The sequence below is a fragment of the Trichechus manatus genome, unplaced genomic scaffold (genome assembly GCF_000243295.1).
Source record: "Trichechus manatus latirostris isolate Lorelei unplaced genomic scaffold, TriManLat1.0 scaffold00031, whole genome shotgun sequence".
NCBI lineage: Eukaryota > Metazoa > Chordata > Mammalia > Sirenia > Trichechidae > Trichechus > Trichechus manatus.
This window is the reverse complement of record NW_004443967.1, coordinates 1194332-1257115: the sequence shown is the minus strand read 5'-3', so window position 1 is coordinate 1257115 and position 62784 is coordinate 1194332. Positions and strand designations below refer to the sequence as shown.

General features: G+C 36.9%; 1 protein-coding gene across 2 annotated transcripts; it reads right to left on the bottom strand.

The window, feature by feature from the left end:
* Positions 1–3432: 3432 nt before the first annotated feature.
* Positions 3433–40961, bottom strand: SMC3 (structural maintenance of chromosomes 3). Of its 2 annotated transcripts, XM_004374841.3 has the most exons (29): positions 40825–40961; positions 39499–39574; positions 33326–33364; positions 32905–32972; positions 31016–31087; positions 30564–30643; positions 30209–30287; positions 27898–28015; positions 26766–26941; positions 25917–25997; positions 25515–25679; positions 25128–25249; positions 23896–24109; positions 19923–20026; positions 19641–19740; positions 19047–19207; positions 18539–18680; positions 15788–15938; positions 12599–12751; positions 10057–10208; positions 8879–9037; positions 8008–8115; positions 7413–7521; positions 6591–6838; positions 6269–6481; positions 5747–5938; positions 5412–5589; positions 4659–4765; positions 3433–3967 (listed from the first exon to the last, which is right to left on the bottom strand). In XM_004374841.3, the coding sequence occupies exons 1-29, from the start codon at positions 40837–40839 to the stop codon at positions 3896–3898; spliced, it is 3654 nt and encodes a 1217-aa protein (XP_004374898.1). In that variant the 5' UTR covers positions 40840–40961; the 3' UTR covers positions 3433–3895. The 2 variants fall into 2 exon arrangements, with proteins under 2 accessions (XP_004374898.1, XP_023585697.1); XM_023729929.1 differs by lacking the exon at positions 5747–5938.
* Positions 40962–62784: the final 21823 nt, after the last annotated feature.

The window sequence follows — 62784 nt, the reverse complement described above, 5'->3', positions numbered from 1 at the left end:
ATGGGGTTGTTAACCAATGTCATAAAACAATATGTGTACTGACTGTTTAATGAGAAACTATTTGTTCTGTAAACCTTCACCTAAAGTACAATAAAAAATTAAAAAATTTTAAAAAAATTATCTCTGGCTCTAAATATCCCTAACTGCAAGGTCCTGATATTTTTAGCTTAGAGAAGTGTTGACATAAAACCCACGTTTAAGATGAAATGCTCTGCAAAATCTGATTTCTTGCCAAATTAATGTTCCTTCTAGAGATGTAACTGAATCAATCCATTTTAGCAAGAAAATATTTGATGTGACTACTAGGAAAATAAATCAGTCTCAATCTATTTCTTTTTCCCTATGGTCCACTTTTGTTCTGACACCAGGTGCTCATGCAGCACTTTCTCCTTTTGACTCTTTTAACCACCCAGAGCTAGGTCAGAGCTCACAAGGGCAGTCCTCTGGACTGCCAAGTCTGCCCAAGACTTCAGACGACAGCTGCAAGCTCAAGGCTCCCTAGAGCCCCCCCACTTCTGACCTGCTGACTATAAATTCAAGGTTTTTCCATAACCCTCTCAGGGTAACAGTTCAGAGATACGCAGGATTCCCCCTCACTTCTGATCCGCTGGCTCCCACTACTCCCATGGCTTTGATAATTCACTAGAATGCCTCACAGAACTCAGGAAAGCAGTATACTTTGGATTCGTTTTATTATAGCAAAAAAGGTATAAACGAAGACTCACAGGGTGAGGTCTTGAAGGGTTCTCAATGCAGAGCTTCCATTTCCAAAAAAGGGTGCACTACCCAAACACGTGAACTGATGTCTTTCACTAACCAGGAAGCCCATAAAGCTTCTGTGTCCACAGCCTTTACTGGGAACTCATTATATAGGCATGATTGATGCAATCATGCCCCCACTCCTCTGAGGTTGGCTGTTATCAGGTGATCTTTCTGGCCTGGCCAGCCCCCACCTGAGTCACCTCAGTAGCATAAACCCTCAGTATGGTCTGGATGCCTCAAGGACAAAGACCAAATTCTTTGGGCAAAGCTAAACTCACGAGGCCACAACACAGGCCATAACACACTTTTAAGCAAAAGACAATTGAAATAGATTCTGTCATTATTACTCTTCCTAGAGGAAAAGGAAAAGCTAGCTGTTTCTCCTTAACAAAGTACGAAACTAAGGGAACAAAGCTATCACGACTGCTCAATCTTCACACAAAAGTAGAGGATAATTTCTACCTAATTACACATAATTTAAAAAGGAAAAAAAGAATAGGGAAAGACCCTCCTAATTTCTAGGCAGTAGACCTAACACCTTTGCTGTCACCAATTTTAACTATCATTTTGCATCTGGTTTCCATTTACTCTTCCCATGCTTAACATACCAGATTCGGCATAAGTATGCAAACCTGGATTATTAGTGTGTTCCCGGATAAAGAAATATGCCTGATGAAAGGTGAAGAAAGATCAAGAATGAATACTACTTCTACGCAGAACATACTCAAAAACCCCAAGCAACCTGATGCTGCTGTGTCAGGAGACCATTTGCTGGGCGATAGTTAAGATCTTAAAACCGTTCCCTGAACACCAGTATTTTCCCTTTACAGGAAGTTGAATGGAAGGGCTAGTTCCCTCCCTAGAGAGTTGTTAGCAGAAAAACTCTTTTGAAGAATTAACCAAATGCTTTTAAAAATACGTTTGCTATTGCTTATATTTTAAAAACAAAGAAAAAGAGAAATCCTCCAAAAGTCAGCTTTCACACCTTTTTCATACTTTTACTGCATAACTATTATACCACTACTTACAATAAAATAGTTTCTATAACTGAAGTTGCATCATTTTCTAAGAAAATTAGTATTTTCATTTGAGTAGAAAAACCTTTAACCTACTTATCATACTAATCAATCACATATTTTACATATTTTTTAAAAGGTCCCAAAATCACACGTTTATAAATGTTCATAGCCTGATTTCTGGGAATCTTGAGAAAATATTCCTGAATTTCCAAAGTTTTATATGTAAAAGAATTAATCAATTTTTGGGTTTGCTTTTGCTATTATGGCTAAAAGGAAGCAATCTAAGCATCCAACAGTGGATTTCTAATTAAATTGTGCCATTTCTATTTGATAGAATATTATGTGGCTATTAAAATTTTGTTTCTGAAGAGTTTTAAACAGAGGAATATTTTATATTGTATTCGTAAGTAAAAAATTCAGGATGCAAAATTGTGTATCTAGTATAAACATAAAAATAAACAACTTTGTGTGAAGATATGAAGGAAACCCCAAAATGTTAACAGTGGCACTCTGGCTGATAAAGTGATTTACAAATACATGTTATATTTTTCAAATCTACTATGGTGAACATAGTAAATTTGTAACCCTATTAACAAAATCTCTAAGTGGGAGAATCAGTACTACTCATACATCCATCAACTGACAAACAGATAAACAAAATGTGGTATATTCATATAATGGAATATTATTCAGCAATAAAAAGAAATGAAGTGCTGATACATGCTACAACATGGATGAACCCTAAAAACATGCTAAGTGGAAGAAGCCAGACACAAAAGACCACATTATATGATTCTATTTATATGAAATATCCAGAACTAGCTAATCTATTAAGACAGAAAGTAGATTTGTGGTTGCCAGGGATGAAGGGAGAGAGAGGGAAATGGGGAATGACTGCTAACAAGTACGAGGTTTCTTTTGGGGGTAATGAAAATGTTCTAAAATGAGATTGTGGAGGTGGCTGCACAACTTTGTGAATATACTAAAAACCACTGAACTGTATACTTTAAATGGGTGAACTTTATGATATATGAATTATATCTCAATAAAGCTGTTAAAAAACACAATAAAAAAGACAAGACGAAGACCTCTTCTGGGAAAAAAAACTGAGGTTTCAGTAACAATGTTTTCTAAAACTTTATACATCCAGAAAAACAAATTTCAGGGCTCAATTTTCTGGCTTTAATGTTCTCAGTTACACTTAGAACTCACTTTCAAATAGATGAACTCTATTCAACACATTGCCATCCAAAAAATAATAATTTTTAAAAGACTGTTATACCAAATTAAAGCAGGGGTTCTCAACCGTCAATTAAGCATCAGAATCACCTGGGAGAACTTTAGGTACACCAATGACTGAGTCTCCACTCTTAAAGATTTTGATTCAACGTGTCTAGGGAAAGATTCCAGCAATGTTACATTTTTAAAAGCTTCACCAGGGGACTCAAATGTACAGCCAGGATTGAAAACCACCTGATGTTAATACACAGAATATAAAACTAAAATTTACTTTTTAATCGTCCTATAAACCCACTGCCATTGAGTTGATTCTGACTCATAGCCACCCTATAGAACAGAGTAGAACTGCCCCATAGAGTTTCCAAGAAGTGGCTAGTGGATTTGAACTGCCAACCTTTTGGTCAGCAGCTGAGCTCTTAACCACTGTGACACCAGGGCAAATCCTTTCTTAGGCAAAACAGAAAGTAAATGATTAAGAAAAAACTGTTTCTAATTAGCACGACTATAAATGAAAAGTCACATAAAACACTAAATTAGTCATAAAACCAATTATTTAATTGAAGCTATAAAAAAGAGGCAGTATAACTGATAAAATAATTAGGAAAGAATATTTAGCATATTTCAAAAGATTTAAAACAGGAGCAGGACACTTTACAAAAAAAATCGTGCTGGAAATAAAATTCTTAAACTATAAGTAGAAATGTAACATTACAGATCATCTTATAAAATACAGAGACAGAAATATAAAAGGAATATTTATGTTCTAAGTCTGAAAACTATTAATGACCAAATACTTAGGTTTAAATTTACAGTTCCTGGATATGAGAATCATATTACTATACACATCTTCCAAAACAGCAGGTGATATTTTCCAATTAACCATGAGTGGTATCGTCTTCTACAAAGTCTTTGGCCATCTCTGCTGTGATCACATCAATATGACTAACCTGAAAGAACAATGGATGTTAAAACAAAATCTGTTAAACCTTACATTAAAGAAAGAAATGTAACAGTGTTTGTATTATATAGGGTAATGTTTAAAATACACAGCTTATCTTTTATAAAGTTTATACATCAAGCCAAATTACTCTGAAGCACTGACTCATAAACTTTATTTATAACGAATGGTGTTTGTTCAATGCTACAGTAGGAAAATGCATGGGTTTAAAGAATATTCTGCATTTTAATGCTCTGAAGACACTTTGATAAGTACTTACGTCTAAATATTTGAACCATCTCTTTTGTTCAGTTTCTATATTCCTCAAATCTGACCTAAATTACTTTGGTATTTTATCAAAGCACCTTATGGCTGGAAGGGAATAGAAGAGCTGTGTGGTCCTACCAAATATAAGTGAGTGTATACAATCATTAAAGACTGTACATTAAAGAAGCATTGAAGTAGACTGGAAAGGAAGATACTGTTTCTTTAAACAATGAAAATAAAATTAGTGAAATGAATGCTACTAAAAATTGCTAAACTTCATAGGCATTTGCAGAAGAAGATTTTATGTAGATGTCATCATCAGATAAGCAATGACTTTCTAAGTTTCCTTTCAAGACAAGTAACATAAAACTAGAATTCAAACAAAATAGATTAAACACTGTACAGAACTTAGACTTCATATAAAAAAATATTACTTTGTTTCTAAACTTTACACCATAGAATTTGTCAGCTGACTCAAGCAGTTCAGGCCTGAATGTAGTTGTAATAAATTGAGCATGTACAGCAAGTTCCATAATCATATCTGCAAAAAAAAAAAAGTAATAAATTCCTCTTGTCAGTAGATCTAAAAATTTAAAAAGTGTCTTTACTCTTAACTAAAATTCAAAAATTCAAAACTGCCAAACAGCTTGTGACTATTTTATTTTTCATACACACATCTGCAGAAATTACCAACTTGACTTCTGAATTAGGGATAAATCTTCAACCTCAGTATCTCAGTTATAAAATATTAAGTTTTTATTTAATATAAAGCAACTTCTAGCACAGCATAAGAAATGCCAGAGCAAAATAAATTTTCTCACACAAAATACAAAAACAACCTTCCCTCTACTCCCCACTCCCTTAAAGATCTTCTGAACTTACTGAAAAACAGAATTAGATTCTTTAAACACAGAATCAATACTGGTTATAACAAGAGTTGTTCAAACACTGAAAGTAACAAGTTTTAAAATGACAGACATTTGTATGAAAATTTAATTGGAGTAGAGTTTTCAATTGATTCAAAGAACTTTATCTATTTCTCACAAAACTAAACTTTGTAAATTTTTTTAAAAAACCTGTTAAAAAGAGTCCCTCCAAATATTTCAGGCAACAAGAAGCCACTATGAAGTAGGTAGACTATCATCTTGAAGCAGGTTTCCACTATTAAGTACAAAACAACACTGTACCTGACACAGCCTTTCTGTGCTGAGCATCCAGAGCTTGGTCAATCTCATCAAACAAGTAAAAAGGAGCTGGGTCACATTTCTGAATTGCAAATATCAGAGCAAGAGCTACCAAGGATTTCTGTCCACCTGAAAGCTGTTGCATTTCTCTCATTTCACCTTGTTTTCCTGTAAATGACACCTAAGAAAATATTTAATGAGTTAATAGTCTGAAAAAGTAGAATCACCAACAACTCTCTTAAAATTAAACTGCATATAATGCACCAGTTTGCAAAATATTCTACAAATTATTCTTCTATGGTAATGCTCTGGGGAAAACTGAATGTGAAGTATTTTACCCTAATTCCAACTCCAGTGAACTGGTCAACTGATGGGACACTGCTTTGTGACCCAGAACCCCTCTCACTTTCACCACTCCCTTCTCCTTCATCCTGAGACTGACTGCCCTCCACATCTCCTTTCTTCATCACCAAAGTAGCTTTGCCACCAGGTACCAACTTCTGGAATACTTCACTGAAGTTCTTAGATACCTTAAAAAAAAAAAAAAGGATGTCAACTCAAATATAAATTTTGCTTAGGTGTATATATACCTATTACTGCCTAAAACAAAGACAAAATATTTAAGAACAATCAGAAGTATTTTTTAATCGTAGGTAAAAAATAAGGATAATTACAGACTGGATCCTTTTAAAAGCTGTGTAAAACATCCAAGTTATTATATGTTAGCACCTATATACTGGATTTGTTCACATTTATTAGGGTCTACATGTAAGTGGGAAGAAAGTTTTAAAATCTTTACAAATTGAGTAACAGTGGAAACTTATTTGGTATATGTGTTTTAACTACAGAGAGAAATATACCTGTTTGAAAGTTAACTGAATAGCCTCATATTTTCGGAGTTCAAGTACATTCATCAATTCCATGATTGATTTGTACCCCCTATCCAACTCTTCTTGCCGTTTTATTAACTTTTCTTTCTGCTCGGAGAAATTTACAAACTGGTCTAAAGCTTTTTTGTTAACATGGCTGTACTTCTTCAATTCTGTGTTGCACTGTTCAAGTTTTCGAAACAACTATAAAGAGAAAAAATTTTATCAATAAATAAGCTCAATTCTAATAATGTTTTGAAACATACAAGGAAATTTGCAATAAGGCTTCATATCTAAAACTAACAAGATTTACCTGTTTGAGGCTCAGTGTCTGATATTTTTCAAATGCTTCCTGAGGAAGTGATCCAAGTTCTCGAATTTTCTTCATACATTCTTCTTTCTTCTTCAGTAGCATGCCTTGGCGATTTGTCATCTTTTCCAGTTCTTTAGTATCATGATTTATAGCATCCATGTGTTCTTTTTCCATATTTTTCCAGCGTTCCATACTCTTCTGAAGCTCCTTAATTCCAGCTTCTGTTTTATCAATGGAATTGTCCAGATCTAAAATAGAAGACAAAAAATTAGGCCACAATACCTATATTAAAGCGTTATTTGAGCAAAGATTTTACTTTATGGAAGAGATTTTATTTTAATGATAAAATCTATCAAAAGAAACAAATTTCAGGTTTTTTCAGTGTTTAAATTTTATTGTGAAAATTCAAAATAAAATTAGGAGTGTACATAAAAAAAAATCAAAGATATAGTTTCATTCTTTAATGTTCCTTATGTTTATAAAAAACTAAAAAATTATTTTCCTCTCAGTAACTAGGTAATAAGAAACTTGATTCAGCTATTTCATACTTCTGTCCAAATTCAGAGTATACGACATGAATAATTTACGGTCTCTAATAAAATCGTGACAAACATTTCAACAAAACAATGGTTACTATTTATAACCAACACACCAAACTCCGTTCACCACAAATTGTTCATGATGATGGAAAACACGCAAAATGATTAGTACGTGCTTTTGCCTATTTGGACAATTCATTTTGTACTAAACAATTTTATAAAATGAAGAACCAAAATATAATTAAATACAAAAAAAACCTTTTTACTGGGGTAAAAAAAATACCTTCCGATCGTGCCATAGTATCTTTTACTCTTTTATTGATGGCTTCAAGTTCTGATGTTGTGGCAGTGAGAACAGTACCCCCTTCTGTCTCTCTCAGTTCATTAAGTTCCTTCGACACAAAAACAACTTATGAGCATTAAACCATAAAATATAAAGTCTGTTAGTTTCCAACTGTTAAGACTGCCAACAGTTTCTACAGTTGTTGTTATGTTTGGATAAACGTTGAAGAAAATCAATATACTTCATGCAACTGCAAATATTTGTAGCATCCATTAAAAAAAAAAAAGTAATTACTAGAAAATTTCTCAGCATACGACTACTACTGAGAAAATATTAACATCTACTGAGCAACTACAATGTGCCAGGACAGTAATTATGCAAAACAGGTACCACTATTGTGCTTATTTTACACAGGAGGAAACCAAGGCTTAGAAATATTAAATGAATTGCCTAAGATCATACACTAGAGTTCAACCCCAGGGCAGGTGGTCAGACCGCTAGTCTTTCTGCCCTTTAAAACCCATGCTCTGGATCAGACTCTCCTAACCACTTTCAATAGATATGGTCATCAAGGAATCCTCAAAGAACAATATACCTGTTCTACTTGGTCTAAGCGTTTCCTCAGATTCTCATTGAGATATGTCTCTACTCGAGTAATAATACCTTCCAGTTTAATTCTTTCATTCAGCAACTGTCTATTTTCCTAGAATTAAGAAAAAAAAATGAGTTGTCCATATAAACATGCACAATTCTCACATACAAACGTCTCCTCCGTTACTGGTGCTCATATGTACTGAAATACGGTCTTAAACTCTTCCAAAAAGCCCTATACTTTCTTCATTTTCTCTTTCATCTATTCAAAATGCTAAGTTTTTGTGTCTACTTCTTTTTATGAGGCATGCTACCAAAAGTATTAATCTTTTCTTTTCTTGCTTTTATTTTTTTGGACTCAGTGTTGGTTGTTTGGAGCCCTGATGATGCAGTGGGGTTAAGAGGTCGGCTGCTAACCAAAAGGATGGCAGTTTAAATTTAGCAGCCGCTCCTTGGAAACCCTATGGGGCAGTTCTACTCTGACCTATAGGGTCGCTATGAGTTGGCAACGGGTTTGGTTTTGGTTGTTCACATCTTTGCATCCAAAAATCAAGTGTTACTGAAATGTTTAATCAAAACAATATTAAACATGTAAAGGTACTGAGATCAATAACTGTGGCAAAGCTAACAAGCTCAAGCTTACTAATGATAAGTGTACATTAAGATGGAAGAAAATAAAGATTTCTTGTATAATCTTAACATATTCACAACAGTTTAGAAAAACTTACTGAAACCTTATTTACTTTTAGATACCAGAAGTCCAAGTCTCATTTTTATGCTCTTAACATTCCACTCTTTCGCCTTCCTTTATTTATTAAGAACTTTTCACAATAGTCAGCACCAGTGGAAGTTGTTTTCCTATCAATCGTACTTGCCTGCTGAAGTTGACGAATTTCATCATTCAGTGCATCTACTCTCTTCTGATCTTCCAGACTAAGTTGAGAAAGCAAATCTGTTCCCAATTCTGCTTTTAATGATTCCCTGGTAGATTCCATCGCATGCAAACTTGCCTCCAAACTTTGCAAGCTACGTTGCTGTATGACAGATTATCCATTTATTAATAAAAGTATTAGTCACTGCACTAATAGTGAAAAATTGGGAACAATCTATATTTGATATTGAAGTGAGCTAAATAAATAGTAACTCAAATATTAGATATCCATTAAAATTGATAATTAGGACTATGCAGCAACAAGAATATTTATGACGCAATACTATGGGAGTACGTGGAACAGATCATATTCCATAATTAAACTATATAAATAAAAGTCTTCATGCATATTCGTAAGAACAAAAAGAAAGCGAAAAGGTTGTGAGATGTGTTAAGGTGGGAAAATTGTGGACAATTTTTTTTTACTTTGTTGTTTCAGTACTATTTATGCACTACATAGGGGCACAGTGGTTAAGGGATTGGCTGCTAATTGAAAGGTCGGTGATTTGAACCCCTCAGCCACTCGGTGGGAGAAAGATGTGGCAGTCTGCTTCTGTAAATGTTTACAGCCTTGGAAACCCTGTGGGGCAATTCTACTCTGTCCTATAGGGTTGCTATGAATTGGAATCTACTTGATGGCAATGGGTTTGTTTTTTTTTATTTTAAGCACTATATAAAAGTTTTTGGTCAAAACTTCTTCAAGTTTATTAGACCAATATGTATTATCACTTGTAATTTAACAGTAATTGAGTTTGCTTTCTACTCATTGTAATACAATCTGGACAAAATGTAATGAAGTATTCAAATAACTCCATAGTGTTTTACAGCAAAAATAGTTACTGACACAATTAAATACCGACTGTCTGACAGTACTATTATGCCACAGCTCAAAATGTTTATTTGTCCATTGAAGTTTGAATTTGGCCTGTAATAGGAGTGTCCGTGGGTATAAGTGTGTCCGTGGGTATAAGTGTGGTATAGATAGATGTAGACATATCCAAAAGTATGAGTCTAAACAAAAACGGAACATATGAAACTCAAGAATAACCCATATAATATATGATCCATTTTTAATTCTATACAATTAAAATGGCTTGACAACAAAAAGGCATACTTACGAACCTTAGGCATAAAGGTTTTCTCTGACTGCTGCCTCTTCTCCTTTAGCATCTTCATTTCTGATAATATACTATCTCGGGATGCTTTAAATTTCCTTTGCTGGGTCTCTATCTGTTGCATTTGGTTCATCAACTGATCAATTTCATTATTAATCCATATACAAGGCTAAGGAAAATTCTCTCCAGGTTGTAAGAATATAATATGCTCTGAAGTCTCTTTAGTTCTTAGTAACTACAACATTGTTTGTCCCCTCCTTTTCCTTACCCCTAAATGACGCTTATTTCCTCAAATCTGTGGACCATAGCCATGCTGAATATCAGACTAAATGAGTTCCATCATAAAAAGAATCTTAAAACATTTCGCCCCATCATTGCACCCCCAAAATAACACGGATACTCTTTTACTAACAGTTATACAAAAAATTCTTCGGAAACCTTAAAGGAAGCCAAATCAAATCTAACAATATTATATATATTTTTATATCTTTTCATCCAACAAGTATCAATTATATATTATGCTTAAGGCACTATGTTAGGGAGTTTTATATGAAGAGTAGGCCTTGCCCAATATGAAAAAATTAAATCTATCCGGATTGTCAAATATGGGAAAGTAGTTGCTATCAACATCCTCCTTTTTCTTAGTATTTCCCAATACTTTGTGTTTACATCCTGCCAAATTTAGGCAGTTCTCAAACTGCAGTATGCAGACTCCTACAAGGCCAAAACTCAGATGCTCAGCTGCCTTCTCTGTGCTGATGCTTGCACTGATGGTGTAGAAGCTGTAAGCTCACAGTAAAATAAAAAAAGGCCAGTTTCACTTAAGAATGTCTTGATGAAGTAGTAAACATTATTAACTTTACTTAATCTCAATGCTTCACTGCCTGTATTTTTAATATTGTGACAAAATAGGAAGTACATACAAAGCACTTCTGCCTTATACCACGTACCATGGTTGTTTTAAAAAAAAGCACTTGCAAAACTGTCTTAATTATGAGATAAGCTAGCCACTTTTTTCATGCAACACCATTTTTCATCTAAAAGAATGAATGAGAGACTAACTACATAGTTACTCAGACTTGGGTATCTGGCAGCCATTTCCTTGAAAATGAACAAAGTAAGCCTATCAATTCAAGGAAAACAAGTGACAGTATCTGTTGCCAATCATAAATTCATGCTTTCAAATGAAAATTAGAAATTTGGAAACTGTTATTCACCACCATAAACCTGACAGCTTCCCAATACTTAAAAGTCTTTTCTGATGAGACTGGTGATATTAATGAGCGTAACATTTTGGTATTGTATAATCAAACAAGTCAACATCTGGAAGATCCACGTAACTCCATCAGCCCATATTTTCCAAATGACCAATGCATGTTACAAAACCACGCATTGCTGTGTGAAAAATCCATTCAAAATACAAAACAGACATATGGATTTTAATGTAATAGGGTATGAAAAGTTCACTGATACGGTTTCAGACTACATTACAACTAACCTTTAGGAAACTATCACTTATTGAGTGTTGATGTGATATTAAAGAAGTATCTGCAATGATCTGAAAAGGCTGTATCTGTATGGGACCAGACTTTCTTCAGATACTTCAACCAAACGTGTCATATCAATGTCACTAAATGGAACGTGTAGAAACTGTTGAATTAGTATATGTTTTGGTGGGTATGCTCTCAACAACAAAATAAATAATACTAAAAAAAAAAAAAAAAGGTGTCATAAGAGACTGCAGAAATAGATAATTCAGAACTAGCTGTCTTTTAAGCCAGATATTTTGAATTTGCAAGAACGTAAAACAATGTCATTCTTATTAAATGTTTTGGAAAATACTTTTTCATTAAAAAATATGTATGTTAACAAGCAATGATGAACTGTTGTTACTTTTTATTTTATTATTGCACTTTAGATGAAGGTTTACAGAACGAACTGGCCTCTCATTAAACAACTGGTACACATATTGTTCTATGACATTGGTTACCAACCCTATGACAGGTCAACACTCTCCCTTCTCTACCCTGGGTTCCCTATTACCAGCTTTCCTGTCCCTTCCTGCCTTGTAGTTCTTGCCCCCAGGTTGGTGTGCCTCTTTAGTCTCATTTGGTTTTATGGCCCTGTATAATCTTTGGCTGAAGGGTGAGCCTCAGGAGTGACTTCATTACTTCTTGTTACTTTTTAATAAGTAAATATTCTTAAATTTCTCAGTTTTAATGCCCAATATGGTAAACATCGATAGACATAACCCACTTAAACAAAAGCTCTTTGCTCCTCAGGTTCTTTTCTCCAAAAAGTAGGCTCACTGGTAATAGCCATTTAACAGCTAGGCAAAGGCTCAATATTAAAAGTTGTCAGTTTTTTTTCCCATCTTAGCAGTTAAATACACAAGCAGTGCTTAAATAAAACAGCTAATATGAAACACATGAAAATTTTCTCTGCTGGACATGAGAAAATACACCCAACATGCAAAAGATTATATAATGCAACCAAAACACAGTTCTTTCTCCATAGTATCTACCACTAAGAACAAGACAAAAAGATATTTTCAATATTTCTGCGCAGGTTTTCATTGAGCTTTGCTTCAAGCTCACCTAGTTCTTCTTCTGCTTTTCTAACGTCTTTTTGTAATTCAAGCCTAGACTTCCTTGTGTCATAATAACCTCCAGTTAGAGCACCCCGATGACTGACTTGGTCACCTATTTTTAAAAAAAAAAAAAGAAAGAAAGGTAGTAACTCTGTAGAACAACTTTATTCAATAATAAATTGATAATCAAACACTTAACTAATTTAAGGCTGTAAGTATTTAATAGTAATTGCCTATTATTAATTACAAAGGATAAATACATCTTTACAACTGAGAGACCTGCTAGTGATCAAACTCAGCAACACTAATAGTGGGACAAACTGACATTATATGATGCAATAAGAAGTACACATCACTCATGTAGTATTCATGCCAAGAATATCAAACCTGAATCTAATCATGACAAAATAAGACAAATCCAGAAAATTAAACATTCTACAAGAAAGCCAGTATCATGGAAAGCCAGAGGGGTGAGAACAGGGGAGAAATGTCCCGTATTAAAAGAATCGGAAGAGAAGACACGACGCATGCATCCTTGATTGGATACTAGATAGCAAAACATTTTGGGACAACTGAGAATTTGAATTTGGATACTTCTTAGATATTACTGAGTTAATGTTAAATTTCTTAGGTGTTTCTCAGACATAATCAAGCACCTTGAGAGATTGGTTTTCTCAGTTTGAAGGCTTACGACTTTAGTCTCATGGGACAACTCAGTCAACTGGCATCACAAAGTTCATGTTTTGCATCCTAGTGAAGTGAGTAGTGTTGGGGTCTTAAAAGGTTACAAACAGCCATCTAAGATTAAACTATTGGTCTCTAAACAACAGAAGCAAAAGAGACAGAAGGAAACCAAAGTCTCAGAGAAGAAACTAATCTACAGGGCTAACAGCCTACATGAGTCACGGCCTCATCTACCCTGAGACCAGAAGAACTAGATGGTGCCCAGCTACCACTACTGACCGCTCTGGTAAGGGCCACAAGAGATAGATTCTGATAGAACAGGAATAAAAAGAAAACATAGAACAGAACTCAAATTCTTAAAAAGTCCAGACTTACTGGACTACTTGAGGCTGAAGGACTCCCTGAGGTACTCTTGGAACCTTGAACTGAAACTATCCCGAGGTCACCTTTCAGTGAAATAACAGACTGGCACATAAAATACAGGTTATTACCCACGAGTATGGTGCTTCACTGAGAAATCATCTATATGAGACCAAAGGGTCAACAATTACTCAAAAGCAAAGATGAGATGATAAGGGGGCAGGGAAACTACAGCACTAGAAATGGAACAACCAGAACACAATTAAAGAGAATGCTGACACAATGTGAAAAATGTAACAAATGTCACTGAACAATTTGTATATAAACTGCCAAATGGGAACCTAATCTGCTGTGTAAACTTTCACCAACACATACACACTCAAAACAGATCATAGCAAGAAGGCCCTATGAAGCAGTTCTACACTGTAATACATGCAATCACCATGAGTCAGAGTCAACTTGAGGGAAATGGGTTTGGTTTTTGTTTTTTAATGTCATGTATTAAGTGCTAGGAGCCCTGGTGGCACAGTGGTTAAGAGCTACGGCTGCTAACCAGAAGATCGGCAGTTCAAATCCACCAGCCACTCCCTGGAAACCCTACAGGGCGGTTCTACTCTGTCCTGTAGGGTCGCTATGAGTTGGGATTGACTTGACAGCAACAGGTTTGAGTTTTTTTTGGTTTATTAAGTGCTATCACCTGGTAGTGAATGAAGACAGACAAAAGACATCTAAAAAATGAGTACTAGGGCCCTGCTAACACTAAACATCGGTGAGAGGAGGAAGAACTAGCAACTGAAGCCATGAAAGAGTGACCCATGAGGCGGGAGGAGAACTAATGGAATGGGGTACAGGAAACCAGACAAAAAATGTACTTAAAAAAGAAGGGAGTGATCAACTTTGAGATATTAATAAGCCAATAAAATCAGGACCTAGATTGGGCCACTGGATTTAGCAACATGAAGCACTGAAATCAAAAGCTGATTCTGTGGAGTGTTGGAGACAGAAACATTACTAGAATTGGTTCAGGAGAAATGAAAGGATTGGAGATAATAATATACTTTCTTTAAATTAAAATCTATTTCCCCCCCCCAAAAAAAAAAAAAAAAAGGAAATACTTCTTAGATTCTGTGGTTATAAAGAAAGTCCTTATTCTTAGGAAATACATGCTTAGCTTTTAGAGGTGAAGTGCTGTTTTGCAACTTATTCTCAAATGGTTCAACAGCAACAAAAATGTACATACATACAGATAAAGCTGGGCAGGTGGTGGGCTAACCTTTCTTCAACAAACAAATCATGAAGAAAAAAAAAAACGAGGGCAGGGGAATCTACAGATTGGGGTTCTTAACCTGGGTTACACAGATAAAATTCAGGTGATATGTGACTTGGGTGAGAAAAAATTTTACATCTTTATTTTCATTTAACTTTAAATGAAATTTAGCATTTCCTTCCATAATCAATGTGACAAGAACCACAGTAGTACCTGTGACTTTGTTACCAAAAGAAATCACAGCTATTTTCTTATCAGATTATACTTATCACAGATACCAAAATATTGTTTACATACATCACTACTTCAAAATTATGGTAGTTCTATAACCCAAAGCTAAATCTTGTTTTTGAATACATTACAGATGAAACATATCAATATATAATATTTTCTAAAATACTGTGATGGCCATGTCAATATAACTGGTTTCCTTTGCTATCCAAGTTATTTTATTTTATGCATTTAACAACATGATTTTGAGAAAGGGCTCACAGATTTCAAACAGTCAAAGAAGCTAATGGTGCAAAAAAAGGTTGCAAATTCTTGCTACTGACCAAATGATAGACTTAAGGACATAATAACTAAATACAAAGTGTGGAGCCTGTTAGTACTGTGACTTGAACAAAGTAGCTATTTGAAAAATAATAAAATAACTGGAAAAATTTAATACTAACTTAAACTCTTCTCAGTTTCCCACCAAGGACGTGCGTTTTCAAATACTCTTAAAATTAACATGACTCTGAATTACTATGTAAGAGTCACTCGTCAGACATATTACATATGTTAAATGATTTATTAGAATTTATTTGTTCAAAGCTAAGAATTACTACTACAAACCTTCCAAAGTAATGCAGTCCATTGTGAAAGCACGGGCCAGCTGGGTTGAAACCTCCATGCTACGACAAATAAGTGTTTTTCCAAACACATGTTTGAAAGCTTTGTCAAATCTAGGATTGTACCTCAGTTTACTGATCATAGGAATAGCATCCTAAAAACGAATGTTTTGTCAGCAGAGAAAAAAAATTTCATGTCAGCAGAAATATAAATTACATCTTTATGAAATACAAATAAACATAAATGCCTTTATATTTCAAAATTATCAGTACTATACTGAAGAAGTTAGAAAAGTCATTTCACTAAAATATCCCGGTAATCATAAAGCTTTTCAATAGTATAGCATAGAGATAAAGAGTTTGGTGGCTCTGGAGTCAGGTTGCCCACCTGCAAATCCTGGTTCCACCACTCATCAGATGCATGCTCTGGACAAGTTGCTTACCTTTCCTAGGTATCAGTTACTTTGTCTACAAAAGTGGGATAATAACAGTACCTTCCTTGTAATGTTGTGAAAACTAAATGAGTTAATACATGTGAAACACTTAAGATAGTATCTGTCACATAGACTATCAGTATTTCCTCAAAACATTCTAATTTTAGAAATTCCATCAGTCTAAATTAAATACTCTTTTCCTTTTTCTCCTAAACTGTCAGGATTTATAGAACTTTAAAAAATTATGAACTATATCTTACACACGGAAAAATGCAATAAATATAAGGTAAGCTTAATTAATAATTATAAAGAGAACGCCAACATAACCACCATGGAGGACAAGAAACAGAACACCGCCAACATCCCAGAAGCCCTTTTCTGAACACATAGTGGTTACCTACAGTGCTTACCTGCTGGAAGTAACCGCTATTATTTAGCTTTTGTGATAATCATTTCCTCCCACTTCCTTCTATCATCTATATTTTAGTTTTATGAAGTTAGTTTAAATGGAACCACATTATATGCATTCTTTTGTGTCTTGCTTCACTTGTGTGTTTGTGAGATTCATTTTTTTTTCCACCCCAAAACTTCAAAGATCATTTGTAGGTTTGAAAGTAGAAAAAAGCTGAACCCTTCAGTAGCTTGTAAGATTCTCACCGTCCTATTTAAATCGTTGCACATTCTCGTAACGTTTGCTTTAAACTTAGAAAATGATATAATTGCTATTGCCATCAACATTCTGAAGCCAAACACCTCGAAGCAATACATTTTTTTCAAGAATAGTGTCTAAAGATATTTTTAATCCATTTAAAGAGTGCCAGCAGTTTTGCTTTATGGTGATGGAAAAATCACACTGATTAAGGGCAGTGTTGCACAGCCGATTAAGTGCAGTCAGTAGGTTGTACACCTGTAAAAAGTTGAACTGGCAAAAGCTGCGTGATAGATATATTTACACCAACAAAAAGAGTAGCTGCTGAGGCTGCTTATGGACAACCAAACACCACATGGGATTTAGTTCCTTGGTTTGGAAGTTTAGGGTCATGGTTTCATGGGACATTCCAGTTAACTGGCCTAATAACGTGTTTAGCGTGTTTCGCGCTTCTGTTCTACTTCCTAGTTTGTTGTATAGTGCCTGGGGTCTTAAAAGCTTGCAAGTGGCCATCTAAGGCACAACTACTGGTCTCTATTTGCCTGGAGCAACAGGGGAAGAAGGAGAGTCAGAAATAGGAAGAGGAAATGGATGTGTGGCTAACTGCCTCTATGAACAACTGTCTCCTCTGCCACGAGACAAGAAGAACTGGATGGTGCCTGGCTACTTTGACTGAATATTTTGATCAATGATTCAACAGAAGAATCCTGGTCAAAAAGGGGAAGATACAGAATTTAAAATTCTCATGGATTCCAAATTTTCTAGAGCCATGGAGGTTAGATGAACCCCTGAAATTACTGCTCTGAGATAATCTTTAAACATTAAACCAAAAATATTCCCTGAAGTCTTCTTAAAACCAAACAAGAGTTTAGCTTAACTAGAAAAGAATATCTGCCTTGAGCATTATGCTCTTTTAAGATCTATCTACACAGGATCAGGAGCCCTGGTGGCACAGTGGTTAAACGCTTGGCTGCTAACCAAAGGCTGGCAGTTCGAACCCACCAGCCGCTCCTTGTACACCCTATGGGGCAGTTCTGATTTGTCCTAGAGGATTGCTATGAGTTGGAATTCAATCAATGGCAACAGGTTTGGTTTTGGCAGGTATATGGGATCAAATTGACAACAGCAACTCCAAAGATTAGGTAGGAGCCTTAGAGGGTACTGAGTTTATGTTAATGAGGAACAACTCAGAAAAGGTGGGTGAGAATGGTTGCAAAACTTGAAGAATGCAGTCACTGAATTGTACATGTAGAAACTGTTGAATTGGTGTATGTTTTGCTGTGTATATTCTCAGCAACAACTATAAAATAAATAGTGTATCAACTAGTAACAAAAGCAACATTATACTTTCAGAGTCTATTATCTTGCTAGATATTTTTAATTTATAAACCACAAAAGTTTTTTTTTTTTTTTTCCAAGCATATCCATAATGGCCTTACTTTTGTCACCTGGGACACCCTCCAGTAATATCCTACACTTAAGCTTTTTAACTTTGCACATTTGCAATGATTTGTTTCATGTCTTGGCAGTGACCTCTTTCTCCCTCATCAAATATGCTCCATGACCACTGAATTCCAATGCGCAGTGCCTGGCACTAGCATTTGCTAAACAGACTAAAGGAGAAAAAGTAATTTATTAAAAGAGAGGTAGACATTAACACACACCGACTTACATTGGTTTCAGGATAGGCAGTATCCCTGACATCCAACTTGTTGAGGGGCAGGAAAGTTACTTCTCCAGGAAGATTCATTTTATTAAATTCCATTAAAATCTTCGTACTGACTTCATCTGAATCAACAATATGATAAAATAACCTACATGGAAACAGAATAAGATACATCTTTATTGCTAGACTTTTAAGTGATATAAACATTTAAGTATTAATTCATTTTTTTCCTATGCAAACCAATTCATATCACAAAAAACAAACAAAACTATTTAGAAAACTCCAATGTGAGGGATGGGGATAGAGGAAAGAAAGTCTCAAAAGGGAAAAGTTTCCCTTCTACAATTAGGAACAAATACTTAGCACCTACACCTTTAACTAGAAGGTTAAATAATCAAGGACACAAGAAGATAATGGAGAACATATTGTACTAAAACGACAAAAAGTTGTTTCTTAGGTTCTCCTTATGCCCCCTTGCCTCTAAAAATCCTAAATATCAAGCAAAAAAGGTTACCTGTTTCCAGCAGTGACTTCCACACATGTGTAGAAAGCCGGCTCGCATTCAAAGTTATTCATCACAATGCCGTGATAGCCATTTTGAACATGCTGGTTTATTCCTTTCCGACGAAAGTGGTCCAACACTTTGTTTATGCTATCTATTCCATTTAAAATGGCCTATTAAATGGTTAGAAGTTAAAAATATTAAAATAGTATTGCCAATGGCACTCCTGCTGGTAAGAAATGAGTCTATTCTGTACATTTAAAAGTATACCAGAGATTAAACTAAACATCCTCCCCAACACACAAATCATGCCTTGAAATATGCCAACTATACACAACACCTTATATTATAGGTTCTACTCTTTAAAACTAGCATTGAAAAGTGGCTCTTCGTCTAAAAATTCAAAGTGTGATCATTAATAGTACTGGTGGCAGTGAGGTTGCTTATAATCCCTATTGTTTCATATTTACAGGACAAGTGACATGCACTCTACTCTCCTATTTATTACCTGGAACCAATGACCCATTGAAAACTAATAAATTCTTCTGTAACAGTGACTGACTCAACGGTCACTGTAAATGGAGGTAATGAAAAGAACTTGCCTACCTTTCCTGTTGCTGCTCTAAGCAGTTGCTGCTTCTTTTCAAGATCTTCTCTTTTAGCAGCAAGAGCTTGCTGTTCTGCATTCTCCTCTCTCCACAAGTAACTAATCAATAAAAATTAGAGTACCTTTAATTTTAAAAGCCTAAGAAGATGCACTAACAGTATATAGTTTAGAATAAAATACTGAAACGAACTAGAACAGTTAATTTATAACATAAAAACTGTGTAACAGCCAGTGACTAGCATTATTCAAAAAACTTAAGGCATATTTTAGTCTATACTAACTTTCTTTCACTTTGTAACTCATCTTTCTTGTTTTTTACTTCATAGTATTTTCTGTCCAGTTCTTCTACTCGAGCTTTGACTTCATTAAGATCCTGATCCAATTTCTATGGAAATAAAAACAATCCAAATTTAAATTCCAATTTCATGTAAACTAATCCACAGAGACAGAAAGCAGATCAGTGGTTGCCTAGGAAGAGAGACAGGGAAGAGGGAGGGAGAGGAATTACCAGGGGTGTGTTCATTAGTTGTGGTGATGGTTTCGCAGGTGTCAAAGCTTATCAAATGATATACTTTAAATATGTGCAATTTATTGTATGTCAAATACCTCAATGAAGCTGTTTAAAAAATCTGATTTCAAAGTTCTTTTTAAAGAACACAGCACCAGAACAGAGTCCATAAAATACTCTAGAAAATACCACTAAAATGAAATTGATTTCTTCATTAATGATTTAAATCTTACCACTTATATTTAACACACACTCCAGAATTTTAGAAGAGAAATGCATTCGTTTAAGTTCTCAAAACACTGCAGTACAAAATTTTCAAATTGTCCCCTCTACGCACATGCAACAGAACACAAAATATATTTTAGATTATTATTTTACAACCAAGAACAATGAACTAGGATATATTCAAGATGCAAAACTTCTAAGAAAGTAAGGCACTATTAATTAGGGATAGTTAACGAACTCTATACATTAAATTGAAAAGCGTCCAGTATCCTCTTTGGCTAAAGTTTAAGGGAAGCTGACACGCATACATTTAGAAAATAGTTATTAGTTACTAAAAGCCTACCATGTGCCCGACACTGTTTTAAGAGCTGGGAAGTCACCAGGGAACAAAACAATATTCTTCAATATTCTTGCCTTCTAGGGGATAACCAAGATAAAACTTGAGATCAACCAGAGATCAACCACCCTTGGCAATGGGGGAGGGAGGGAGCTGCGAATTATGCTTAGTGAGATAATTAAATTCATTACATTCATGTGTTCATAACCAATTATTAGCAAATACCAAAGTAATTACAAATAATCCCACAGAGTACTAAGATGCATTAGTCCTTAATACTAAGGTGACGTAAGCACAGATACTACATAATGCTATATTTTTTTTTAATCTATCTCATTCTGTCAACTCATGGGGGCAATATGAGTGAAGTATCTCATGCTAAAGGAGCCCTGGTGGTGCAGTGGTTAAGCGCTTGGCTGCTAACCGAAAGGTCAACAGTTCAAACCCACCAACCATTCCACGGGAGAAAGATGTGGCAGTTTGCTTCTGTAAGGATTACAGCCTTGGAAACCCTACGGAGCAGTTCTACTCTATCCTACAGGGTTGCTATGAGTTGGCATCAACTTGCCAGCAACAGGTTTGGGTTTTTTTTTTTTTTTTGCTATTTTATGCTCACTGTATTCTGTTCAATTAGAATCTCTGCCAAAGGATGGGTGGTGGAGTGTGGGGCTAGGAGGATTCTATCAATTTCCCTACTTATGAAGATTTCTAATGTCAATAAAATTAAATGGAACTAGAGATTAAAATATGCTAAATGAGTTTGGAATACATATATATAAAATTAAATTTATCATAATTTTTACCTTTGCATCACTAATCAAAGAATAGAATAAAAGTATTTTTACTCAAAAATTTACTGACTCGTAAAATCTTGCATAGTAAGACTAACCCTTTCATTCTACACGTGAGGAATTTGAGACTCCGTGCTATTTGAAACCATAAAAGAGTAAACAGGAGCAATGACTGAATTCATCCCCTACACAGCTGAACATTAATTATTCTCTTTCTGAGACAATCATATGCTATTCAGTAAGAAAGCAAGTCACCTACACTAAATCTTGAAAATCTGTATGTTTTGTAGATTTTACCTTAGTGAACAATGTCGTTCAGTCTAAAAAAGATATGAAACGTTGTGACTTACACTGGAACTATCCAAGACTTTCCCGTTCTCCACAGTAGTTGCTAGGGTCAATATATTCCATTTATCAGTTAGAAAAGTCTGAACTTTACTTTTGACAAGTATGTAGGAGTTGTATTATGTGAATGAAATGAAGAACAGTATAGCAAAGGCACTAAACACACATTTCGTTTTTCATACTACAGAAGTTAAAAATAACACCTGTGGAAAAATTAATACATTTAGGATTACTGATGCATAATACCAAGAAACAAAAAGCTGTTCTGCATAATGCAATCAGCACTGTGAAGTTATCTCTATTCATTATTAAGGACAGGCTTCTTCTCCACAAGTGATCATTTTGATACCCTAATGTGTGGCTGAAATCTTAGAAAATAATGGACTTCAAGTTTGAGAAAGAATGAATAAAACTTCACACTAGAAAATCTTGGTTAATCATGAGGCTCTTTCAAAAAGGACATCTGCTGAAGTTGACGTTTCCATGAACTCAAGACAAAACTCATCTTATTTCAAGAAAAGACATGTAGCAATCACAGTTGAAACTATACCAATCAATTTCTACATAAACTGACTACCAGGTTTAACCTGTGTTGTCCATTCTCTCCATAAAGCAGCCTGACTAAAGCACACTGGACTCTCAAGGCCAGCAGGCTACTGTCTATCATCCTTGGTCAGTTGTTTGTTCCCCACTATATTTTTGTTTTGCTAGTTTTATCTGTTATTAAATATTAAATAAACTGAGACTACGAATACAAAGCAAAGAGTTGTTTCTTTAACAGCTTGACTGAGGTTTTGGATACAGTCAAAGGTCACTAAAATATTAATTAAATGGGCAAACCAACAATAAAAGACTAGGGAGAAATAAATATATGTAACAATATATTCTATACAAATGTATATATTTTAGTATGTAATATGTACTTTATAATACATAAAAAATAATAATTCAAAAACTCACAGTCAAGGTCACAAAAGTCAAGGAAAGACTGAAGAACTGGTCTAGATGACAGGAGATTACAGAAACATGACAACTAAATGCAACATATGATCCTAAATTAAATCCTGGATTCTTTCTCATCCAGCTTGAAGGAAAACTGTATTACATGTGTGGTTCATACAAGACAGTCCCCTGAGAACTCTAATCACTACTCATACTCAAAAGAAATATCTGGCATACTCAAAAGAAATATTTGGACTCTATATCAAAAGATTGGTACATGAATGTACATTTATCTGTTTTAAAATAAAAACCTTAAGATATCTATAAAAGCGCATATGTGTATTTTTAAAGAGTGTATGCTTTTAGTGACTTTTCTGATAAACCAACCAATAACCAGACGGTCCAGATCTCATCAGGTAAGAAGGTTCCTCTGCGTACGTGCATTGTACCCTCATCTTATACCTATCCTACACACTTTCGAGTAACTTCCATCACCTTCCACTCACGTATATAGAGCCACTCATACCTTTAAGACAGCGATTATTCCTCATTTCTCATTCTAAATATGAAACCTTTCTTAATCTGTAAGTTATGATTTTATCTTCCACTTCAATTCTTAAAGAAATGCTAACTTAACATGCATAGTAAATCATGTTTAATTCATTTAGAAAATATTACAAAATCACCATTGTTTTAACCAACAAAAAATCGTGCAATGTTATTAAAATGACAAAAAATTGTTAAAATAAAAAAATGTAATAACTTACTATAAAACTATGTTTTAGACTTGTACATGTTGAAATTAAAGGTAGCTCAGGTACATACTACCAATTCATAAAAACACATTTTCAAATACACTCACTCTATATGAACACTCACTGACATGGAAAAAACAGTCTTTAAAAAAAAAAGAACTACTATATGTACAACATTAAATTGTTCTAGCTTTTTCTAAATAAATACCTGTCTGATATATTCTGTAAGTAGCATGTAAACTTCTTTAAAAATAAAACTTAAAGAAATAGATAAAACTGTACATTAAATTTAAGAACTTAAGATGCTCATTATTTTGAAAGATTTTCATAAAGTAGCTATAAAATTCTTACATTATACTGTTCCAGATTTTTCTCTTTATTTGCCTCAGTGTCCTCCAAATCCTTATGTATAGCAGCAATCTGTCTTTTCTTGTCATTAATAGCCTGATCTAAAGATTTGAGTTCCTTTTTAATCCACTTATCCCTTTCTTCTTTTGATGTAAACTGGCTTCCTCGACCTTGTTTTGCATAAAGATCTGTTCTTTCCTGGGTAGCTTGGGCCAATCTATACAAGACAGGCAAGGAAGAGAATGGATAAAAAACAAAATAGTAAATAATCAAGTTTAACAGAAATCAATAATTTCAACTATACATAAGCCATTCTTTTTAAACTACAGAAACGAACCATTTCTTTTAAGCATAGAAAAAAGTGTAAAAAACCAACTGCTACATATATAATACAGCCCCTTTGAGTAGTTTTATATCATTAGTTAAACCACAGTTAAAAAGTCAGGTAGAAAAGCCCACATCCTGAGAATTTCAGGCAGACCCTATGCTTACATCAGGTCTGGGTAAGTCAGTAGATCTAGACTTTCAGTTCTAGTGCCCCATCTCAGGAACTTTCAAAAATGGCCCAACTATATTTGACAAAATAAAGATTTTCAACTCCTTACAATAAAAGACACTATAAAGGTTAGAAGGCAAAAAAAAGACAGAATATTTTACAATACAGAGAACAAAGATTAATGTTCCGATTACATAAAACATTCCTATTAAAAAAAAAAAAATCAGAGAAAAAAAACAGACACAAGATAAACAGGCAACTCACTAAAATAATGTAAGAGGGGTAAAAACATGATAATATGCTAAATTAACGTGAAACAGCAAACACTGGCCAAGTCCAATACATCAATAGATACGAAATGTCTAGCATTGAATGAAAAAAGTCGCAGAATGACACATACAGTAAAAAAAAAAAAAGCACAAACATTATGCATGTTTTAAAAAGCCCAACAACGTCTCGCTATTTATCTTATGCAAGTTACTTAACCTCTCAGAGCCTCAAGTCTGCTGAATTTAAAATGGGGATAATGTCAATCTCATAAGGCTTTGGAGTAGAAATAATGTAGGTAACATGCATACAATAATGCTGAGCCCACAGTAGTTGTTTAAAACTGGCCATTATTTTTTCAAATGAACATTTATCTTTTGCGCTTAATTACTATGTTAGTGCCTTCTTAATCCGTAACCATATAGATTCTACAGAGGAACTAAGTAGAAAATATTGGTGAAAAATCCCAGACCTAGCAATGCCTCGCTCTTCTTTTTCTTTTACACTGTTGAATTTAGGTTCTGTTTCTGCCAGTTCTTTCTGCTTTTCTTCTATTTTTTCAAGCAGCTTCTGCCTCTCTTTTAATAAGCGTTTCTGTAAATAAATCAAGATAAGTAAAAATCCAATCTACTTATAATTTTTTTCTTAATTCATAAACCTAACATGGTTCCTCTTAAAAAAAGTTGACAAGAAAATGGAACCTGCAACATGAAACTAAATTTTTTTTTAATGTAACTTCAGTGCAAGTTATTTTAACGTGGCAAATCTTCTACAAAAAAATTCAGGCATGCACTGGTCACAGAAAGCACTGTCTTCTGTAGTTCCTACTTAACCTTACAGTTTCAGCATTTTAACTTACCCTTTGCTCACTATTCCCTGCCAATTCATCTTGCAAATCCTTGGCTTTAAGCTCCAACTTAGTCCTCTGCTTAATTTGTTCCTGTCGTTCAGCACTGAGCTGTTCCTTTTCTTCTTTCATAGCTGAAATTTTTGTTTTCAGTTCTCGAACTTGGCGTTCAATATCCTATTCAAAAAGTATGGAACAGAAATGACTCATGCAATTAGAGGTACAACAGCAGAATTATGACAACCATTAATGCTATCTCTTCTTTTTCTTTCACTTAAACTTTTGGTACTACTCTGTCTTTCAAATACTCAATCTCTGTGACTCCCCATTGTGATTACCTTCCATAATTCTGGTACAAAAAGTGTACTGCGATAAAAAACTACAAGCTAGGCTCAGGCTAATTTATCATTTTACCTCCATTTTATCTCTGGCATCCTGCTGGGCATCTCTTAATTGCCTGGATTTTTCTCCACTAGTCTCTCGCTTAGCAGAAAGCTGGGGAAAAGAAAAAGCAAAAACAAACAAGCTACCATTTCTGACGCATTTTGTGTTTATTATTTCATAACACCTAATAAAAATGTTTTATCATATCTGTTAAAATAAACTAAAAGTAATCATTCATTTAAACGTTTTTACAAAGAAAACTGCTGCCATCAAGTCAAATTCCAACTCATAGTGACCCTACCGAACAGACCAGAACTGCCCCATAGGGTTTCCAAGGCTATAAATCTTTACGGAAGCAAACTGCCACATCTTTCTCCTGTGGAGTGACTGGGGGGTTCGAACCACGGACCTTTCAGATAGCAGGTGAGGGCATAACTACTGTACCACCAGGGCTCCATTTTTACAAAAAAAAAAGTTTAATGGTTTTCTCTAAATAGATAGCTCCTTTGGTTTTAAGCATTACCATTACCTAAAACGATTAACTTTTTTGTACAAAATGTCAGCAATACTAATTACAAAATACCTTTTAAAAAGTCAAGGAAAAAAACCCAAGGAGCTTTAAAGGTGGCTTTCCTCTTAGCCTGGTCTGCCTGACACTACCACCCTGTTATAGTTAAGATACAATTATAAAGACCACAAGTCTAGGCATTTTCCTTTGAGTAAACTGAAATAAAAACATTTGATGATGAATTCATTCAGATAATTTTTTATTTTTAAATTTCTATTTAAAATCATTGCAAAATATAAACATAGCATGGATTCAACATATTCATGAAAATAAAATTAATCTGATTTAAGTGGGAAATGTAAATAATCTACCTCATCAAGTTTAGCGCGGGTCTCGTTAAGTTCCTGATTGTAAATGGTATATTCCAGGGCTCGTCTCATTTTATCCCACTTCTGATACTGAGCTAGTTCTTCCTTTTCTTCCTCTAAGGTATGTAATCTCTCTTCAATGTATTTTAACAATTCATTGATTTTTTCCCTCTTGCCCTCTTTAAAAAAATGGGGAGGGAGAGAGAGGAGTTGAATAAAGTTTTTATGTAATAATATCACTTCCAAACTATGAATTAAATTTAATCTTAAGAACTTTAGCAGTATTTCCTTGATATTATGTGGTAACCAAACTTAAGATACTAAAATGGCAATTAAAATGCTGTATTATGCAAAGCATCAGAGAACACACACATGGTGACAATAATTTTGGTATTACATATGGTAAAGTCCTCGGTTTAAGCTTCCTTTCAAGCCAGTGTGTCTTCTCACAACATTTAAAAAAAAAAACCTACTGACATTGTCAGTATTACTGATTCTCATTCTATTAATAACAGCATTATTTACAGCTGCCAAATACTGAATACCTACTACACTCGTCAGAGTGCTACTCTGTTCCTCTGTTCAGCAACACAAACTACAAGATAGGATTGTACAAACACAGAAGTTCACCAGTGCCAGTTAGTCAGATTCTGAACGCAGGACTGACTCTAAGCCGAGATATGACAGAGCACTTAAAAAGTAAAGGAAGGTTTCCATGATAAACATATTAATGAAGATTCAAGTTCAAACTTTTACAATTACTTGCTCTGAGCAACTTAAAACAATGCCAGTTGATAATCCAGCAATTTTTTTTTTTTTGAAGAATGCATCCAAATTTGTAGTCCTCACTAACAATGATGAGGAAGCTAGAGGCACAAAACAGTTGACATGCAAAGGCCCTCTTATCTAGCAGTTGCACTTCTTTATTCAAAGAGATGAACTACTGGAAATCTCAAACCTTAAACTGCCTCAAACTAATTTTCTCTCCATTTAGTACACAGGCAAACTATCATACAATGTACCCCTGAGAATACACAAAAGACATAACTCTTTATAACTATGATAACACGATGACAAAGTAATTATGACAAAGTAATTTTCCAAAAAGAAAAAGGTGTCATCACATTTATTTTACCTGTTTCTTTCATTAAGGAGATGCTTTCTTCTTTTCGCTCATCATATACTCTAGTACCAGCAACTTCTCTTAATAGCTTTAGTCTCTGAGAATCTGGTGCTGTTGCCATCTGGTTGATCTAAAAAATTTTAGAGAAATGATCATTGCATAGCTATAGAAAGCTCTTTAGAAACAATATCTTACCTTAAAAGAGTTTTAACACATATATTCATGTGCTAGTTTGTTTTAGTAGATTGAGTTAAAATAATTTGTATAGTACATATATCTACATACTATATCTCTTCTAATTAAATGGAATTTACCAAATATAATCAAACTAGAATTAATACATTCATGAGTCTCCTTTATGAAAAACTCTAACTTACAAATGGAGGAATATCCCATACTACCACTTTATCTTAGTCAATATAAGGTATAAAAGAGCTCCATTTTAAAAGAACAAGGGGGAACTGTCAGTGACAGCAAATTTTTAAAAACTATAATAATACAATCAAAAGTATAACAAAAGTGGCATACTTTAAATACAGCTATATAAAAATAATTACGTTAGAGGGACAGTGAGCATTAAATGAAATAATATAAGAAAAAAACAAAACCGTTGCCATCGAGTTGATTCCAACTCATAGCAACACTACAGGACAGAGTAGAACTGCCCCACAGGGCTTCCAAGGAGTGGTTGGTGGATTCGAACTGCTGACTCTTAAGTTAGCAGCCTGAGCTCTTAACCATTGTACTATCTTTTAAAATTTCATTTTAAAATGCATGGCAGAAAGAGAGAGTGGCAACCTAAGTAAGATGCAACTTAATGCAGCAGAAATAACAAGCAAAAAGGTGAATAAATAAATAACAAAAGCTCAATGAACAATAAATAAATAACAAATAAAGGTCAAAAGTATCACAGTTGCATTAAAAAACTGAGGTCAAAGTTACTCTTAACACATGTAAAAGAATCATCTCTAAACAAGAAAATATGGTCTATCAAAGAATAATCATCCTTTAGAGCCTCATCACTGGGCACCCCAATTAAGTATGTTCATTCACTCAGAAAATATTTACTGAATGCCTACCACATGTTCCACCTTGCTGGGCATTGGGAATATAGCAATGGACAAAACAGAAAAGGTCCTGCCCTCATGGAGCTTACATTCTAGGAAACTAAGCATATTGTTATTGTGTAGTTAAGTGTTATGAAGAAAAATAAAACAGAATAAGATAATAAAGCACATAGGGTTCTGGGGGGAGGCAGTGCTCTTTTAGATGCTGTAGTCATGGATGGCTTATATAAAATGACAAGGAGGTAAGACTCAGATAATAGCTCTTTCAAATTAACTTCGTTTTCTAAAATTTATCTCACAAATAGTAAGTCTTCTCAAAAAACTGTTCTTCCAGTACATTTCCCAAAAGTAAAACACCATACTTTTCCTAAAGACTTCTGAACGATGACTTCCCAAGACATATCTAAAAAAGCCTCCAATATGAAGTTAAGAATTGGACATTCTTTGAGAATTCTCCTCTAGTTCCCATCTCACCCCCTCAAATAAAATATACTACAGAACTACTAGGGTATCTCAGGGTAAGCTTTGAAAAAAAGAAATTATCTTAGAGAGACTTTAAAATATACAAGAGAATAGTAAAACAATTAGCTTAAGTTTATAGTTTAGCTGCTGTAAAGAGTACAATCTCGGTAAGGAAAAATAATATGTAGCATTATTGTAGATTTCTGATAACATAAACTTTCAGTGTTTTGGAGCCCTGGTGGCATAGTGGTTTAAAAGCCTGGCTGCTAACCAAAAGGTCAGCCGTTCGAATCCACCTTGGAAACTACGGGGGCAGTTCTACTCTGTCCTATAGGGTAGCTATGAGTCAGAACTGACTTGATGGCAACTGGGTTTTTTTTTTTGGTTTTCAGTCTGTGATAAAGTAATATAATATTCATTCTAGAAAGTAATTTTTTCAAATCTGATTTTTATGTAATTTCTATAATATTCTTAAATATAATTATTGTGACTTTCACAAACCAGAAACGTTGTATAGAATATAGTGAATAATACAAGTCACAAAGAAAACAAGAACTACTTAAACAACTCTGCTGAAATACTTCTATCTTATTTTCCAATGGATCTTTATTTGGTACTTTACAGCCACAAAAAGATAATGCTTACTTCAACACAAAATAAATTAAAAAAACAGAAAATAAGGTCCATTTTTGCTTCAATATAACTGCTATAATCAATAAACCACACTCATCATTCAAGTGAAAAATATACTCAGAAAACAAATTCTATAAAAAAGGGCATAGAATTTTTTTTACCTTTCCTTGTTTAACAATATAGTAAGGATTGCTTCGAGAAAAACCAGCACTTTCAAGGAGGTTCATCACATCATTTTTCCTGTTGAGAAACATTGGAATTTTTTGTTAGATAAATAATTTAAAGCAGCCAGCAATAAGCAAAATATTAAGTCTAGTTCCTGTTCATTGGAAAGTACAAGAGAGTCATTAAACCATCTGCCATATCAGCCTTAGAGAATCTTACGATTCTTATGTTTATGCTTTCCATACTGACTTCTTGAGTATGAGGCAAGTATACCTCACATATGAGGCAAGTAAAAGAATACTTTTACCCTTTCATAAAAGAAAAGAAGTAAATGTGAAGAAAAATGCTTACGTGACCATTTTCTTGTCTAAGAAATACTGATCCTTTTTGGCACCAATTACTCTCCGAAGTGAAACTTCCTCTTTATCAATCTAATGAAATATTTAAGAGTAAAGTTAATTTAACAGTAAAAGTAGGAAACTTTTTAGTTAATAAGGTCATTTTAAAGTTCCGTAACCATAAGTTTTCTTATTTTAAAATCTCAATTATCTCACAAAGGACATGCTATGAATACTCAATTCTCAGGACAAACATTTTTTCACAAGAGCTCACATATTCCCATTTGCTGTTTTCCAAAATGTTCATTTTAAGGCAAAATCAGTACATAAACCAGTTATTTTAACATAAGTTCAAACATAAAAGCTAAAGTACAACTATAAACAAATGTTTCTAAAGTATTAAAAAAATTAACTGCATCAATAAAATTCTGAACATTACTAAAAAGAAAAAACAATATAACTCACTGGTAATCGGTTGTCTGAATTGTCAAAAATAATCTCCACAAAAGCAGAAATAACACGAGGACCAGTACCTTCCTAAAACATTAGAAAAACAAATTTCCTGTTTTTAAGTGGTGTTTTCATATTCTTTAAACACTTTAAAAGTTTAGTGCATGGTAACAAACCTAATTCTATGGAGAAACATTTCTATCAGACTAGTATAAGCTCTCTTGCCAAAACAGTAGACACACTGGATTTCCATAACAAAACAGTTCTCAACCAAATAACTTGTTTCTGAATAAAGAATTTAGGAACGTATAGGAAATGTCAAAGTTAGATGTACTTAGGTCTTGCTCTGCAGACCACTTTTTTATAGCACAAAGCCGAATTCTACCTATTTGCTAATATTGAAAACACCTTGAAGCTATTCCTAGTCACCTTAATAACGGAAAGGAACCCTAAGAAATCATCTGATAACTATTGGAATTGTTTTTTTTAACATTTAATTTGAGACATTCTATATAGGTTTAAATCTGCTATGGAAACACACACATCTAACCTGTATCACAGTTAGACCAATCTATAACCCAATCACTACATACCAAGATTCTAGAAACTGTTATTATTATGTGCTGGTTCAATACAATGGAGAGCTATACTTGAAGAGATTATTAATTCTTCTAATACCAGTCTGAGAAAACTAAAAGATTTTTCTACAGGGAATCAGTTCTGATTACTGGGCTATGAATTCAAACTTAAGGGAAAAAAATTATTATGGTTAAACAAAAAGAACTTAAGTGTGAGAGACATTGTTGCCAAGATATATTGAGGAATCTCCCTTTCTGGTCTTAAAATAATTACAAGCTATATTTAAACCAGGAAGAAATAAATGATATAATTTTATTATGCAGCCTTTTATAATTTTTATCCTAAAATAACTCTAGCTCATTAGTCTTAATTATCTAATGAAAATTTTAAAATTTTTATTACTATATACTGTCTTTCATATCAGAAAATGACATTACTATCTAAGTACGAATATGGCAAAGATTACCAACAGACAACTTGTACGCTGTTTGGTTTGCAATGTTTGCTTCTCTATGCCTTCACATAACTTCTGGTTCCGTATCTCAGCGTTACTAATCCTCAATTCCAAACCTTTCTTTTTTCCTCTGCAAATCTGATTCTAAGAACCTTATCAGACCATATCTTTATCAAAGATAATTATCTAATTTACATTAACACTTAGGACATATTCATCCCCGGGTAAATTCTACAATTTTCTTCTAACAATTATATAGAAATTAAGCCTTTATCCTGCATTAATACAACCATTCCTGAGGACTCTTCTTGTGTCAGAGTAAACTCTGCTCCATAGGGTTTTCAATGGCTACTTTTTTCAGAAGCAGACTGCCAGGCCTTTCTTCTGAGGCACGTCAGGGTGGACGTGAACTTCCAACCTTTTGGTTAGCAGCTGAGCACATCAACCATTGGCACCAGCCAGGGACTCCTATATGTTGTTGTATGCTGTCAATTCAGACTCAAAGCAACCCTATAAGACAGAGTAGAACTGCCCCATAGGGTCTCCTAGGCTGAAATCTTTACAGGAGCAAATTGCCAGGTCTTTTCTCCCGTGGAGCAGCTGGTGGACTCAAACCACCGACCTTTCAGTTAGCAGCCAAGTGCTTAACCACTGCACCACAAGGGCTCCTTTACATTAATACAGTAGCCTAATTGTACAGCAGAATACAAGGACTCCTGCATTAATACCGTAAGCTAAATTTTACAGCAGAATAACACACTTAAGAGATACGCTAAGATATAGTCACGTGAATAAATTATTTTGTCCCCTGGGATTGATGATGTATTTTTTTATACATACAATAAAAACATCTTAAAGCAGTCTCACTTACGTGCAACAAAGCCAATCGCTGTTCCGGACGAAGATGACTAAACTCATCGCTGAGAACAAACTGAATTGCTAGAAATACGCAGAACATATCATTTATATACTGCATTCAAGTTTTAAAAGGACTTTCATATGTATTCTTTCATTTGATTCTCACCACCCATCTAAGATAGACATGGCAAACATCTCCATTTTTATAATCAGAGAGGTTAAGTGTTTTTGCCCAGTCTCACATGGCTCATAGGTCATTGGGTAGTGAACAGAATTCAGATCTTTAGACTCTAAACTCTCTAAATTGTACCCATATGTGAAGAAGTATTTCTTGGGTTTCATGCAGACATAATCTCAAAAAAAGAATGATTTTAGTAAATTACCTTAACATACCTAGATCTTAACATACTTAGAAATTAAAAACAAATACGTACCATAAAAAAAGTTACTTTTTCCAGATCCGTTTCTGCCCACTACAAATTTTCAAAAAGTACATGTTATTTTTACTAATAACCAATAAAATTAAAACTATTAAAGTATTAAAAAATTTATAAACTCAATTTTCTAACACATATCTTAATATTTAAAATTAAATACAACAGAGCAGTGAACAAAAGAAACCAATAAACAAGTTTTACTCACCATTTGAGTATAAGTTTTCTATAGACTTCGGACAGTTTCTTTTTTTTAAAGAAACTTATTCTTTTGCTCTTTCCCAATTGTTTAAAATTAATAGAAATAACTATAATACCTGGCCTTCATAATTTATGTTCATTATAATAGACATGTAATTCTAGTTTAATTAAACATAAGTATTTTTAACAATTTAAAAAATCACATATTGCTAACATTCTTATATACTTAAATAATCATTTTAAATTCTCAAACTGTTCACATGTTACACTGTTTATGATCAACCCTATATATCATTTAGTCTCACAGAACCAAGTCTAGACAACTATAAGGCACTTTTTAAAAACGATCTCAATTTTACAATAAGCAATTCTATACATAAAAGAATATCAAAAGTTTGATTTAATAAATATTTGAAATTCTTTAGTTAGCAAATATTTCAGAGTTGAGTCAAGAATAACTATACCAATCTCTATATTAACCACAATATCATGAACAAATTAGCTACCTAATTCTAAGTTACCACCTTTAATGCAAAGTAAATCCTAAAGAGATAATTTATGTTATGCCAGAAAGTAAGGAAGTGCTTGAAAATAAATAAATAAAAAGGTATATAACAAAGACATAAGAGTCAGCTTGAAGGGGGCTCCCACTGGCCAAATCTGGGACAAATGGGGCACCAACATAACTAAGAACAGTAATGAATTATAAACTACTGGGGAGGAAACTAGTCCATGAATCCATACTGATAATAAAAAGATAAATAAAGGAGGAAGGGGGATTCTTGCTTACAGTAGAACACCAAGTGCTAAGTGTGAAAGGAGTACTGGAAATGGAAACTCATCATGTGTAACCATCAGAATAAAGAATGTTAATCCTCTGGGAAAATTCTGATGAGGAGCACAACATTTGCACCGTCCTAAAGTGTCTCGCCATGTTGCTTATTAGTTACACAGGGAAATACAGTAACTATACAGAATCATAAATCCTCACAACTGGATCAAAAAGCAACATCATGATAAACAGAAAAAGACTGAAGTTGTCAAGGATTTCATTTTACTTGGATCCACAATCAACGCCCATAGAAGCAGCAGTCAAGAAATCAAACAACACACTGCATTGGGCAAATCTGCTGCAAAAGGCCTCTTTGAAGTGTTAAAAAGCAAAGATGTCACTTTAAGGACTAAGATGCACCTGACCCAAGCCATTGTGTGTTTTCAATTGTCTCGTGTGCATGTGAAAGAAAGCTGGACAATAAATAAAGAAGACCAGAGAAAAACTGATGCCTTTGAATTATGGTGTTGGCGAAGAATATCTGAATATGCCATGGACTGCCAGAAGAACAAACAAATTTGTCTTGGAAGAACAGCCACAATGCTTCTTAGAAGCAAGGATGGCAAGACTTCATCTCACGTACTTTGTACTTGTGATCAGGGGGGACCAGTTCCAGGAGAAGGACATCATGCTTGGTAAAGCACAGGGTCAGCAAAAAAGAGGAAGCCCCTCAGTGAGATGGACTGACACTGGCTGCCAACAACGGGCTCAAGCATAACAACCGTGAGGCGCCGGATCAGGCAGTGTTTCATTCTGTTGTACATACGGTCACTATGAGTCGGAACCGACTCGACAGCACCTAACGACAACATTAACATAATAATCTGCTATCCATGTTCCAGTTACGTTGACTGACCCAGAGATGTCATTTAAAGAACTTTCTTTTTAAATCTCCAGTACATAATCTAATTTAGGATCAGGTATTGCATTTAGTTGTCATATCTCTTTTAACTACTTCCATAGGTGGCTGGGTGGCAAAAACGGTTAAGCATTCGACTGCTAGCCAAAAAGTTGGCAGTCTGAACCCACCCAGAGGTGCACTGGGAGACAGGCCTGGAGATCTGCTTCTGAAAGATCACAGCCTTGAAAACCCTACAGAGCAGTTCTACTCTGCAAACATGGGGTTGCTGTGAATCAGAATCAACTCAATGGCAACTAACAACAACAATCATTTACACAGCCTTTCTCTTTTAAAACATTGTTATTTTTGAAAAATAAGTGATGGATCCTTCTCAGGGTAGCACATTTGGAGATGTCCCTCTACCCCTTGTTAGTGATAATTACTTTTGGTCACCCATCAAGGTGTTGTCCAATTTCTCCACTGTATGTTGTTGTTAGGTGGTGTTGAGTTGGTTCCGACTCATAGGGACCCTATGTACAACAGAACAAAACACTGCCCGATCCTGCGCCATCCTCACAACTGTTGTCATGCTTGAAGCCGTCGCTGCAGCCAGTGTCAATCCATCTCGTTGAGGGTCTTCCTCTTTTTCGATGATCCGCTACTTTGCCAAGCATGATGTCCTTCTCCAGGGACTGGTACCTCCTGATAACATGTTCAAAGTATATGAGATGAAGTCTTGCCATCCTAGCTCTAAGGAGCATTCTGGCTGTACTTCTCCCAAGACAGATCCCTTGTTCTCCTAGCAGTCCATGGTATATTCAATATTCTTTGCCAACACCATAATTCAAAGGCATCAATTCTTCTTTGGTCTTCTTTATTCATTGTCCAGCTTTCTTTCACATGCATATGAGACAAGTGAAAACATCATGGCTTGGGTCAGGTGCATCTTAGTCCTTAAAGTGACATCTTCGCTTTTTAACACTTTAAAAAGGTCTTTTGCAGCAGACTGACCCAACGCAATGTGTTGTTTAATTTCTTGACTGCTGCTTCCATTGGCACTGACTGTGGATCCAAGTAACATGAAATCCTTGACAACTTCAATTGTTTCTCCATTTATAATGATGTTGCTTTTTGATCCAGTTGTGAGGATTTGCGTTTCTGTATAGTTGATAACTACTGTGATTACGTAAGAGAGTATCCTTATTCTCAGAAAATACACATTAAAGTCATTACTGGTAAAGGGCCCCTATATACATAACTTTGAGGAAAAAAAAAAGTGTGTGTGGTGTGTACAGGAAGATTGGGAGAGCAAGCACAAATGATAAAGCAAATAGAGAAAATGAGACTTGCTGAATCTGGGCAAAGGGTATGGGAGTATTCTCTGCACTGTTCTTATTTGTGTAACTTTTCTGCAAATTTGAAATTATTTACAAATAAGTTAAAAAAGATAACTTATCTTAAATAAATATAAATATTTCAAACAATAATCCACTTATAAATAAGTAAGTGAAAATTTTTTTTAATTCCCTTTTAGAGTTACTCCTATCCATAGAGTAGAACATTACACAGCAACTTTAAAGGATGCTGAATATTAAATAAGGAAAGATACATTTAAGATTTATTCTGAAGAAAAAAAATAGATTACCAATAAATTACACTATGAAGATTTTTATTTAAAAAGAAAAGGGCATACTTATGGATGTATACAGACTGGAAAGGTGTTCAGGAAGACCGAGTATATATATATATATATCCATCCAGATTCACCACCACAATCCAGGTCTTGGCTGTCCATCAGTGGACATCCTCAGGCCCCTAACAGCTCTGGTTACTTCAGCCTGCCCTGGGGATGCATTCAGGTCAGATCTGTAAAGATCCAAAAAAAGGATACTCCCCAGAGTAATACAGTCCAGAAGCGTGGGGAAATTAATGCCTGAAGTGGTAAACTTTGACCAATGAGAGACAGAAGTCAGCAAACAAATTTCTCTCCTTCCTCTCCCATCTGACTGTTGCAAAGCGTGGTAGGTCCACAAAGTCTTTCTGGAAATTATCCAGTGTGACCGCAACCAGCTGTGCCTTCTTTAAAAAGCTGTGACCAGCTTTTCCCCTCACTCCTGCCCTCAGACTACACCTCCCCATTAAAGCCTTGGCAGCTAAGCCTGCCTCAGGCTGTTTTCTAGGAAACCAACGCTAACACAAGTACAGACCATTAATATTAGCAATGACTATCAATGGGTAGAAGGATTACAGTTTAAATTTTCTTCCTTTAGTTTTTCTGCTCTTCCATAATGTTTTATAATTACCATTTACTTCTTTTTTGTTAAAAGGCTAGAATAAAAAAAACCTTAGAAAGTCATCTGTTTGGCACATATACCAAACATCTGAAGATCAGCCCAGAGATAGATTCTGTCTTCAAATCTTGCTGATTTTTTTTTTTTTTTTTGAGACAAAATCATTTAACAATCAAAGTGGTACACTATCACCAGATATTTTTAAGGGCCAATCAGTATGAATGACTTTTGGTCTTTCTTACATTATTAAGGTACCTGAATGTGCTGTTACATATTTAAAGTTGTATATTAGGTTTGTTTTAGTTAAAACAACACTTAGACAATTTTCCTTTGTAAAAATGACTACTGACAAGAGCTAAGACAATAAACAAAAGAGACTCTGTTGTTGTTAAGCACCGTCAAGTCGGTTCCGACTCGCAGCGACCCTACATACAACAGAATGAAACACTGCCTGGTCCTGCGCCATCCTCACAATCACTGCTGTTTGAGCCCAGTGCTGCAGCCACTGTGACAATCCAGCTCGTTGAGGGTCTTCTTCTTTTTCACTGACCCTCTATGGAATATTCTACAGACTTTTGAGTAGAGTCTACAGAAGTAATTTAATCATTCTAGATGAATAATGGTCATTTTACAGATCATTTATAAAATTATACAACCGAAATACTAAGATATTTATTTCTACCTTGTAACATATCTGGAGCCCCGGTGGCGCGGTGGTTAAGAACTCGGCTGCTAACCAAAAGTCCTGCAGTTCGAATCCACCAGTCACTCCTTGGAAACCCTATAGGGCAGTTCTACTCTGTCCCATAGGGTCGCTAGGAGTTGGAATTGACTCGACAGCAAAATGTTTTGTAATATATAGAAATAACATAAACCTAATAATTATTTTTCTCCATTTCTAGAGATTTTCTGATTGATGAAAATCAGAAAGCATCTATAAACAAAATGTAAGCCAAATCCCAGTAAAACCAAGCTACCTTTATAGCGCATCAATTCAATTAACTAACTTTTTCAAAATAGCTGGAGCAGGAAGAAAAGTATGTTTTATTCCCAACTACAAGGTTGCAGTTGATGTACGGAGTGCAGATAAAACCATTACACAGAATAAAGGAAGTATGATTCTCCAAGGATCTTCTGGGAACATTACCATCTATCGATTTTCTATATGAATCTTACCTAGTAAGGAGGACACTGTATGACAAAACTGTGTCAACAGCACATGTGTTTACAAGCACTCATTTCATCTATCCTTTAAGAGTTCAGGGGACAAAACACTTCGGTTGGCTGTACCAGCAAAATGGAAATTATATAATCTGAAGACTAAATATTATATAATGGCAATCACTAATTACTTATTCCTTTTTCCTTACACTTACATATGCTTTCTCATTTAATCTTCCCAACAGCCCTATGAAAGAGATATCATTACCTCCATTTTACAAATGAGAAAACAGAAGCTTCTTAGACAGTAAAGTTTCAAAAAGAACTGGGATTTGAACCCCATTCTGTTATACTCCAAAATTTATGCTCTTCCCATCAAGCTACACTGTCTGTCCTTAGACATTATGACAGGAAAAGAAAAACTGAGAACAATCTAATTTATGACTAAAGAATGATTATCTGTTACATAAAGCAATAGCAAGCATTTTAACAAGGATATGACACATCAAGAATAGAATATAGCTCAAACACTGAATTTAGTTATCCTTCGCTCTAAATTTAAAAAATAGTTCTTCAAGCTATTAAAACACACTTCCACACATTTAAAGACACTCAAATAAAAATGAGTAACTGTTTTATCCAAGCATTTTAAATTTACAAAATAAGCAATTCATCTGTGCAGATAAAGGACAATGACATTATTTCATACTGGGGGGAAAAAAAAGCAGATAAATATATCCAATATTCAAAGACAATTCCTGTCTCCTCAAGCCAATACATGGCTTGAATGGGCAGAATTCATATGTCTGTATATATAAATCTGATCTAGTAAACCACGAACACTTACCAATAACATTATGTTTTGAACTGAAGGGATCTACAATTGTTTGATCTCTGTAACTTCGAAAACCCTGGATAATAACCTAATAAGTAAAAGAGATATTTTTGAGAACACACACAAAAATAAATACTTTCTAGAGTAACTTTTTTTAAAATTTTATTGTGCTTTAGGTGAAAGTTTACAGCACAAATTAGTTTCTCGTTCAAAAATATATACACAAATTGTTTTGTGACATTAGTTGCAATCCCCGCAATGTGACAGCACTCTCTCCATTTCCACCCGGGGTTCCCCGTAATTTTTTTTTTAAGTAACATTTCTTTACATTTTATTTTCTCATCCAACGCAAGACGGAAAACTTTCGATTTTTTTAATACGAAAAAACTCATTTTGGAAAGTGATGATTAAAAATCTTCTTTTTAAAACACTCCTTTCGTCAGTAACCATTGCCAGTGGGTTGTTGTTTTTTTTTTTTTTTTTAAGAATCATTAATTAGTAACCTGTTAAGGAACTCTCCAAATCAAGTACTGTGCATAAGCTTAACTGGAACACTAAACATTACAGTCCTATTGTAGAAGTATATCATGGAGGCAGACTGGACCCAGCTTTCCTGACTCTAAGCCCAGCAGGCGCCCCTTTCAGTCAGACACACCGCCAGCCAAACACAGGAGACTTTCCAAAGGAGTCCCTGGAGTCCAACAATCCCATAGAAAACCTCGTCCAAAATAGTGTGAATGGGCTCATCTTTGTGGTGGACTCTGGCGCGAGACCATTTTGACAGAAGTAAACAACTGAATGAGACGCTACACTTTCTGCAGGAATGAGGGTCCCTTTTACTTCTCCAGTAAATCCGGGAGGGGAAGGGCCCGGTTACAGCAAACACCCCAAAGGGCGCCCCGGACAGGGGAGACCGACTCTCCTCACACCCCCCACAGAGGGTCCGTTCGGTGCCATCTCTGCAGGACAACACAGCCCCTCCCGCCCCCGGGCCGGCCGCCAGCCAGCTGTAGGCCCTCTCTGCCGGCGCTCCCGGCTCGGCACCCCCGCCCGCCCGCCGGCGGCCCCTCCACACCTCCCCGATACCCCGCTTCCCTCAGGTGAGACCCGCAGGAGGCTGGGGGGGGGGCGGGCAGCAGAGGAGAGCGCCCCAGTTCTCCGAGCCCCTCGGCTGAAGCGCCCGCGGGGCGGGACCTGTCTCCCTTCCCCCACAGGCCCACCCTGGGGCTACCCGCGCGAGAGAAGAGGTGCGAGGCCGCGGGTCGCACCGCAACACCCCCGCCTCAAGGAGCGTTCCTCACGGACCGGCGAGGGGCGGGGCGGGTGCGCAGGCCTTACCTGCTTTATGTACATGGTTCCGCGCCGCTATCCGGGGAGAAGGCCTCCCCGTGCAGCAGTACCAGCACAGTGGCCTTGGGGTCAGGTGAGGCGCCTACGAGACCCCTCCCCCAAAGCGCCGCTCACTCCCCTCCAGCCAAACAAAATGGCGGCACCCGTGGAGGCGGAGCCCGCGCTTCGGGCGAAACCACCCTTGCAGCCCCCACAGAGTGTAGGAGGAGCCCGGATCAGGACTGCTTTTTCTTTTTAGCAAAACGTGTCTTCTACAGCACTGTTAGGTGTATTGCATTTGATTCTTTAAATTCGTGACTGAACCTTTCCTGTGACTTAATGAGAAGCGTCATTCGGGGAAGCCTTGGCCGTGAGGTTGGGCCATACCCCCTCGAGCGCGGAGCCAATGGTCGCGTCCACATAGGGGGAAAGGTTCGGCGCCAAAGCCAAGAGTGAGGCACCGAAGGCCAGTTGCAGAGCGGGCAGGCAGCCACGTGGTCCCGGGCTGTTTAAAAATGCAGACTCCGAGCGGACGTCGGTAGTCATCAAACCTGGGAACGCTAGTGACAGCTGGAACGCTGGTGTGCGGAATCTCTGCTGCTCCATTATTGTCCCTCGCTCTAGAAACTTAACAAACGTAGAACGTCCCCCCTCCCCCGACTGGCTCCAAACCGCCCACTCGCAGGACAGCCCGAAAGGGACTTGTTGAGGGCTGGAAAATTTGTTTTAATGATGTGATAATTAATACCCCGGGAGCTGTTACTGCTCTGCCATTTGCTATAAATCTAGGCAGTCCTGTACAATTGCAGCAAGAAGAGATTTACTACATGAGATTAAAAACGACTTTTTCTTTGTTTTTTTTTAATACTACCTGAAAGATATTAGGTACATGAAGCAGCCCAACGTATATCTGATCCGTATCAGTCTTGTGGGAAAAATTATTTGTTGAGAAATTAGATGTCTGGGCCGCTCTGAAATTACCTACTCGGAAGAGAACGAAATAGCCTCTGAAGTGGTTCCCCAGAGCCAGTGGAGTAACTAGAGTGATTGGCGGTGCGGAGTGAGGCCTGTATGGAGTGACACCGTCAGAGGAGATGACACCAAAATGACTGTCTAAAAAATTGTGCAGTGTTTCAGCAGAAATTTATTATTTTTTATAAAATACCCGTGTAGTTAGTTATAACAACAAAAACGTTTTTTGTGAGCCCAGTTTACACGGGTCAATATACCTATAAGGCTGGAACTGTATGCTAATTTACTTTTTGAACCTTCTATGCGCTCTGGTCAGAGCTGTCATTATTACCCAGTTAGAATTATGCTGCGAATCGTGGTATTTTCAAGCACTGGATGTTATTTTCATTGCTACCGGTGTTTTTATAGTGGCTGATTTTGTCAAATTTTTTGGTGTTTTAGCTGTAATATTGTGGTAATTAGTATTTGTGAACCTATATCAATAACTTTTTTGAGAATGAAGCAGTGATATAAACAAGGAGTGATATATGAGAATTACGATTTACGAGTAACATAAGTACAAAAAACATTAGTAAGGATTTTGTATGGTCTGGTATAGGAGGAGGTCCATGGAGGAGGGAGGGGGTGACACTGAGTTACTGCTCTGGGTGATACCAACCCTAGTGACCCACTGCCCGCAGCCCCATAGGCATCCCACTAAGTGGGGGGCATTTCCAGCCCTAATTATCACTGATTGGAACTATTTAATAGTCTTACAACTTCATTCCCCCATAACGTATTCCCTTTGGTGGTGGCAGAGTCCTTTATCTGAAGCTCCTATCAAATCCTATCCAACCTTTGGCTTAAAAAACGTGATGTCTTTAAACATCTTGAATCCAGGTTAGCATCTCTACCCTGTCAATTTCTGATTGTGGGATTTTAGACTTTATCTTATTTAGCTAAAATTACATTTATATGAAATGATGGTAACCAAAACATTTGTCATGGTTTTCAGTCATAAGGTTTTTACTTTCTACCTACCTTAAACTTTTCCATATTGCATGAATCTTACACAATTAGTTATGTAATTTATATAATCAAAAAATAAAGATCAATGAAAACCTGAAATGTCTTAAGGTGATTCAGACAATTTAATGAAATTATCTTGTTTATTTATATTTACAAGGAGCCCTAGTGGCTTAATGGTTAAATGCACCGCTGGTAACCAAAAGGTTGGCAGTTTGAGCCCTGGTGATTTGCTCCCAAAGATTACAGCCAAGAAAACCGTATGGGCAGTTATACTCTGTCACATGGGGTCACTATGAGTGGAAAATCGACGGCACCTTACAACATTTATATTTACGTATTTATTGACTGTATCTTTCTGCTGTATCTGCTATATTTCTGCTATAATATTATATGTAATATATATATATATATAATATAACCAAGAGAGAAGGGACTTTGTTTTGCTACCGTGCCTTAGTAACTTATTCATGGAAAGCACTCAACAAATATTTGTGAGGGAAAAATGCCTGAAAGCAAAGTACTTACCACGATGCTTGACTCATATATGCCATCACTATTGGTATAAAAGGAGCCCTTGATGGCACAGTGGTTAAGGCACTCAGCTGCTAACCACCAGGTCTGTGGTTCGAACCTACCAGCTGCTCCACAGGAGAAAAATATGGCAGTATGGTTCTGTAAAAATTTACAGCCTTGGAAACCCTATGGGGCAGATCTCCTCTGTCCTATAGGGTTGCTATGAGTTGGAATCAACTCGGTAGCAGGCGGTTTTGGTTTACTGGTATAAAAAGGTTCCCCATCATTTTCTTCTGGAAAGCGTATAACCATACAACACATCAATCTCCTTTAGCCAGTATCATCAAAGCCATGTGCTATCTGTGGGCAACATCACATTTTCAGATGAAATTCACACCGTAAAGCGGAAGACCAACCACAGGATACCTACTTTTTCATGGTCAAGCAATGACAGCAGTGGATTTGGTTTTTTGTTTTGGCTTACTTTTATCATCAAAACATTCCATTAACAACATGTAGCATCATCTCCTTCCCTATTTTTACTTCTTTTTCCCTGGCCCCACCTCAGATTAGTTCAACATTTCAGACACAGATTCAAGATCCTCAGGCAAACTGAAGTAGGGGAGGGGAGGAAGCACTAAATTGTATAGTCTCCAAGAACAGGTTTTCTGTATTACTCAAAACACCAGTTTTACCAGTTGCTGTTGAGTCAACTCTAATTCATGGCAACCCCATGTGTTACAGAGTAGAAGTGTATGCCATAGGGTTTTCAAGGCTGTGAACTTTTCAGAAGCATATTGCCAGGCCTTTCTTTTGAGGTGCCTCTATAGATGGGTTTGAAACACCAACCCCTTCAGTTAGTAGTCCAGCCCTTAATTGTTTGTGCCACCCAGAGACTCCTGAGGTATACTTGTTAGTTGTTGTTAGGTGCCATCGTGTTGGCTCTGACTCATAGCGACCCATGTATAAAAACCAAAACATTGCTTTGTCCTGCGCCATCCTCACAATAGTAGGTATGTTTGAGCCCATTGTTGCAGCCACTGTGTCAATCCATCTCCTGGAGAGTCGTCTTCTTTTTCACTGACCCTCTACTTTAACGAGCGTGTTGTCCTTTTCCAGGGATTACTCCTTCCTGATAATGCGTTCAAAGTAAGCGAGATAAAGTCTCGCCATCCTCACTTCTAGGAAGCATTCTGGCTGTACTACTTCCAAGACAGATTTGTTTGTTCTTCTGGCCAAACAAAAAAAGCCAAACCAAAACCGCTGCCATCAAGTCAATTCCAACTCATAGCGACCGTATAGGACAGAGTAGAACTGCCCCATAGGGTTTCTAAGGAACGACTGGTGGATTCGAACTGCTGACCTTTTGGTTAGCAGCTGTAGCTCACTGTAGCTCTTCACCACCGCACCACCAGGGCCCCTTTCTTCTGGCAGTCCATGGTATATTCAATATTCTTCACCAACACCATAATTCAAATGCATCAATTCTTCTTCAGGTCTTCCTTTTTCATTGTCCAGCTTTTGCATGCATGTGAGGTGATTGAAAATACAACGGCTTGCATCAGGCCATCTTAGTCATTGTTATGGATTGAATTGTTTCACCCCAAAATGTGTGTCAACTTGATTCCCAGTATTGTGTGGTTGTCAGCCATTTTGTGATCTGATGTGATTATCTTATGTGTTGTTAATCTTAACCTCTATGATGTTAATGAGGCAGGATTAGAGGCAGCTATTTTAATGAGGCAGGACTCAATCAACAGAATTAGGTTGTATCTTGAGTCAATCTCTTCTGAGATATAAAAGAGACAATTGAGCGGAGAGGAGAAGGACCTCATACCACCAAGAAAGAAGTCCAAAGCACATCCTTTGGACCCTGGGTCTCTGTACTGAGAAGCTCCTAGACCAGAGAAAGATTGATGACAAGGACCTTCCCCCACAGCTGACAGAGAAAAAGCCTTCCCCTGGAGCTGCTGCCCTGAATTCAGACTTCTAGCCTCCTAAACTGTGAGAGAATAAATTTCTGTTTGCTAAAGCCATTCACTTGTGGTATTTTTGTTATCACAGCACTACATAACTAAGAACATCATCAAAGTGACATCTTTGCTTTTCAACACTTTAAAGAGGCCATTTACAGCAGATTTGCCCAATGCTTCCATGGGCGTTGATTGTGGATCCAAGTAAAATGAAATCCTTGACAACTTTAATCTTTTCTCTGTTTATCATGATGTTGCTTATTGGTCCAGTTGTATTTTTGTTTTCCTTATATTGAGGTGTAATCCATACTGAAGGCTGTAATTGTTCATCTTCAACAGTAAGTGCTTCAAGTCATCTTCACTTCTGACAGGCAAGATTGTGTCATCTGCATATTGCAGGTTATTAATAAGTCTTCCTCCAATTCTGATTCTTCTTCATACAGTTCAGTTTCTTAGGTTATTTGCTCAGTATACAAATTGAATAAGTATGGTCAAAGGATAAACCTTGACGCATACCTCTTCCGAACCATGCAATATCCCCTTGTTCTGTTTGAACGACTGCATCTTGATCTATGTACAGGTTCCACATGAGTACAATTAAGTGTTCTGGAATTCTCACTCTTATCAATGTTATCCACATTTTATTATGATCCACACAATCCAATGCCTTTGTGTAGTCAATAAAACACAGGTAAACATCTTTCTGGTATTCTCTGCCTTCAGTCAAGGATATGTCTAGCATCTTAGAATTCCACATGATTAGCAAAAAAAAAAAAAACACATAAAATATGAGATCATGAGGTTTTGCCTGAAATATTCTTTTAACTCAGAGACAACATTGAAAATTTGCTTTATATGTATTATCAATATCCTCATTTATTTAAAGATTAACAGTGTAGAACTTCAAAGTCTCTATAGCCTTTGGATATATACAAATAGCTATTACTTTAATGCCATACAAATTAAATTTTCCAAGGCCAATTAAGAGTGCTATAAAATATAACCAGAGTATATCCATATTTAATTTAATTTTTAGAAGTAATTGGAAAACCAATGCCACATATGAATATAGATGCAAGTATTCTCAACAAACTACTAGCAAACCAAGTCCAGCAACATATAAAAGGATTATACACCATGACCAAGTGGGATTTATTCCAGGAATGCATGGTTGGCTTATCATCTGAAAATCAATTAACCTAAGACACCATTTTAATGGAATAAAAAACAAAATCACGGTTATCATCTCAATACCACAGAAAAAGAATTAAAAAAAAATCCGACATCGTTCATGGTAAAAATACTCAACCAGCTAAGAATAGAAAGGAACTTCCTCAAACTGATAAGGGCCACCTATGAAAAAACCACCGCTAACGTCATACTTAATGGAGAAAGACTGAATTGCATGCTTTCCCTCTAAGATCAAGAAAAAGTCAATGATGTCCACTGTCATCACTTCTGTTTAACATTTTACTGGAGGTTCTAACCAGGACAATTAAGCAAGACAAAGAATCAAAAGATACCCAAATTCGAAACCCCCCTCCTCTCAAAAAAAAAAAAAAAAAAAACTGTTAATAAAACTTTCTTCATCTGCATATGACATGACCTTTTATATAAAAAATCCTAAGGAATTCACTAAAAAACATTTAGGAGTAATAAATGAGTAATAAAAAGTAATAAATCTAGCAAAGAGGCAGGATAAAGGAACAATATACTAAGATCAATTGTATTTCTATAACTAGCAATTACCAATGCAAAAATGAAATTAAGAAAACAATCCCATTTATAATACGATCAAAAGAATAAAATACCTAAGAATAAATTTAACAAAAGAAATGAAGAACTCATGCACTGGAAACTGCAAAACATTGTTAAAAAAAATTAAAGAAGATCTGAACAATGAAAAGACATCCTATATTCATGGATTGGAAGAGTTAACATTGTTAAATAGCAATACTCCCCAAATTGATCTACAGATTCAGTGCAACCCCTAACAAAATCCCAGATGGCTTTTTTGCAGAAACTGACAAGTTGACCCTAAAATTCATGTGGAAATGCAAGGGACTCAAAATAACCAAACCAATCTTGAAAAATAAAAACTAAGTTGGAGGACTCTCCGTTCCTAATTTCAAAATGTAGTACAAAGCTATAACAATCAAGACAGTGTGGTACTGGCATAAAGATAGCTATATAGATCAATGGAATAGGATTGAGAGTCCACAAATAAGCCCTCAATTTTTTGTCAGTTAATATTCAAGAAGGGTCTCAAGGTAATTCAATGGGAAAAGAATAATCTTTTCAGCAAATGTGCTGGGACAACTGGATCTCCACATGCAAACGAATGAATTTGAATCCCTCCCTCACATCTTATACAAAAATTAATTCAAAATGTAGAATAGACCTAAACATAAGTGCTAAAACTATAAAACTCTTATAAGAAAACATAAGAGTAAATCTTCATGACCTTAGGTTAGGCGGTGGTTTCTGAAATACAACACCAAAAGCACCAGTAACCGAAAATAAATAAGTAAATAAATGGAACTTCACAAAAATTAAAAAAACAAAAAACAAATTGTGCTTCAAAAGAGCCTATCAAGGCCTCTGTCATGGATTGAATTGTGTCTCCCAAAAATATCTGTCAACTGAAACGGGCTGCGGGGGAAATAGGCTGTGTCTTAGGTTTTATGGTATTGTTACCGCATAGCTTGCATAGTTAAGTTTTGCATATCCCAATGATTTTGCTTTTTCCCTTCTCTTCTCTCTCCGTTTTGTTATTCCGTGACTCTATCAAAGTTTAAAATCTAAGTTCCTCTTTGGGAGGTAGAGCAACAAGTGATAAAATCTGAAGACGAGACAACTGAACAAAGGAACCATCTTGTGACTGAAACCAGGATGATGTCAGATCTTCAAGAATACCCGCAAAAGATCAGCATGTCTGGAACGAGGTCATTGTGCCCACCTCAAAGGGTAACTAACATTCCACAGATTCTTTGGAACCTGATCTTGTCCGTATAAAATCCTCTGATCAGCCTTCAGAAGGGGATTTTGGAGTAGCTCATTTCCCTCTGTCTCCTGTATATCGATACACAATAAAACACTCCTGCTGCTCACCTCACCCCTGTCTCAGTACTGGCTTTTCCGGCAGGTGGCTCAGACCTGCGTTTTTCGGTAACAAACTTGGCTAGGTCGTGATTCCCAATATTGCGTGATTGTCTACCATTTTCTCATCTGATATGATTTCCCTATGTACTGTAAACTCTATCACTATAATGTAATAAGATGGATTAGTAGCAGTTATGTTGATGAGGTCCACAAGATTAGGTAGTGTCTTAAGCCATTCTCTTTTGAGATATAAAAGAGGGAAGCAAGCAGAGAAACATGGGAACCTCATACTACCAAGAAAGCAGTGCTGGGAGCAGAGCGCGTCCTTTGGACCTGAGGTTCCTGCGCTGAGGTGCTCCCAGACCAAGGGAAGACTGATGACAAGTACCTTCCTTCAGAGCCGACAGAGAAAGCCTTCTCCTAGAGCTGATGCCCTGAAGTTGCACTTGTAACCTACTGGACCGCGAAAGAATAAATTTCCCTCGTTAAAGCCATCCATAGCAGCACTAGATGACTAAGACAGCCTCCTTTGCCATGAGACCAGAAGAACTGGATGGTACCTGACTGCCATTACTGAACATTTTGATCAAAGATTCTGTAGAAGAATCCTGATAAAAAGGGGGAAAATGCAGAATAAAATTTCAAATTATCATGGACTCCAGACTTTCTGGAGCCACTGAGGCTGGACAAACCCTGAAACTATTGCCCTGAGATAACTTTTAAAACTTAAACCAAAAACACCCCTGAAGTCTTCTTAAAACCAAACAATAGTTCAGCTTAACTGGTAAAGACTGCCTCGAGCGTTGTGCTCTTTTAAGATCTATTTCTATGGGATCAAATTGACAACCGCAACTCAAAAGATTAGACAGGAAACTTAGGGAGCAGTGAGTTTATGTTAATGGGGGAGGAACAACTCAGAAAAGGAGAGTAAGAATGGTTGCACAACTCGAAGAATGTAATCAATGTCACTGAATTGTACATGTAGAAATTGTTGAATTGGTATATGTTCTGCTGTGTATATTCTCAATAACAATAACAAAAATAAATTATATATTTAAAAAAAGGCCCTACCAAGAAAGTGAAAAGACAAACCACAGAATGGGTGGAAATATTTGTAAATCATATATTGGACAAGGGACTTGTATCCAGAATGTATAAAGAACTCTTACAACTCAACAATAGAAAGACAGCTCAATTAAAAAATGGCAAAGGATTTGAATAGACACTCCTCCGAAGAAAATATGCAAATGATCAATAAATACATAAAAAGATACTCAACACCATTAGTCATTAGGGAAATGCAACTCAAAACTGCAATGAAATCCACTTCACACACACTAAACCAGTTGCCATAGAGTCAGTTCTGACTGATAGCAACACCATGTGTATCAGAGTAGAACTGTGTTCTGTAGGGTTTTCAATGGCTGAGTTTTTGGAAGTAGATTGCCAGCCCTTTCTTCTGAAGCCCCTCTGGGTGGACTTGAACCTCCAAACTGTCAGTTAGCCAGGTGCTTAAACCATTTGCCCCACCCAGGGACTCCTTCACACGTACTGAAACCAACCAAACTCATTGCCATCGAGTTGATTCTGACTCACAGTGACCCTATAGGACAGAGTAGAACTGCCCCATAGGGCTTCCAAGGAGCAGCTGGTGAATTCAAACGGCCGACCTTTTGGTTACCAGCCATAGCTGTTAACCACTGCGCCACCAGGGCAACACACATACTAGGATAGCTAAAAAAACAACAACAAAAAACAAAAAACTGACAGTAGTAAGCTTTGGCAAGTATGTGGGGAAATTGGCACCCTTATTCATTGCTTGTGGGATTGTAAAAATGGTGTAGCCACTTTGAAAAACAGTTTGGTGATTCCTCAAAAAGTTAAACATAGATTTACCATGTGATCCAGAAATTCAACTCTTAGGTATATATCCAAGAGAATTGAAAACATATGCCCACACAAAAACTTGCACACAAATGTTCGTGGTAGCATTATTCATAATAGACAAAAAGTATAAACAACCCAAATTTACATCAACTGATAAATGGATAAATAAAATGTGGTATATCCATACAATAAAACATAAAAAAGAATGAAGTACGGATATATGCTACAACTGGAATGAACCCTGAAAATATGCTAAGTGAAAGAAGCCAGTCACAAAATTATCGTATAATTACGATATTACAATAGTTACAATTTAATTACACAATTATTGTATAATTCTGTATATGTGAAATGTCAATACTAGGCAAATCCATAGAGACAGAAAGTAGATTAGTGGTTGCCTGGGGCTGGGTGGGATCAGGAATGGCAAATGACTGCTAATGGATGCAAGGTTTCCTTTTAGGATATTGAAAATGTTCTAAAGATAGTTTGTGGTGATGGTTGCACAACTTTGTGAATGTCACTAAAAACACTGAAGCATGCACTGTAAATGGGTGATTATTACCATATGTGAAATATATCTCAAAAACACTGACCAAAAAAAAAAAACTAGAAAATTTGTCTATGATGAATCTTCAATCCATGCCCAGATTTAGACTATGTACAGGTTTATAGGGGCCCTGGTGGTGAAGTGACTAAGAGCTCAGCTGCTAACCAAAAGGTTGCCAGTTCGAATCCACCAGCCGCTTCTTGGAAACCCAATGGAGTAGTTCAACTGTGTCTGATAGGGTCGCTAAGAGTTGGAATAGACTCGATGGCAATGGGTTTGGTGGTTTTTTTTGGTTTACAGGTTTATATAATTTATAGATTATCTGGGTTATGTTAGAACCATTTCATAAAAGACACAGGAGTATATATAATTATAATACATTGTAATTGCAAACGGTAATCTCTTTTGAAAGAAATCTCATGTTTACATCACTTGTACATAAAACTTCAGCTATTCAGTTTAGTGCAGAAATCCAAATTCTGGTAGGCATTCAAATATGTCATGGTACAAATCCCTAAATTTGCGTTACACTGTAGAGTAAAACACAAAATTACATTCTTTAAAAATAAGGTAAGCTGATACATTTTTTTCAGTTTAATTGCTATTTTAAATTATCTTTTACAGTTTAAAAGTCATTTGATGCAAAATCTCCAAAGTTAGTATATGTATATTGGGGAAAAAAGCAATGAAATGCAAAAATGAGTTATCATTTAGAAGAGGGAAAATCACTCTTTCACCCCCCACCGCCTACACACCATTTTCTAGAACTAGAGCCTTTACTATAAGCCAAGATTTTAAGACCTGAATCTCAGAATCTCAAGCCCAAGATTTCTTCCAATTCCTTGGCCTGTAGCATGAAGTTAAATTTGTCTTTTCCAGCTCAAAACTCAGCTAAAAAAAAGACTCATTGCTTTAAAAGGCATTTAATTCAGACATTGTATCACCTGTTTTTTTCTGGCTTAAAAAAAATCAACACCACACTCAATCAATATTCTCTAAAGCGACTTCATATTGTATACTTTTCACCATATATATTTTAGCCGCTTGTTTGGTGCCTTTCCAAACAATTCTCAAGATCCTGAAATCTCTGTACATATTTTAAATTCAACACACTTAAGATTTGTTTGTATACTACTGTACATCAGAATGGCTAAAATTAAAAATACAATGCCAAATGTTGGCAAGATTTTGGAGCAACTGAGACATTATACATTGATGATGGGAATATAAAGTTGTATAACCACTTTCGAAAACTTTTTAGTTTCTTATAAAACTAAACATACACTTACCCTATGACCTAGAAATTCCACTCACAGGTATTTGCTTAAGATGAAAATACATGTCCACAATGGCTTATAGAAGAACGTTCATTGCAACTTTGTTCATAATGGCCTAAAATTGAAAACAACCTGTCACTAGGGGGGTGTGGGGGTGCCGACCGCACCAAGTGACACTGTCAGACCAAAATGACCGTCCATAAAATTTTTGTGTGCAGTGTTTCTGCAGAAATTTATTATTTTTAATAAAAATATTCCTGTAGTCAGTTACAACAACAAACACATTTTTCGTAAGCCCACCTTACATGTATTGATATACCTACAAGGGTAAAACTCTTTGCTAATTTACATTTTCAACCTTCTAACGCACTTCAGTAAGAGCTGTCGTTATTACCCAATTTCAACGATGCTTTGAATCACGTGGTTTTGTTTGCACACGCTATAAGCATTTTAGTTGCTGCTGGTGTTTTAATAGTCACTGATATTGTCAAATTTTCTGGCGTTTTAGCTACATTATTGTGGTAATTAATATTTGTGAATCTGTATCAATAACTTTTTTGAGAATGAAGTAGTAATTAAAGGAAAAGAAGGAGGGATATGTTAGAATTATGATTTATGGGCAACATTAGTACAAAAAACTACTAAGGATTCTGTATGGTTCTGGTATTGGAGGAGATCCATGGTGGGGGTGACACCATGAGTTACTGTACTGGGTGACACCAACCCTAGTGATACCACTCTGTCCATCAGTCAGTGACTCAATCAATAAATTTTGGTCTATCCACATAGTGGCAATAAAAAGAAATGAACTCCTGATACATTTAATAACATGGATGAATCTCAAAAATATTGTGCTGAGTGAAAGAAGCCTTACCCAAAGAGTACATACTATATAATTTATGTATGTAAACAAACAAACCCATTGCCGTTGAGTTGATTCCGACTCATAGCAACCTTATAGGGCAGAGTAGAACTGCCCTATAGAGTTTCTAAGGAATAACTGGTGGATTCAAACTGCCAACCTTTTTGGTTAGCAGCCGAACTCTTAACCACTTCGCCACCAGGACATGTGAGGTTCTAAAACAGGCAAAACTAACTGTGGTGGAAAAAGAAAACAACTCCATTTACAATAACATCTAAAGGAATAAAATACCTAGGAATAAATTTAATCAGGGAAATGAAAGATGTGTACACGGAAAACTATAAAACATTGCTGAACAAAATTAAAGACAAATAAATAGAAAGACATTCCATGTTCATGGATTGGAAGACTTAATATTGTTAAGTACTACCCAAGTGATCTGCAGATTGAACGAACTCTCTACCAAAATTCCAACAGCCTTCTTTGCAGAAATGGAAAAACCAGTCCTCAAATTTATATGGAATTGCAAGTAGCCCTGAATAGCCAAAGCAATATTGAAAAATAAAAATGGGACTCACATTTCCCAGTTCAGTAACAATAAAAGGCAAGGTCCACTGGGTATGATGTTCAAAGTCCTTAAGGAAGAAATTAAGCATCTCTTTCCTCCTTTTTGCAGAATCATGATTACCCCATTTTGTGGCTAAAGATGGAAAACAATCAACAAATGTATAAATCACTATATAATTCCAAGGAACTATACAAAACGTTAAGCTCTCGGCTGCTAACCTGAAGGTTGGCAGGTGGAACCCGCCAGCCACTTCATGGAAAAAAGATGTGGCAACCTGTTTCTGTAAAGATTACAACCTTGGAAACCCTATGGGGCAGTTCCACTCTGTCCTACAGGGCTGCTATGAGTTGGAATCAACTCTGCAGCAACGAGTTTCTTTGTTCGTTTTTTTTGGAATATTCCTACCTTTATGGAGTATGAAATCCAAGCAGAGAGACAAAACAAAAGCATTAGAAACATTCAAAGGTAAGTGACTTAGGTCGTCTCCTCAGTACCACTCCATTTGCTCTGTGGACCCCAAAGTCTCTGAGCTGTTTGTTCCTAGTTCACAAGAAAACCAAACCTGTTGCCACTGAATCAATTCCGATTCACAGCGACCCTCTGGGATGGAGTAGAACTGCCCCATAGGTTTTCCAAGGAGTGGCCCAGGCCAACCTTTTGGTTAGTAGTCCAGCTCTTTAACCACTGTGCCACCAGGGTTCCCAGTTCACTATAGAAATTAAGACTAACAGTTTAGAGACCTTTATAGCAATTTGACATCCAAGTGAGTGACCAGGGAGCATGTCTCACTAAACAGGGTGTAGGCAATTTCGGGTGGGTCCCAAGAGTCATGTTCATGCCGTACGTAGAAAGGCCTACTGAGGAAGAAAGGCCTGGTGATCTGCTTTTATAAAGATTACAGCCAATAAAACCCTATGGAGCAGTTCGTAAGGTTTCCAAGGCCGTAAATCTTTGCAGAAGCTGACTGCCTCATCCTTCTCCCGTGGAGTGACTGGTGGGTTTGAACTACCAAACTTTCAGTTAGCAGCTGAGTGCTTAACCACTGCACCACCAGGGCTCTTACCTAACAACACATGAGACCATCAAAACTTAGGCTGTATTTGCATACAAGACAAAAGAAGTAAGTTCAAAACCTAAAGAATGCTTTCAATGAACAAGATGTACGTATTTTGCAAACTATTTTGTTTTTCCCTATGTTGTTTGTTCTGATTGTCGTTATTGTTGTTAGGTGCCATCAAGTCGGTTCCGACTCATAGCAACCCTATGTACAACTGAACAAAAGACTACCCGGTCCTGTGCCATGCTCATAATCCTTGTTATGCTTGAGCCTATTGTTGCAGCCACTGCGTCAATTCATCTTGTTGAGGGTCTTCCTCTTTTTCGCTGATTATATTTATTGAAGTGTTATTTTATGTCTGTTGAATTTGATAATAAAAAATTGGGTTTGAATTTTGTATGAATTTTGTATGTAATTTATGTAGTACTTCATTTTTATTGAATTTTACAAATGCATTGATTGGTAACAGAAGAAAAACACTTTTTTTTTTAATTGGCCCTTCACCATAGTTAGAGAAGCACTGCTCCAGGCATCGACTTCATCTGTAAAGTGGGCATGGATTCCCCACAATGAAACATAAAAATCGCCAACTGTGGGTTGATTACAACTTTGGATTTTGTGAAGTCCAATGAGTTAACTGGAAAAAAAAAAAAAGAGCCACTTCAAACACTAGCTGCAAAGTTGAACTCATTGCTCTAAGTTTCACTTCTTCATCTTTTCCGCTAGAGGGCAGTCAATAAGTACTTATAATTGTGGGATGCATCAAAATGCCAAAATTGCTCTTAAACCAAGAGACTGAAGTAGGCAGGAAAAAAACAAAACATAGGCCAAGATCAATTACCCAGGAAACATTTATTGAGCACCTATACTGTGCTGTACCACATTAAGACTCAGTAACGGGTTCAAAACCCAGTACCTATGTATTGGTAGCTAAAATCCAAGACTGTAGGTGAAAATGGGATAAACCTAAGACTGAAGAGACTGTGGCATTCTCCAGGCCAGCAGCCTGGAGTGGGCAGGAACTGTCTGTGTGGACAGCTCCGGATCACAAGATGTGAAGGGGAGAGGTGGAGGGACACAGGGCCAGCGCATCAAGGGGCATTGCTGAGCCTTTGATCTGGATCACACACTGACGTACATGTGCACTTTTATTCTGGGTTGCCACTACAGATCTTGGCCTATCACTCTCTCCAAGTTTTTCAGCTGATTACTTTAGGGAGCTGACTATCCAGAGACAATCTGCCCCTTCCCTAACCTGTCAGTTCATTCATTCATTCAACATTTAATGAGCACCTCCTCTGTTCCAGGCAACTGAAAGGCACTAGGTACAGCCATGAACGAGACAGCTTCTGCCCATAGCGTGTTTAGAGAATATAGCCCTTTTGGGAGGATGCCATGAAGGTCCTGGGAACTGTTTTTATTTCAAACCAGAATCTCCTTCAGTCATTGACCGGTGGGCTGCTCAGAGCTGCTGTCTCTAAAGCGTTCTCTTGAAACAGCAGGAAGGCAAGGAAGCAAAAGGAAGAATAACGACAGAAGCACAGAGGGATCTAGGGCTGCCTTGACAACAAGGTTAGAAAAAGCGACCAAGCCCTTGAGGTCCCATGGCGGAACGCTCAGCCTGGGCCAACTCTCCAGGGAAGGATGTCACCTTTTGACTCTCATAGAACTTTGCTGAAGTGAGTCTTTGAAATCCAAAGGAAGAGGGGCCCACGCATTGAGGAACTCGTCCCACGTCTTCTCCGGCCTTGTTCTGATTCGGCAGAAACACAGGATGTCCTCACTCCAAAGGCCGTCGGAGACTGCTGGAGGCAGTATTGGGTAATGGTTAAGAGCTTGGCTTAAGAATCAAACAGGCGTCAGTTAAAGCAAGCTGAGCCACATGGTAGCTGTGTAACCTTGGTCAACATATTTATTATGTCTGAGCCTCGGTTTCCCCCATTTGTAAAGTGGAAATAACAGTAGCACCTCAGAAAAGGAGCCCTGGTGGCACAACAGTTAAACACTCAGCTGCTAACTAAAAGGTTGCCAAAGGATGAAATTATACAATGTATGGGAAGTTCTTAGCACAGGGCCTGACATACAAAAAACACACAATATTGACTTAAAAAAAACGCTGAGTGGAACCTCAGAGATCATCTCACCCAAACCCTTCATTCTACAGGGGAGAAAACTGAGACCTAGATCTTAGTAATAGTGGAAAGATGATGGTATTCTGGTGGTAGAACTGGTTTTGAATTCTGGCTCTACCAATGGACTTGGGGAGTTAACTTAATCTCCCTAAACTCTAGTTTTCTCATCTGTAAAATGGGACAATAGGTTGTTTTGAGGACTAAATGAGATATATTATGTAAAGCACCGGGCACCAGGGCCTGGCATATAGTAGTTGCCCAGTAAAATGTTCTTTTGCTTTCTTCCTTGTCTTTGGTTGTCCAGAGTCATACTTGATCCAAACTTTAAAAATGCAGGCCTCAGAGAGTTCGTGCTGAACTTTGCAACAAAAGCCTGGAAGTCCAGCAGAGCTGAACTCAAAGTTCAGGTAAGTTCCTGATCTACAGGAAACTCTCAAGTAGGTAAGTAGTAATGCTCATTTTCATTCATCCATTGGTTCATTTATTGGCTTGTTTGTTTGATCATTTGTATACTATGAGGTTATCAGAGCTGAGGATTCACAGAATTAGACAAGGCCCCTGCTCTCGAGTTGCTCACAGCCTAGGAGAGGAGATGTTAACAATGGCCGCATGATTCTGGATGAAGAGCTTAGATGAGAGTTTGGATGGCCAGTGGTTAAAAGCTTGAACTCTGGAGCTAGACTGCCAAGTTTTGAAACTCAGTCCTGCCATTCTGTGATCTTGTGCAAGTTAACCTCTCTGTGCCTCTATAAAATGGGGATTATTACAGTACCTTGTTCCCAGAGTTGTCATGAGGGTTAAATGAGTTCATATCTGCAGAGTGCTTAGAATAGGGCTTGGTACATAGTAAGCCCTCTATTTGGTTTAATAAATAATTCTATTTAATTAATAAAAGCGTAAATACAAATGCCACCAGTAGCACCCAGAAGAGACATTAGAGTCCTAGAAAAGGACATAGAGAAACCCATAGAAATTCAATGCAGTTCTTACACTTCATTGTCCCCAGGTTTCACATTTCAAAACTTGAAAGGGACCCTGAAGAGCTTTTTGTCAAAGACTCACATTTTACAGATAAGGAAACTCAGGCCAGAGAAGGAAAGTGGCTTGCCCAGGTGTGGTGGGCAGAATAATGGCCCCGAAAGATGTCTGTGTCCTAATCCCTAGGACCTGTGAATAAGTGACCTTAATTGACAAATGAGACTTTGCTAATATGATTAAGTCAAGGGCCTTGAGAGAGGGATATTACCCTGGATTATCCAGGTGGGCCCAGTGTAATCGCAAGGGCTCACATAAGGGCAACAAGGAGGCAGGAGAGTCAGAAAAGGTTGGAGTGATGCGGGGCCATGAGCCAAGGAATGCGGGCAGCTTCAGGAAAAGGCAAAGAAATGCGTTCTTCCCTAGAGCCTCCAGAATGAATGCAGCCCCGCCAACTCATTTTAGGCTTCTGACTTCCACAACTGTAAGATAACACATTTGTGTTGTTTTAAGCCACTAAGTTGTGGTGATTTGTTATAGCAGCAATAGGGAACTAATACACCAGGGTCAGGGAGCAAGTTAGTGGTTGAGCCAGAACTAGAACCCCAAATGCAGAGGCCTTGCTACTTCCAGGATGCCTCCCTCTGTAGTTGATGCATAGAGACACAACAGGCCTAAAATAGAGTACAGAGCTGCAAACTGGGGGGACGCTGTGAATATGCCAAAACTTGGCAAGTTCTAGTGTGGGGTGGCACATGGAGGGAGAGCACAGAAACACCCTCAGCACCATTTGCTCTTGTTCCACCGCTGAGGGCAGGGTTTTGCCCAGGACACCAAAATTTTTAAAATGCAAAGATTATAAATTCTGATTTTAGAAGACAGAGCAAATTTTAACTCTTCTCGCCCACCTTTAGCAGAAGCTTAACCACCTTCTCTTGATGCATGGTTTTGTCCTGGCCCCTGCCCACTGCCCTCTCTCCCCACCCTCAGCCTGTGGAAATGGAAAGAAAGGGAATTCCAAGGTCAAAGGCATTGCCCTGGGGTCCTTTGTGTGTGACCAGGGGCCTCTGCTTTCCCCACATCCCCTTCCCCCATAGGTGCCCTTCCTTTGATCTGAGCCTTCATTTCCTGCTATTTGTCCCTGGAACCAAATTTGCTACTTTCAGCTTTGATACAATGCCCTCCTCCCCACCCCTGCCTTTCAGGGACAAGATTGGAGAGCCTCACCCTCGGAAATGGAAACCAGGAGTGTAAACAGAAAATGAGTGATATTAGCTATCTGTGGAAATCTTCTCAGGAAAGAACTCACCCCGATGACGTTTGTGAACAAGGCTGATGAGATTTGGGAAATGTAGCTAGTAGAAGATAAGCAGTAATCTAATTAATTATTGTGGGTCCCCTGTGAGACAGACTTGGTGGCTGAGATGGAAAATGGGCAGAAGACAATAGTCAGAGCTTGTGTCTCTAGAACTAGACAGGGCAGAAGAGGCCTTGTGAGGCCAGGAGACCAAATCCATGTACTAGAACAGAAATATCCCTAGAGTGGAGAAGAGAGAGTGATCAGTCTACTGCTTCTGGGGAAAAATCAATGACAAAACCCAAGGTTGGCCTAGGTTCAAGATAATAGACACTGCCGGACATGGTAAATGGGAACATAAACTAGTACAAAGTTCTTGGAAGGCTGTCAGTATGGATCAACAATTCTTCCTCTAGAAATTTATCATAGGGGAGTAATAAAAGATGTTCTTCTGGATAGATGTTCATTTCACCATTGTTTATAATGGTAAAAATGCTCAACAACATGGGATTGTTTAAATAAATGATGGTATGTCCATATGGTTGGGCACTATTTCAGACATTAAAAATGATGCAGTAGAAGAACATCTAAAGACATGAGACGTTAATGCATACTCACAAGTGAAAAGAGAAGGTTGTAGAACAGGATGGGAGTAGGATCCCATTATTATTTTTTAAAAAAGTAAAAAACCTGGAAGAACAAACAATAAAAAGCTACAAACAATTACCATTGGCTAATGGAATTATGGGAGGTTTAATTTTTTCCTTTTGGCTTATCCAATTTTTTCCATATTCAATAATGGACATATGTTATCTTTGCAAATAAAAGTTATTTATTAAAAAGTAATTAAAAGGAAGTGACCAGTTGGTGATAGCTTCTTTGGGTCTTCCCATATGTTACATCATTTATACTTGAAAGCAGCTGTTTGAGTTGTTATTGTGCTCATCTTACTGAGAAGCTGACACAGAGAGACCTTAAATAACTTGCTCAAGGTCACACAGTTAAGTGCTGGAGCCATGATTTCAAGTCAATTCCAGCTGACTCTAAGGCTTCCCTCTTTTTACTCCACCACTTGCCTCCCCTTAAAGAAGTTGTAGGTGACTTTGTACTCTTTCCATGTTCTAAGCAACCTTCTGCTTACACTATAGCCTTGAGTTGCCTTTTCCATCAGAAGAGGGAACAATACTACTGCCTGCAGCAATCCTGCTGATGCTGGACTCAGGAAATTGCCTTATAAACAAATGCACTAATTTCCTGTTTCATTAATCCCATACTTGTTGATTAATTAGTACAAATTGGTCCCTCAGATGTGATTAGGGCTAGGGGAACTGATGAATCAAGGCCATGATGCTGCCAAATGCAGGATCAAACCCGAGGTCCATGCTGGCAGGCTCTGGCTACCTTGGCTGGTTTTCTGCCCAGTCTCCTTCACACTAGCTCCCACTGGGTCATTTGAAATAAGCTTGTGCTTTCTGTAAATGTCAACAGCTGGGTGACACAGCAGCATGTGTTAACCCCAGGCATTGGGATAAACAGTTTCCATCGCCCAAGCCGATCAAGACTCAATATTCACACTACTTAACATGGGGCTTGGCATGGAGAAGACATTTGGCCAAGGTTGAATGAATTAATCCACGGCCACAGGAAATCAGCCAGGCCATTCATCTGACCCTGCCCGGAGGGAAACCCCAGAGAAAATGGCTTCTGTTGTGCTCACAGTTACCTTTTGTACTGGTGCAAATTTGACTGAGAGTTTCCTCAACTGAGTAATGCATTGAACTCTATGTGGGGTAAATTAGTAAACAATAACAATAAAAGAAATATGTATATAATAACCAGCTTCTACACTTTGGGTTGGATTCGGGCCAAGTGATTTAGTTAATTTTCTCAAACTCCCTGGACCTCAGTTTCCAAATCTGTGAAACAGGATGAGACACAATGCCTAGCTTGCTGAGCTGTTGTCAGGATCAAATCTAAGTGTGTTACAACTCGTATGTATTATCAATCAAAGCAGGCTACCAGTAGTTCCCTTTTCTCTCCCCTTCGGGCAAACATTGCCCAAGCCAGCAGAGAATGGAGCAAGCAGGTAGTATTTTCTGAAGACCTGCACCAGGTCCTGTTATCTGAAATGACTAAAGGGGTGGTGACAGTAACTAACAACTACGGAGTGCCTGCCTGTGATCAGCACTCTGCTCTTTCTGATTGATATTCACTCATTATTCACCAAATACACCACTTGTTGGATGTTTCCTGTGAGCTAGGCTTTGTACTGGATGCCAGAGAGGATAAACAGTTAAACCAGAATACCACGTAAGGAGCTTCTCACTTAATCCTTACACAAGCCTTAAGCATTGCAGTTGGTCTTGTCGTTGTTGTTAGCTGCTATCAAGTTGCCCCCAACTCATGGGGACCCCATGCTCAATGGGATCAAACTATTGTGATCCATAGGGTTTTCACTGACTGATTTTTGGAAGTAGATTGCCAGGCCTTTCGTCCTAGTCTGCCTTAGTCCGGAAGCTCTGTTGAAACCTGTTCAGCATCATGACGACATGTAAGTCTCCAGTGACAGACAGGTGGCGGCTGTGCTGAGGAACATTGACAAGGAATCAAACCCAGCTCTCCCACATGGACGCGAGAATTCTGCTACTGAACCACCACCGCACCCTCCTGGAGCATAGAACTTTGAAAAAATTTTATTTTAAAAACTATCATACAATAAAATCGACTTTTTTTTCTCTTGGTGTATAGTCCTAGGCATTTTAACACATGTATAGATTCATGTAACTACCACCACCATCAGGATACAGCACAAAGTGAAGGAATTTTCATTTCCAATTGACTGTTGAGGAAATTGAGGCCCAGAGAGTTTGAGCAATGTCCCAAGGTCCGCACTGCTGGTGGGGAATGAAGCAGATGTTAACCCAGATGATAGAAGGGGACGTGGGTTCTGCCATGGAGTCAGTCAGAGGAGCTGAGGGAAGGCGCCTTTGAAGCGGAAATCCCCTTTTCTTGGCTCTTTTCTCAACGGTGCTTGCGAACCTCTTGGTGTCAGTCAGTTGAAGTCTACTCTGTAGGCTTTGAGAAATCCCTCCAGGAATTTAGAATTAGCTGGGGCCAACACTTTATTTTTCCTGCTTCACTGTCTCAAGATGCACGGATTGTTTGGACTCGCTGATTTTAACGAGGAAGTATTTTGACTCGCTTTCTTAAAAAGAATGTGAATATGCTGACTTGGTAAATGTTGTGTTTTATATATATATACATATATATATATGTATATATATATGTCTGTATATTTACCACAATAAAATAGAAGAATGTAAATGTAATGTAATCTTTTGCTGAGAGCTGTTGGTCATCTTTGTGACTGTTCATTGATGTACCCTAAATGAAACAGATAGTTCTTCTGACTCCTCTCTTGGGGTAAGTGTGCTTGACTGCTTTCAGTGTGATGCTTTCAATGAATTCTGTACTGGAAAATAAACATATCCGGGTTATTAAAGTTGTTTGTAAATTGAAAGTCAATACATTTTGAGTAAAAGGTCAAGAGTCTTTTCTAAGGAGTGTCACACTGCCTCTACATCTAGTACTTCTACTATTGCACACTTAAGTCACCTATTGTGGTTGTTCAAACCACTTTGGAGACTTTTTTTTTTCCCATACAAAAATTTATACATACATTGTTATGCGACTCTAATTGCTCTCCCCATGCTGTGACAGCACACTCCTCCTTTCCACCCCTGATTCCCCATGTCCATTCAACCAGCTCCTAACCCTCTCTGCCTTCCCATCTTAC

Coding starts and splice junctions, on each gene's coding strand:
- SMC3 (XM_004374841.3), bottom strand. Junction 18,681..19,046: donor GAAGTCACTGCTGGAAACAG/GTAACCTTTTTT, acceptor GTTTCCATGTAG/GTTATTTTATCATATTGTTG. Junction 15,939..18,538: donor CTGCCTATCCTGAAACCAAT/GTAAGTCGGTGT, acceptor ATTCGTTTTTAG/GATGCTATTCCTATGATCAG.